Source organism: Kogia breviceps, chromosome 16, assembly GCF_026419965.1.
Source record: "Kogia breviceps isolate mKogBre1 chromosome 16, mKogBre1 haplotype 1, whole genome shotgun sequence".
NCBI classification, from domain to species: Eukaryota; Metazoa; Chordata; class Mammalia; order Artiodactyla; family Physeteridae; genus Kogia; species Kogia breviceps.
The window spans coordinates 18,446,929-18,519,017 of record NC_081325.1 but is presented as its reverse complement, the minus strand read 5'-3'; the positions used below and the strand labels follow the sequence as shown (position 1 = coordinate 18,519,017).

General features: G+C 39.1%; 3 protein-coding genes and 1 long non-coding RNA gene across 18 annotated transcripts in view; 2 read left to right on the top strand and 2 right to left on the bottom strand.

Annotated features, from left to right (window-relative positions):
* Positions 1-287, bottom strand: part of SPRYD7 (SPRY domain containing 7) — a 19,510-nt gene extending 19,223 nt beyond the window's left edge. For 2 of the 3 annotated variants that reach the window (XR_010837138.1, XM_067016311.1), the window contains exon 1: positions 1-287. This exon is cut by the window's left edge and continues 57 nt beyond it. The gene's annotated coding sequence lies outside the window, so the exon portion shown is untranslated. The other variant, XM_059041708.2, reaches the window with a different exon arrangement.
* Positions 288-14,565: 14,278 nt separating this feature from the next.
* Positions 14,566-31,561, bottom strand: LOC131743190 (uncharacterized). Of its 2 annotated transcripts, none has more exons than XR_010837203.1 (3): positions 31,401-31,561; positions 26,636-26,777; positions 14,566-14,655 (listed from the first exon to the last, which is right to left on the bottom strand). It is a non-coding gene; the product is annotated as an uncharacterized lncRNA (long non-coding RNA). The 2 variants fall into 2 exon arrangements; XR_010837204.1 differs by lacking the exon at positions 14,566-14,655 and adding an exon at positions 15,915-15,979.
* Positions 31,562-37,830: 6,269 nt separating this feature from the next.
* Positions 37,831-50,325, top strand: TRIM13 (tripartite motif containing 13). 12 transcript variants are annotated; one of them, XM_067016343.1, is made up of 5 exons: positions 37,831-37,999; positions 38,560-38,682; positions 42,757-42,823; positions 46,697-46,905; positions 48,732-50,325. In XM_067016343.1, the coding sequence occupies exon 5, from the start codon at positions 48,740-48,742 to the stop codon at positions 49,961-49,963; it is 1,224 nt and encodes a 407-aa protein (XP_066872444.1). In that variant the 5' UTR covers positions 37,831-37,999; positions 38,560-38,682; positions 42,757-42,823; positions 46,697-46,905; positions 48,732-48,739; the 3' UTR covers positions 49,964-50,325. The 12 variants fall into 12 exon arrangements, with proteins under 12 accessions (XP_066872444.1, XP_066872445.1, XP_066872447.1 ...); XM_067016344.1 differs by lacking the exon at positions 42,757-42,823 and adding an exon at positions 38,984-39,068 and having other exon boundaries at positions 46,725-46,905; XM_067016346.1 differs by having other exon boundaries at positions 46,806-46,905; positions 48,732-50,319.
* A 1,356-nt stretch (positions 50,326-51,681) lies between these two features.
* KCNRG (potassium channel regulator) lies at positions 51,682-56,116 on the top strand. Its single transcript, XM_059041700.2, has 2 exons — positions 51,682-52,262; positions 55,876-56,116. Exons 1-2 carry the CDS (start codon positions 51,682-51,684, stop codon positions 56,114-56,116), a joined length of 822 nt encoding a protein of 273 aa, XP_058897683.1.
* Positions 56,117-72,089: the final 15,973 nt, after the last annotated feature.

Sequence of the window (72,089 nt, the reverse complement as noted above, 5' to 3'; positions counted from 1 at the left end):
GTAATGGCTGTTAGTGACTGCACCGTGGATATGCACCCGGCGCTCTAATTGTCGGTCCTGCTGCATTTTAGGTGCAGAGATGGGCGTTCCGTGACCTTTGGTGCCGCGCGGTCGCGGGAGCCCAGGAAGCCATCCCGGGAGGGACCCCCGGGGCGGGGCGGGAGGGCGATTCTTGACTGACCTCTTCCAGGCTCACCCTGTTCGTGGACAGAGGATTCGGATTCTCATGAGTGTGATGGGAACTCGGAGGCGGTGGGAAGACTGCGGGGCCTCCAAGGGAAGTACTCAGTTCCTACCGCGTGTTCTTTCTTGCGTCCACGTAGGATCCTCCCGTGGCGAGCGCCTGTCATCTCCGTGCTTACTTAGATCATCCGCCCCTGATCCAGTTTTGCATCTTATGATATTTGGCGTCAGGAGATGGTCCGGGGCGACCTCTAGAATTAACCTGGCTCAAACTTCTGTTCCCAAATAAGGTTTCCATCCTGAAGTCTTCCCCAGGGTTCAAGTCTTGGGAAACCGGATGCGAAATGCCCCCTTAGTATGTAATGGGTTCCTCTACACAACTTTTTAGTGACCTGAGTACAAATATCCTTTATGGAGAATTTTTCTCCTCAGAATAGGAGAATTTTTTCAGGGTCCTGGGTCTCTTTGATGTTTATACAAATGGTGTTTTCATTACTATACTTAATGAAAACCTCCAAGTTTTGTACTTTGAGATTTAGTTATCATAGGATTGGTAACCAAGTGAACCCCTCACTGCCTATAAAGTACTTTCTTGGTAATCATTTTACACATGAAATTTTATTATACTGAAAACCTTGACCAATATTCTGAGAAGTGTTAACGTTCTAGTTTTTTCCATTGGGAAGGAGCGGAGAGTTGAATAGAATGCTGCAGAAACAAAAATTTTCTGCCTGTGTGTGAGGTAGGCACCCTTTCACATCTGATCTAATTGAATTCTTGAAAGGTTTGAGAGTGAATATTGTCTCTACTTACAGATGAAGAAATAGGCTTGGAGGGATTAAATAATTTGTGTAGCCTCAGATGACTAGGAAATAAACAAGGTAGGATTCAAAACCCATCAATCTGACTCCTAAGCCTGTATTTGCTCCACCAGATCATGCTGCCTCAAACTCTGAAGTTCTAACTCTTGCAATTAATGCTACAATTCTCTTAAATGTGCTCTCAGTTCAAAATGCAGATGTGCACTTTATTTTTGTATGTTTCATTAATCTCTAAACTGGCCATAAACTTCCATAACTCATGTTTTTGTTTTTTTTTTTTTGTGGTACGCGGGCCTCTCACTGTTGTGGCCTCTCCCGTTGCGGAGCACAGGCTCCGGACGCACAGGCTCAGCGGCCATGGCTCACGGGCCCAGCCGCTCTGCGGCATGTGGGATCTTCCCGGACCGGGGCACGAACCCGTGTCCCCTGCATCGGCAGGCAGATTCTCAACCACTGCGCCACCAGGGAAGCCCACTCATGTGTTTAGACAATAAAATAAAATCAGTTGTTATAAGGTAAAATATTCAGAAATATTATTAAAAGTAGTTAGTACATGTATTAAATATATAATAAACATTCAGGGCATTCAAGTTAGTCACATCTTCAATGAAAAGCCAGAGTCTTAGATGGCTATGAGTTGGCCATTACTGTAGAGGCAGAATTGCCCTAGTTTTTCCTGGCTAGAAAAGTAATTTGCTGGGGCACTGCCCAGTGAACTTTGACCCCATTATAGCAACTCAAGTGTACTCAGCAGTATGAAGCAAGCAAAACCAGTTAACTCCTGAGACAGACTTCCCTGTCTTGGCAGATGAATGCCATCCATGAGCTCGCAGACCTTATTCCTTCTTATATCTGGGATTTTATTATCCTTTCATTATTATTTTCAAAGAAATTAGCCTTTCTTTTTGAAAAGCACAATGTTAGAGCTATTTTGACAGTCTTTCACAGCTATCACTTTAAATAACCATCACAAATAAACCCTACAAAAAGTTTCCTAATAGTTAGTTAGAAGGTCGTTTATCTATGTCAAAAGCAATAACAGAGAATGACTACTTGAAAAAAAAGTCTGTCTGCTTCAGCGACACATGCCAGGAACTCAAGAACTGATAGGACACTAATGTAAAGCATGTGTTTCTGAGTTGATTTTAACATCGTGCTCAGGATTTTCTTTAATGGTTTTTACGCCAACCAGACATCTCCTGTTAGTCAACTCTACCCCTTGTACTGGGTCATACAAAATGGTTTCTTTCTTAAAAACTCATTTATCAGTGTATTAAGCCAAACTTTTATTCTTGGAGTAATCCAAGCCACATTCGTGATCTTTTAAAAGTCAGAAACATTACAAAAACTCAGACTCCTAGAAACTAACAATGTTACTAGAGCCTTGATCTATTCATTATTATAATTCTGAGTAATAGTAACTGACATTTATGTGGTGCTTACTGTTGCCAGGCACTGTTCTAAGTACTTTTTATAAACTAATTTAATCCTTGTAGCAACCCCATGAGGTCAAGCTGTCTTCCACTTTACAGATGCAGAAATTGAGGCAAAGAAAAGATAAGAAATGTGCCCAAAGTCACATAGGCAATAAGGGAAGTTGGATTCAAACCCAGGCAAGTCTGGCTCTAGAGTCTGTGTTCTTAGCCGCTATGCAAACTGCCTCCCTAGGGTGCTACATTTAAGAATAAATACCCGGGCTTCCCTGGTGGCGCAGTGGCTGAGAGTCCCCCTGCCAATGCAGGGGACATAGGTTCGTGCCCCGGTCCGGAAGATCCCACATGCTGTGAAGCGGCTGGGCCCGTGAGCCATGGCCGCTGAGCCTGCGCGTCCGGAGCCTGTGCTCCGCAACGGGAGCAGCCACAACAGTGAGAGGCCCGCATACCGCAAAAAAAAAAAAAAAAAACCAGGAAAAAAAAGAATAACTACCCAATTTTCTTTTTGTTTCCTTCTCTCCCTTACTTCAGAAGTTGATATTTGATATTTCAATTTACCAGGCAGGGACTTCCCTGGCAGTCCAGTGGTTAAGACTCCTCGCTACCAATGTAGGGTTTGATCTCTGGTCAGGGAAGATCCTGCATCCCACGTGGCGCAGCCAATGAAATGAAATGAAATGAAATGAAACGAAATGAAATGAAATAAAATAAATTTACTTTGTCATTAGTTGCACTCATTTAATCTGGGTTTGCTGAATTATAAGGTATATTACCAATATTCAACAACCAAAAATAAGGCAAATAGCACTGAGACCCTTTTACTTACAACAGATTGACATTAGTCATCTTTCAGCTTTGCTGTCAGCAGCAGCATAGAACATTTTCCAGGAGTGTCCTTCATCAGGTCTCTCTAGATGGCCCAAAGAAAAGGATATTTAGTACTTTCAATTGTTGAGACACTTAAGCCAGGTTGAGATGGAAAGTATAGAGATCTGGCATTAGGAAAGAAAAAGATGGGGTAAGATAAAGGAATTTGATAGACGTATAGAAATATAAGAATAATAGAGGATAAAGCAGAACAATTTTTTAATATTAAAAAGGAAGAAAAAGAAGTCAATAGCAAGTGCTCTATAAATAAGGGGCCAGGGAGTAAAAAATGTGATTTACCAAAAACTTTCAACCTGGAAGAAGTGTACCTTCATCTCCTTCCCTTCTGTGGATGATAAAGCAGGCTATCTTTATCATGAAGTGCCTGTTCAAGTCTTTGCCTTTTTAAAAAAACTGAACTGTTGTTTATTCATATTGATTTGTAGGAGTTTTTTTTTAATGTATTCTGGATAAAAGTCTTCTGTCAGATATAAAAGTTTATGAACATCTTTGAAACCGAGCGGGACCCTGTGGGGCCCTCCTGGGCACAAAAGCCTTTCTGTGTCCTCCATTTTTATATTTGCAGGAAAAAGGCTTCTGTCTCCTAGACCGACCTTTGTGAATACCAAAGAGCAGATTCAAACAGTTGCTGATCAGGGAAGTAAGGGGATGCAGAAACAAAGGAGGAACAATCATAAAACTATAGTGCAGGATCCTGGTTCCTCTTCAAGGGATATACGTGTAACAATACCTTTGAGTTCTGCAGGAACTAAGGTCCCCACCCAGGTAGAGGATGATAACTTCAGGCTGAGCTGCAAGATTCCTGGAGCACTGCCCTGTTACCTCACCACCAACCAATCAGAAGAAAGTCTCACACCCTGCAGCCCTCACCCCAAATTTTGCCTGTATAAGCTTTTCGCCCCCAAACCAGGGGAGTTCAGGGTTTTGGAGCATGAGCCACCCATTCTCCTTGCATGGCCCTGCAATAAACCTTTCTCTGCTCCAAACTCCAATGTTTTGGTTTGTCTGGCCTCACTGTGCATTGGGCACACGAACTTGTGAACTTGTGTTTGGTAACATCTTCTCCCAGTCTGTGGCTTGCCTTTTTGCTCTTTTAGTAGTGACTAAAATGCATCACTGCATTCCCAGACATCCATCATGGACCCTTTGTGTCACTTTTGTGGGGCTTGTGGGACATGGAGAACCAACACAAATCAATATAAAGCTCTGAATACTACTTTTGCTGTGAGCAATAAAGTCCTTTGTCTGTGACGCAGGAATTTTGGGTCTTCTGCCAGCATCCACAAAACAGGACTGCTTGTAAGCAGGGTACCATCCAAGGCCTTGCACAGATCCTGACAGTCCTATATTTGGATCTGGCTGATGGTGCTCTAGTGGAGTCATTTAACTTGTTCTCTACGCCTATAAATTGGAAGCCAAATCTAGATGTTTCACAGCTTTTACGGCAGAAACACTTTGTATTGGTGATGTGTCCTTTTTATTATACCACGTTAGGAGACATAACATCAGGTTTTCCAGTTTTAGTGATGCTCAGCCTATCCAGTGGATTCAGTTGCTTTCAGTAGAGTATAAAGTTCTCCATCAGCATTTCGTCTAATAATCTTAGCATTCATTGATGATCATTGCCCTGATCCTTTATTCATTTGTGTTTTTTTTAAGGGTAACATTTAAATGGTATCATTCTTCTTCCATTTACCCTCTGTGATTCTTTGGTAAGGGAGAACTTTCTATCATTGACTATTTGGTTGCCTTAAAATCAGTTCATCCCTTTAAGCCTCTTCTCTGGGCCCTTGTTTCAGGGAACCTCACACTTTGGAGTTCCTTCTTCCAACTTTTCTAAGTCTCTCTCTGGTACCTGGAACCAGCCAGGGTTAGCAGGGCCAACCAGGTGAGGTGCCCCAAACCCAGAATGGGACAAGGTTTGGTCATAAACTTGGGTTCATTAGTTTCAAGTTTTTGTTTTGTTTTGTTTAGGGATTACTTTTTTTCTTTTGTTTTAATTTTGTTTTTAAACATGTAAAATATTTACATGGTCCCCAAGTCAAAACTGTATACTAAGGCACATTCACAGAAGCCTCACTTTCTTCCATGTCATCCCCTCCACCCTGTTTCTTCCCTCCTGCTATAAGTAATTATTTTTATTGTTTTTTTGTTTATCCTTTCATTATTTCCTTCAAAAAATGCAGTCATATACATTTATATATTCTTATTCTCATCTGCTATTTCTTACACCAAAGGCAGCATACTTTATTATCCTTCAGCTTGATTTTTTTCTCTTAACAATATATCCTGGAGTTTACTTCATTTCAATATATAGGAATGTTTCTCACTCCTTTTTAGAGTTGCATAGCATTTCATTATGTGAACATATCATGGTTTATTCAATCAATTCCCTTATTGATGGATATGTGGCTTGTATCTACTTTTTTGCTCTTACAAATAATGTCACAACAGGGAATTTCCTGGCCGTCCAGTGGTTAGGACTCCAGCGCTTCCACTGCAGGGGGCATGGGTTCGATCCCTGGTTGGGGAACTAAGATCCCGCATGCCACACAGAGTGGCCAAAAAAAAAAAAAAAGTTACAACAAAGAGTTTTATATAAACATCATTTGCATTTTTGCTGGTGTACCTTTGGGCTAGATTCCCACAACTGGGATTGCTGAGTTAAAGGGTAAATGCATATTTATGTTTGCTAGATTTGTCCAAATTCCCTTCCATAGTGATTATATCATTCTGCATTTATCAATACATCAGCAGTGTATGAGAGTAACTGCTTCTCCAACAGAGTGTATCATTGATGTTTTGGGCTTTTGACAATCTAGTTGTTAAGAAATGGCATATTGATTTTTTTTTCTTTTTTTGTAAGCTATTCTGAAAAATGTTTTAAGTATAAAATATCATTAATATGAAACATAGTATTTCCTCCAAGTAACTTTAATTTGCATTTCTCTTATTATAAGTAAGGTTAAGTATCTTTTCACATGTTTAAGACCATTGGCTTTTCTGTATCTGTGGACTGACTGTTCATGTCTGTTCCCTATTTTTCTAAGAATTGTTAGTCTCTTTTCTCTCAGTTTTTAGGAGCTCTTTAAATATTAGAGTATTAACTCCTTGAGATTTCATTGCAAGATTGTGTTCAGTTTGTCAGCTGTCTAAATTGCTTTGCAGTATTTTGTCAGGACTCGAAGCCACTCACTAACCAACCAGAATGTCGATTTATTAATTTACAACATGTAATATTCCCTTCCAGTAACGTAAATATCCCATTTCTGCTGTGCTAGGTACCTTCTTCCTGGTATCAGAATCCCTGAGAAACCAAATGATTGACAAGGAGGTTATTAAGTGTCTGTATCAAAAGCTACTTAAACTGTATAGACCTCTATGCTCTGCCTTCCCTTTTCTTACTAAGGATGAATCATCCGTGCTCTTGCTAAAGGTCAACTCCACCACTTATGCTTTAGATCCCACCCCTTCACTTGCTCAAGGATATGGTTCCTGCAATTCTTTCTCTTGAATCAGGAATCTTCCCTTCACTATTGGATCCCTCCCCATCGGCATTCAAACAAACAGTAGTGTCTCCCTTCTTTAAAACAAAACTTCTAGACCCCACAATGTTTTGGGCTCACACATCTCTATCCAGCTACCACGCCATTTCTCTGCTCTCTTTTACAGTTAAAAAAAAAAAAAAAACCCAAAACTCAGAAGTTGTTTATTCCTGTTATGTCCATTTTCTCTCTTCCCATTTGCTGCTGAACCCACTCTAGTCAGGCTTTTGTACCCTACAGTAACAGCTCTCATCAAGTCCACCAATGTCCTCCATGTTCTTAAATCTAGGCGGTCATTCTCAGTCATTTTATCCATCCTCTCAGTGGCATTTGACACAATTGTTCACTCCCTCCTTCTTGAAACCCTTTTTTCATTTGGTTTTTGACATAAGAATCTCTCCTGCTTCTCATCCTATCTCACTGGCCTCTTCTCAGGCACCTTTGCTATTCTTTTTCTTTTTTTTTTTTCCAATTGTAGCTTTATTTACTGATCTACACACAGAACAACTTTAATTGGCCACACCGTGCAGCTTGTGGGATCTTAGTTCCCTGACTAGGGATTGAACCCACCGGCTTCAGCAGTGAAAGCGGGGACTCCTAACCACTGGACCACCAGGGAATTCCCACCTTTGCCATTTTTCCTCAACTCAGTCCAGTTTGGTCTCTGTGGGATTTTATCAAGCACCTGAGTGTTCTTTGGTCATATATGGTCTTTTGATTTACTTCTCCTGGGAAGCTAATCTCCGTCATGTGTGAGTTTATTAAATTAAATCTAAGGGCAGAAATTTTGTTACTTAATTTCCAAGTCTAATAATCACCTCCATTTAATGTAACTAAGAAATTCCCCCACAACTAATCCATCTAAAATTTTAGTCATAATGTATAGTCATGGCCTTAGTCTGACTAATCTAAGCTCTACTCTATATACCCTCAAATGCCAAAAGATAACACTGAAAGAACATCTGCTTAAGAAGCAAGTAGTCCTGATTTCTGGTTCTAGCACTTATTAGTTATGCCTCTGGTTAAGATACTTAATCTTTCTCAATCTCCGTTTCCACATCTTGTAAATGTGGATCATAATTTCTACAGTGCCGTTGTGAAGGTTTAATAAGACAACAAATGAGAAACCTTGGTGTCTTGATGATTAGTATTAACACCCATCCAATTGCATTAGCCAGAATAGTTTCCATTTTTTCATTGTCGTGAGAACTGCTGAGATGAAGACCCGTATATACATATATATATGGTAAATATATACATATATGAACATTCTTATTTGGCTCTTATTTCAAAATGTCTAATATTAAAAAAGAGATGGTAACATTCATTTAGCTATTTGAAGTTGTGTTTCATAACTTTGCTCACAGATAAAGTACCCATTGTGCAAATATGCCTTTCTAGTGAAGCAATGAAACCATCAAGATTAAGTGTACATTTTATAGAGAAATATTGATAAAGTTGGCAAAATATATACTATTTCTGATATTTAAAGGAAATGTTAGAAAACCATCATACTCTGATTGGAATTCTTTTCAAACTTTTAATTAAAAGGATAAAAGTCTTGTTCCTTACAGAATGGCACAATGACAAAATGGGAAGAGCCACATAATGTTGGAGAAGAATTTATATGAAAATAAATTATTGGTATGATAATTAAAGGAAATTCACATGAAATAATTTCTCCTATTCCATTAAGCAATGATACAGCTTTGAAATAAATCATTAAGATGTCAAAAATCACCTGTATGATGAATCATAGTTAATATATAAGTATACAAACATAACCTATGTGACTATGAGGTTTTACTGCCTATATATAAAAAAAGAAATGTTATTTTAAAACTTATTGACAATAGACATATAGGGTTTGTCAAATAGTGAACACTTAAAAATTATTTCATAAAAAAGTATACTCTTTCCCAATGTTATTGAGTGCGCAACAAATGAAATACTAAGCTACTTTGATCAGCAATCAAAATTTAGGATTTACAGCTAACCTAAAATGTAACACCAAGGACTTCCCTGGTGGTGCATTGGTTAAGAATCTGCCTGCCAATGCAGGGGACCAGGGGTTTGATCTCTGGTCTGGGAAGATCCCACATGCCACAGAGCAACTAAACCCGTGCGCGACAGCTACTGAGCCTGTGATCTAGAGCCCGTGAACCACAACTACTGAGCCCGCACTGTTTATCAACAAAGCTTATTAGCCAAAAATCCTAGTGAGAGATTCCATAAATTAATGAATGTGGTGATCAATGCTGATTTTTAAAAATTAAGAGTAAACTCATAGGTAGGGAAAGTGCCTTTTGCATCTTTTGAACAGATGCAAAAGGCACTCACTATAAAGGAAAAAAATTGATAAATTGGATCTAATTATAATTAAGAGAGGGTGATTCAAGAGGGAAGAGATATGGGAACATATGTATATGTATAACTGATTCACTTTGTTGTAAAGGAAAAACTAACACACTATTGTAAAACAGTTATACTCCAATAAAGATGTTAAAAAAAAATGGCAAAAATTAAAGAATAAGAGAGAAAAGCAGCAAGAGAAAAGGGAACCTTCGTGCACTATTGGCGAGTATGTAAATCGGTGCAGCGTTGTGGAAAACAGTATGGAGGTTCCTCAAAAAATTAAAAATAGAACTACCATACAATCTAGTAATTCCACTTCTGGGCATTTTCAAAAAAAAAAAAAAAAAAAAGAATGAAATGGCAAGCCATAGGTGGGGATAAAATATTTGTAAATCACATACCCAATAAAGAACTTGTATCCAGAATACATAAAGAACTTTTCCTCAATAATAATAAAACAAATAACCCGATTTTAAAATGGGCAAAATATCTGAAAAGAAACTTCTCCAAAGAAACTATATGGATGACAAATAAACATATGGAATGGTGCTTAACATCGTTAGTCATTAGGAATACGTAAATTAAAATCACAATGGGAGGAAGTTCCCTGATGGAGCAGTGGTTAGCCTGCCAGTGCAGGGGACACGGGTTCGATCCCTGATCTGGGAAGATCCCATACATGCCGCAGAGCTACTAAACCCGTGCGCCACAACTACTGAGCCCATGCGCCCTAGAGTCTGTGCACCAAAACTACTGAGTCCGTGTGCTACAACTACAGAAGCCCGCGGGCGTACAGCCTGTGCTCTGCAACAAGAGAAGCCACCACAGTGAGAAGCCCGTGCACCACAACAAAGAGTAGCCCCTGCTTGCCGCAACTAGAGAGAAAGTCTGCACGCAGCAACGAAGACCCAATACCGCCAAAAAGAAATAAAAAATAAAATAAACAAATAAATTTTAAAAAATCACAATGGGAACTACTACACACCTATTAGAATAAAATAAAAAAAAAAATAAAGAACTGAATACAAAATGCTGCCCATGATGTAGAGCAACAGGAACTTTCATTCATAGCTGCTGGAAATGCAAAATGGTTCAGACAATTTAGGAAAAATAATTGGAAATTTCTTATAAAGTTAAGCATATATTTATCATATGACTCAGCAGCAATCCCACTGTTAGGTATTTATCCAAGTAAAATGAAAACTTATGTTCACACAAAAACCTATATGTGAATATTTATTCTTAATTGCCCCAAAACAAGCAATCAAGGTGGAATGAATAAACTGTGGTAAGCCATACAATGGAATACTGCTCAGCAATAAAAAGGAACAGACTACTGATTCATGCAACATGTGTGAATTTTTAAGGCATTTTACTAAGAGGATAATTGTTGGTGCTGGTTGATGGGTACATGGAGATTCATTATTGTTCTCTCTATTTTTGTGTATGATTGAAAATTTCCATAATAAAATTTTTAAAAGATATTTTAATGACATCATAATGTCCAGGTACTACACAGATGTGACTAAAGTTCCATATTCTGATGCCATAAGCTGCATCTGAAATGTTGTACAGCAAACTGCAAGTTAAGTGAAGATCAAATCTGGTAATGTAAATAATTATATTTTATTATCTTAAGACATATAATAAGAAGCTTTTTGAATGGTTTTCAACACACAATTTAGAGGGGAAATAAGACATACTGGCTTATTGGTTTTAAGAATTTAATCTGTCTGAGTATTAGAGAAAGGGCAGAAAGCCACCCAGCATAGTCTAGACCATAGCAATGAGACTCAGGCCGTCTGAACTCCAGGACGCAGGCTGGGGATGTGAACTGGCTCTTTTCCTTCTGTGTACGTGTCAGCGGAGGATGTGAAAGTAGAAAGGTTTGCTACAAGCTGTATGTTTATATTGGTCTTTTCCTTAACTTGAGGCTGTCTGAAGCTTGAGAATAGTAAGTAATCAATTATTCTCATGGATTTCATTACTGGAGATCATTTCTGAAGGTGATGCTCACAGGGTTCCATTTACTCTTGATATAGGACCACCACTAAGTTTTTGTTTTTTTAAAAAAATTTTAGAATTTCATTTATTTTTTTATACAGCAGGTTCTTATTAGTTATCCATTTTATACATATTAGTGTATATATGTCAATCCCAATCTCCCAATTCATCACACCACCACTGCCGCCACTTTCCCCCCTTGGTGTAGGACCACCACTAAGTTTTTTCTAGCTATTTTAAGCTGTAATCAGACCACACTGAAGTGTCAACACTTCTATTATCCTCCCCTCACCAAAAAAACCCACAAAAACCAAAAAACCAAAACAAACAACAACAACAAAAGCCTCTTAAAAATTATGAGAAGTGTCTCAGGGGACAGTCGTGTTTTATATATTGAGAGGGATTTGGGTTATGAAGGTGTAAGCATTTGTTAAAACTGGGGAATTTACACTTATGATTTTGTACTTCATTGTATATAAATTTAATTCAAAACTTTAAAAAAAATCAGCAAATCTTTAGCTCTAGTTAATGATATGCATGCTGAACTATTTAGGGGGACATCTCATGATGTCCCCTTTTTAATGCATAAAAAATAAGAAGGATTGATGATTAGATAGAGAAATGAATAGACATGTGATAAACCAAGTACAGTATAATATTATTGGTATAATCCAGATGATAATTACACAGTATTCACTATAAAATTCTCTCAACTTTACTGTATATTTGTAAATTTTCATAATAAAATGTTTGAAAAAAATATCTAGAAATTTAATCCCATCCTAGTTCAGCAGGAAATGCAAAAGAGGCCACTGCCATGATTAGACCTGTATTCTGATTTCCAGGTTCTATAGCCTTTTAGACAGAATCTAATTTCCTGGATTCTGATCTCTCAGGGTTTTTATTACTTACAACTAGTTACTTCATTATCCTTCTATTTTGATTTTCTGGTTTATCTTTTTGTTTATTCATTTTCAAATACTTATCTTCACCTACTGTGAACCAGGCCCTGTTAGGTGCTGGGGATATGGTTTTGTCCCTGTTCCCCTGGAGCTTCCATCCATGGCTTATTACCAGCAAACAGTACCTTCGGTCTCTTAATTCTATCAGGAATGCTGGTTCTTTCATCTCTGGCTGAGGTTAAACCTGACAGAACCATTCTATCCATTGAATACTACAGACTCCATGCCTAGGGCCTAGAAGGTGTTTTTTTTTTTTTGGTGGGGAGGTCATATCTCCAATTTACAAAAACGAAACTGCAAAATCTTCTATACTCCCTAGGTGGCAGAAACAATTCTTAGTCGCCTTGATTCTCCCTTTTTCACAACTCTGGATCCCAAAGGACTGTCAGCCAGCATTTTTGGTCCCAGTGACAAATCCAGCTCTAATGTAGATGCTGTAGGGGAATAAGATACTCCAACAGTAAGATGGGCTATCACAGCCTTATTCCACTGTAGCCTTATGCCTCGGACTCACTTGGGCTGATTCCTTGCTCACCGGGCTACCTTCTAATTCCCATGTAGGTCTGAAGAGAGAATGGAGTATTTCTGGTCCTTGTGACAGTGATTTCTCAGGCAAACCAGAAAAGTAGCTTTTGATTAAGAGCTGTCACATCACATGTGTAGAATTCAGGGAGAAAATACACCAATCATTCCTTCATCATCATTATTTTGGTTGCTTGTGGGCATAAATTCCTCAGTGTAAATTAACTTGGTAATATAGTGACTAAAAAAGGGGGATGGGGAATATTCTGACCCACCTTGTCATCCAGAGCCTTAGTTTTGAACTGTTCTGGTTGATTCAGTTCTCATAAAGCCTTGCTTTACCTTTTTCTCAACTTCCAGGTTCTAATCACTACTGTTCTCCCACTGTTGACTTTACTTGCCCTCTGACCTCATGCAAGGCCCATCTTATCAGCTGAGATCTTAGCTGCTGTTTCTCTACTTTCAGCTGTGTTATTTCAGGGTCCCTTGGAAAAGGCCCAGCCTATCCAGGCCCCTGGGCCACAAGGATGCTCCAGTGGCTGGTGCACACTGCTCACCCAGAGCTGGGACCTGTCTGGGCAGCTTTTTGCACATAAAATTCCATGATTATAAAGATTTCCACCTAGTACATGTTGACAAAGAAAGGATATTGGTTTTAAAGACTTTCTTTTAACCAAAGCAAACAATAGAACAATGACTTATAAACCAATATCTAGTGAAAACCGAGAGTATATGGAATATTTTATTTTTATTGGTTGGTAATTATGCCTGGATGATTCACAAAATTATTACAACATTCTTGATTTTATGGTTCCCCCAGGAAATCCTTCCCTATTTTAAATAAAGTGCATTTTATCTATTGAATGCATTTGATACCTCTATCCTGTTATACAATTACAACACTGTGAATAAATATAAAGAGCTATGTGGTTTGACTACTTCAAGTATATAGAATTAGCTCCCTAGGAAGAACGGTGTTTTCATCCTTTTTCCCTTTAGAATCAAAAGGCGTCTGGTGACAGCTCTTTGAAAGGATGATGCTGAGACGACTGAATCTTCTCAAGCCTTCATATCTCTAGTCTGTTCTGTTAATTTGGATAACTATGAACAGACTGAAATCTATGTCTCTGCTAGGGACCCCAAAGAGCTCACTGCATAGGACCTACCCCAGCTTGGCTTTATATTTTCTGCATTTTTCTCCTGTTGCTGTTCAGAAAAGCTATGGGGTTAAAAAGAAAAGTGTGTGTTTGTGTATGTGTGAGAAACCATTTCAGTTACCATGTGTTTTAGTATTTAGTATTATTCAAATATATTCATCTAACATTAGGACTGCTCTAACTGGCACACAATTTTTATATATACTTATATACAGCCTAATAGCATACAGCTGAAGACTACTTAGCTCCTCTGACGTGAAAGGCACTGGGCAATCTTAAATCTCTTGTGCAACAAAGTAGGGTATAAATCAACCAACTAACAAACTATACAGAGATACAGTCTGGGCAATGCAATGAGAACTGTTCTAGTCCTAACCTTGCTAGAACTACGTGGTAGATATTTTAGTTAAAGGCCAAACTCATACTTTAATAATTCATAAAGAATTATTATGTAAGGGATTATTACTAAAATAACACCTAGAGCTCTTTTTATAACTGCATGGAGAATCTCTATTTACTATAAATATCTATCATTCATTATTTCTTACATAAATAGTATTTATCATTGTTTCTATAATAGGTAAAGTACTATATGTTACCCATTCTTCAGGATTAACTATTTTATGTTAAAGATATATGAGAAAATGCTATTTTAACCTCTCTACAGGATGTGTGAAATTCGAACATACCTGTGGAAATTCAACATTTTCATTTATCACCAGGCACACAACATTAGCCTAACACCTTCTCCTCTCCATCCTCATCCTCGTTCCCACTGCCACCTCCTGTGAATTAGGACAGAAGAGAGAGATACTGTATAAATACAACACAACTGGGTGAATCTTCTGGTCTGCTTTTTGTTGTTGTTGTTGTTGTTGTTGTGTTACGCGGGCCTCTCACTGTTGCGGCCTCTCCCGTTGCGGAGCACAGGCTCCAGACGCGCAGGCTCAGCGGCCATGGCTCACGGGCCCAGCCGCTCCGCGGCACGTGGGATCTTCCCGGACCGGGGCACGAACCCGCGTCCCCTGCATCGGCAGGTGGACTCTCAACCACTGCGCCACCAGGGAAGCCCCCCGTCTGCTTTTATTACCACACACCAGCTGACCCAGGTACAGAGAATGACATTTGTATATTTGTTGTACACACTTTCACTCAGTTTACTTCACAAAGCTTAATGCGCTCTGTTCAAATTTGCTACAGGTACATTCTTAACATTTCAGGCATGCATAAAAATAGAGGTTTTGTTTTTGTTTTTTGCCAAGTAAATCAAATAGGGAGGTGGCTGTTGTTTTTGGCAATAAGGTCTCACATTTGCTGAGAATTAGGTGAGGATTTTTAGGGGTGGGAAGCCTGTGTATGGGATTCCTGTGAAGCCATTAGCTGAAAACCTTTGGTTTAAACCACAGCGTCCAGGGCTGGCCTCCAGCAGGTCAGCGTCCAGCCACTGTCTCAGGGGCACACGGCCTCCCACCTGTCCTTACCCCCTGCACCTCTCCCACCCCTATTAGTGGCTATGCGCTGAGGGCAGGGAAGACGCTTTCACTTCTACATTATGCTCTCTGCACTGTCCGCATTTTCACTTATTTACTCTGTGTGTGTGCGTGTGTGAGAACGCTGAAGTTCTACTTTCTTTGCCTGTTTTTTACAAAGCCACGCATTTCTTACATTGAATTACAAATGTGAGGCGCTCACCCTGGTGCAGCCCCGCCACCGACGCTTGCGCTCTTCCTCTCCGCCTCCCACCTCCTCCTCTCTCCCTTCCCACCTTTTGCTTTTTCTCTGCTCCCATGAGGTTCCACTTTTGTCTTTCTTCTTTTGCATAGATTTTTCCGAACTGCACTCTTTGTAGGAACCATTTTAGAGATTCTTCCAAGGTCCTTATTTGTGATTACATCCACCTTTTGTTGCCATGATGGCTGTCCTTTAGGACTTGATTCCAAGACACTTGTCCAGAGTGACTCCTGCGTCGAGTGGCATATTTCTCCGCTTCTTATATTTTCCCCCCTCATATATTTTGAAAAGAATTTTGAAAAATGTGTTCTTCCTCTTCCTTTAAGTCCTTTTTCCTCCCGGCTTGTAGAGCAGGTTTTGTTGCCGGCAGAACTTTCTCTAAAGTGAAAGGAGACAGAGTTAACTAAAAGACACAATGAATTGCTGGGTGTGTCCAGAGTCTGATTAGGTTTGAGAAGAGGAACAGAAAGAATTTTTGTGTTTTAGAAATTGAGGAGGCCTCCTGGCCTAGCGTGAAAAACTCAAACAGGTAAAATTCTATTTTAAAAATTTCAACAATTGGGAATTGGGAAGCTAAGTTAGCATCTTGTTACTAAAAGCATCGGAGGTCTTGGTTATATATTTTTAATGCACTTGTTACTTATTAATTTAATGTCAAAATGCTTAGATCTCCTCCTGGCCCCGTTCTTAACCTCTGTTCTTTCCCTGTTAAATCGTGACCATTCCTTGCAGCCCCTCACTCTGAAGAGCCGGTTTTCAGGACTACTCCCAGGTAGCCTGGGGCTTCAGGGGAGCACCGATTAGACTTGTCGCTCCCGTGCAGGCCGTAGTTTCTGCGCACAGAGAAAATGCTGGGGTGAGTCATAGTTCTCCTTTCCTAACAAAAGGGCATTGTACTGTGCTGTTTGGTTCAGGCTCTTCCGTGCCACTTGTGGTTGCAAACGTATGGGACAGGAGGCTGGTTCCAGAGACGCACCGCTCAAGTTGTATTCTAGTGCGCTGCTTTGGGCGTGCCCTGATAGACCGTGAGATCCTTTAAGGCTGCGACGCTTTGATTTATCTTCGATCCCCAGCCCTAAATGCACTTGTGCCTAGCTCAGGGAGTGCTAAAGCAAGTGTGGCTTGGTAGGAACCCTGCAGGAGAAGGGGAAGGGAGAAAGTTTGCTCTGTGCCCCAGGAGCAGGAGTGGCACCCTTAGGAAGCCAGCTCACCTGCACATAGCCGGCAGGGGGCGCAATTGCATCAGTACTAGATTGAACGTGTTTCTTCGGCCCCACTTGTTAACTTAAGCCTTACCTGTTTGGTGAACCCAAAGGCCTGAGTCCCTAGAAATTTAAACCTGCACATAAGCATTAGAATATCACCTGTTGTACAAAACAAACCCGCATTATATTTAGTCCAAAAGGCACAGGAATAGTCCAGAGTTAGCTTACAGAATACTGAGTCAGGACATCTCACAGAGTCAGATGTAAGAGGAAAAGTACCTGGTCAGTCTTCCAGGAAATTTCAATAATTTCGAAATTGGAGGCTTCTTACACTCATTTGACCAACCTGTTCCTCTAATCTAATTTCTCAGATGAGAAGCCAAGATTTATGAAACCAGTTATCTAGGCTCCTCAAGAAGATGTAGCTACAGAAAAATTATACAGTACTTTTCTGGGTTTTAGGCATGTGTTGAAAACATGCAGAAAGGTGGCCATTTGGAAAAATTGCACCTACAATCCTCCTTTCTCTCTCTCTCTCTCTCTCTCATATTTACATATGTACATACATGTACATGTATAAAACATGTGACATTTATGCACAAAAATATATGTATATAATATGTATTTTATATATAATAAATATATATTAAAGATCTATCTATCTATCTATATATATATTTTTTCAGACCCTTTAGAGAGCCACCATAGCCTAGTGACCTCAGCATATGGCTGTGACCCACCCAGACTGTCTCAGTTTGAATTCTTGGTTCTGTCACTTAGCTGTGTGACCTTGGGCAAGTTACTTAACCTCTCTGTGACTTAATTTCCTTGTCTATCTCTGTGACTTAATTTCCTTGTCTATAAATGAGGTTAATAACAGTATCCATTTCATTAGGTTATTTTAAGGATTAAAAAAGTTAATCTTTGTAAAGCTCTTAGAACGGTACTTGGTACATAAAAAAGTACTATAATAATTTTAAAATAGAATTCATATAGTTTTGAAAAACACCATTTTAATAATGAATGTAGATAACACTGCAAGGGTACTTTTTAAAAGGTTGGAAGTTGGCTTTTAATGTATCTTTTTAAGGAAAATCGATTGTGTCATAAATGATAGAGGTGTGAGAAAGAATGTGGAGCTAGTGAACCTGCCCACCAGATTGAGTCTGAAGCTTTACATTATAATTCCAGGCGAGGCTCTGGTTTCCAGTGTGCAGAAAAGTATCTGACATTTTTTTTTCTCATTTTGGAAAGCTTAAAAAACAAGCACCCCAAATTCAAATGCCCAAATCTTCAAAGAATTGTGTGCCTGGAGCATTTTAAATGTACCTGCCCCTTGCAGTCTACTGTTTCAGAGAAATCATGACTTTATTTCTGAAGCTGGCTCTTAATCAGCTTCCTCCCCTTTTCCTGAGTGTCTCCATCTGAAGCAGCCATTGCTGTATTCTGCTAGTCTGTTGGGGCCGCAGGGAGTGGCTGGCAAGAAAGATGAGCAAGGATAGTCTGTCCAGGACACATGGGACATCTCGACTCCAGGGTCGGTCGGGGGAAAGGTGGGTCCCTGCCCTGCGATAGGCCACTAGGATCCAGCTGAGGACCAGGTCAGGACAGTCGGGCCCAGCTCTAAGGGGTTGTCACTGGATAGGTCAATGCAGCTCTAAGAGGGCAGAAGAGACAGCTCTTGGATTGGAATTACAGGCCCTACTTGGGGAGAAGCACAGCAGAAGAAATGCCCAAGGGTCTCACCTGAGGAGTGGAGTGGTCTCTAGGAAGAGAAAAGGGTCCATAAAAGAGGTCCTTGCTGTGAGGGGGCAGGGCAGAGAAGGTGTCTGGGAAGAAGAATGGCTGGTCTTCAGTAGGGTGGGGGGCTCAGATCACCAATAATCAGGGAGATCTGGTGAGGCAGAAGAAGATGCTAGCAGGAAAGTCCCTGAAGGGCCCAAAGCAGCCCCTAAATTCCCCACAGGCAGCTCTTCACATGCTACCTGGAGGCCACCATTGGGAGGCTTTGAAAGAAGATACCGGGTTACCTATACAAGCACTCGCCAAGCCAGGTGACCCATTGAGAGAAGCTGCTAATTGTAACAGAGGCAAAATGTTATCTGTACTAAGTTTAAAAGAGTTTTCCAGGGGGAAATGAGGACAGGCCAATGCAGCCAAAAAGAGCTGGGTGTTGGTTTTGCAGAAAGCTAAGTTACACTGACAAAGAGGGTTGCCAGGTGTCCTGTATTGAACCAGACAGCATGGCATTTTAGTTTCTGCTGTATTAAAATGCAGCAAATACCTGTTTTTTAAAAAAATCACTATTATTTCAGATATACTTTTTCTTACATTTTGATTGATTTTTAATCAGCAGAGGTTTGTAATTTCAGCTTTTATTTACCCCTTCTGCTAACTATTAAATGGACAAGCACTACTTATAGGAGCCTCATGATCCTTTTGAAATGTGAGGAATTCTTTTAGGTATCTGTGTGCAAGTAAACTGTTCCAAGCCTAATGTTAAGTATTCTGTTAAATAAAGTAAATGTCTGTCCCTTAGGAGGGGAGGGTACACTCTACAAAACAACTTTTTCCCTCAGTCTCTGTGGTGTGGATATTTTTGTAATCCTAGGAAATAGTTATCTTTAGGACAATAAGAAGAGCTAACATTTATTGTTTAGCATGTGCCTGACAGTGTGTGAGCAATGGTCGTCCTCTACCCTCTTTCTCACAACAATCCCGAGAGAGATGCTCTAATTATCCTCATTTTACAGAAGAGGAAACAGGCTCAGAAAGATTAACTATTGAGGCCAAAACCCTAGATGTTATTCTCTTTTTTGTTTGTTTATTATTTTTTAAAATTTATTTTTGGCTGCATTGGGTTTTCATTGCTGCTCGTGGGCTTTCTCTAGTTGAGGCAAGTGGGGGCTACTCTTCGTTGTGGTGCGCAGGCTTCTCATCGCAGTGGCTTCTCTTGTGGAGCACGGGCTCTAGGCACACGGGTTTCAGTAGTTGTGGCTCACAGGCTCTAGGACGCAGGCTCAGTAGTTGTGGCTCACGGGCTCTAGGACGCAGGCTCAGTAGTTGTGGCTCACGGGCTCTAGGGCGCAGGCTCAGTAGTTGTGGCGCACGGGCTTAGCTGCTCCCCGGCATGTGGGATCTTCCTGGACCAGGGCTCAAACCTGTGTCCCCTGCATTGGCAGGCAGATTCCTAAGCACTGCGCCACCAGGGAAGCCTTAGATGTTATTCTCAGTTCCTTTTTTTCTCAGACGCCTCATTATTAACAAGTTCTGTCAGCTGTAACACCAAGATATATCTAAAAATCTGACCTTTCTTCACCCTAGCTCAAGTCCTCATTATCTTTCTTGATTGGATGTTGCATTAACCTCCAACTGCCCCCGAGGCCACTCTTACCACCGGTACAATCTTCCCTCCACACTACAGCCAGAGTGGTCTTTTTAAACTGTAAGTCAGACCACGTACTCTCCAACAACTGTCCTTCACATATAAAATAAAGTGGGGGACTTACAAGGCCCTACATGAGCTGGTTCCTGGTTGCTGTGTGCAGTCTCCATTCATTTAACAAAAATTATTGATGGCCTACTATGTCCCAGGCACTGTTCTAGATGCTGGGCATATTGTTCCTGTCCAGAGCTTACATTCTAGTGGGAGGAGACAATAATCAAAGAAGTATGTAGGATGATACCCGTTATCTTGTAATAACCTATCATGGAGCATAATCTACAAAAATACTAAATCACGAGGCTTTACACCTGAAGCAAGCACAATGTTGTAACTCAACTATACTTCAGTTAAGAAAAAAAGAAATATGTAGGCTATCAGATGGTGGTGAGTGCTATGGACAAAAGTGAAGTGGGACAGGAGAATAGGAAGTGTGAGTGGCAGTGAGGGGCCACTGGGTGGCTGAGCAGATGACCAGGGGGGCCTCCTGAGAAGGTGACAAGGGAGCGGACACTGGAAGAAGAGGAAGGAGTGAGTCAAATGGATTCTGGGGGAACATTCCAGGCAGTGGGGATGGCAAGTGCAAAGGCCCCAAGGAAGAGGTGTGCTTGGCATGTTTGAGTAACGGCAAGGGGGCCGATGTGGCGAGAGCAGAGAGAGTAATGCATGGGGTAAGCGGAGGGCAGAGAGGTCCCAGGCGTGGTTGGGGAAAGGGCAGACCATGTAGGAACTTGTAGGTCCCTCCCCTGCTCCACTGTAGCCATGGGACTTTGAGTGGGTGGCTGGGCAGCCCTGGGAGGAATGTGAGCAGTGCGGTAATGTGACTGGGGAACAGGGCAGCAGTGGCTGCAGGGAGACTTGTTCACAGTCAGAGGTGGGAGCGATAAGGGTGGCGTGGGCCAGGATGGTGGCAGTGGAGGAAAAGGGCTCAAATGTCGGTGATGCGCCTGTAAGTGAGAAGCGAGGATTAACCGTTGGATTTACCACGGTGAAAGATTTAGCAGCGGAGGCAGTTTCAGTGGAATGGTGGCTCAAGCTGGGCTGCAGAGGGTTCAGAGGAAATGGGGGGAGAGGAAGTGAAGACAGTGAGTGAAAGTGGTTGTGCTGTAAAGAATGTCAGAAAATGGGTGGTGGCTAGAGGTGCAAGTTGGGTCAAGAGAAGCCTTCATTGAAATGGAAGAAATTATAGTGATTTCTTATGCTGATGGGACTGATGGAAGAGGAGGAAAGAAACTTGCTAGAGCAGGAGAGGGGGTGAGTTTGTGTACCTGTAGGAAGGCCTTCAGCCCCCATGATAGGAGGGGAGGTGGGGATATGGGCACAAGCACAGGTGGGTGGGCAGGTGTCGGGGTGGCAGCTTGAGGACCTCCTTTATTGTTTGTTTCTATTTTCTCAGTGAAATAGGAAGCTCATCAGTGAAGAGTAAGGGTTGGGGAGGAAGTGTTGGAAGTTTGAGGAAAGAGAAAATCATATGAAGCTAAAAGGAGTTGAATGTTTACACAGGGGAGTGGTTATAATAATGGACCTCGTACCTAAGCTGGTTAAAGAGGGAGGTGAGGGCTTCCCTGGTGGCTCAGTGGTTGAGATTCCGCCTGCTGATGCAGGGGACGCGGGTTTGTGCCCTGGTCAGGGAAGATCCCACATGCCTCCGAGCGGCTGGGCCCGTGAGCCATGGCTGCTGAGCCTGCGCGTCTGGAGCCTGTGCTCCACAACGGGAGACGCCACAACAGTGAGAGGTCCGCGTACCGCAAATAAATAAATAAATAAATAAAAATTTTAAAAAGAGGGAGGTGAGGACATGAGGGAGGAGGGGAGCAAGCAAAAGGTAGTGAAACAGTAGACTATAGGATCGAATGGAGTTGGGGAATTTTTGGAGCTGGGATTGGAAGACGGGAGGTGATGGTGAAAAGTGGGAGGCTTCACGTGCCACCATTCTCTCTCCTACACTCTGTGTCAGCTCACTAGCCTTCTTCGGTTCTTCCAACACTTCACGTTTGTTTCTGCCTCAGGGCCTTTGCACTTGTTCTTCCCTTCACATCTTTGCATGATTTGCTCCCTAACTATGCTCAGCTTTCTGCTCTGTCATCACATCCTCAGGGAGGTTTTCTCTGCTCTTCTAGGTAAAAGGCAGTCTCTGTCCCCTGACTCTGTTTCATTTTTCCTTGTGGCATTTCTTGCAACCTGAAGTTATGCTATATTCATTTATATGTTTACATTCTGTGTCTCCCACTAGAATGTAAGTTCCACAAGGGTAGGAACATTGTCTTGTATACCACTGTATCCCTGATATGTAAAAGGCACTCAGTAAATAAATAAATTTAAATGAATAGTGAATACATGAACTTCCCAAGGTCACTCAGCTAAGGTCAATAGCTAATAGCTAATAGGTGATGCAGGTAAGATTCCCATCCAGCACTCTGACTCTAGAGCTTTTGCTCTTAAACACTCAACAGAGAGAAAGAAGAACTAGAAGGAGAGAGAAGCTGCTGTAGCTCTCTTGGAGCTTTCAATCTCTGAGATTTTAGGAGCTTCCCTACGGATGGAGTTTGAGGGGAAGAAGGAAAATACTCCTCTACTGGAAGCTTTATTGGAAAAGGCAGAAGGTAGAAAAATAATTTCCTGGATAGAAAAACAGAAGGACAAAAACAAACCAGTAACAATGTACAGGTCTGAGATTGGGGTATTGATCGAAGGCCCCTTAAGACTTATTTATGATTTTTTTTCCCAAAGAAAATGCATTAAGGCAGTGCTTTTGGAATTAAAAATTAAAATTGAAAAAGTACCCATTTTTTAAAAGAAGGAGAACTGCAGTCAATCTGGTGGTGAAAGCAAAGGGTGAAACTTTAAGTTCATCTTTCCTGGGAGAGCAACTGGTTTAGAAGATAAAGCTATGCAGATGTAAAGCAAAGATTTTGAACCATCCCTTTTCGGGGTTACACTTACATCTTTAGTTTCATGAAGGATGACTTGAAGCAGCCACACTTGTGATGCAAAACTTATTCCTCAGTGTTATTTTCCATTTGCAAATTGGTTGGATCCACTTGAGTCAAACTGTGCTTTTGTAGACTTCGTTGCTTCTTTTGGAAGTGTTCTTTCAAATTAGGTTACAGAAACAAGAGCTGAATTATATACACAGCTGCAGAAATAGACTCTACTTTCAAATGTAAGATGAAAAATATGAAAATGGAGAGAGTTCCTTTAGTGTTGAAACTGCCCAACGTTCTTGGTAAAGTTCTGTTTCTTTTTTCTTTTCTTTTCTTTTCTTTTTTTTTTTTTTTTTGGCGGTACGCGGGCCTCTCACTGTTGTGGCCTCTCCCGTTGCGGAGCACAGGCTCCGGACGCGCAGGCTCAGCGGCCATGGCTCACGGGCCCAGTCGCTCTGCGGCATGTGGGATCCTCCCGGACCGGGGCACGAACCCGTATCCCCTGCATCGGCAGGTGGACTCTCGACCACAGCGCCACCAGGGAATTCCAAGTTCTATTTCTTAACACAGTCAGAAATTGGTGGGTGGGGTGGCCACATGGCCTGAGGAGTGAGGCAGGCCCCCTTTAGAGCAGAAGTTGCAGTCACTCAGATGGACATTTGAATCCAGTTCTGCTCCTCATAGTTGGATGACCCTGGTCAAGTCATTTAACCCGGTTACTTTCCTTACCTGCAAGAATCCATGTGCTCAAAGCTCCCTCATGGGGTTGCTGTGAGAATTAATTGAAATGATGTATGCAGTGTCACGGAGTGATTTGCTTGATAGTGTAAATTGCTGGCAGACTACTTCTTGCTTTTGTGCACTTGTGTTTTTGTTCTCACTCTGTTCATAGACAGCATGACGATATAATTTAGCCTCCACACTGGAACCCTTTTGAGAATGAAAGGGGACACCAAACCAGAGAGAACTCTGGGCTTAAGTCAAGACTCTCCCCCAGGCAAACCAAGATGTCAGGGTCACCATCCCAAAGACTGAGAAACCTGTAGGAAGGAGGTGCCTGCCAGAGGGACAGAGAAGAAGGGGATGAGGTGGGCAAAGACGGGTCTTGTCTGTATTGGCATGTTGCTTAGGAACTAGTAGTCAGTTTGAAACATATTAAGAACAGAAGAAGCCCTCTGGCCCTTCTCTCCTGCCACCTGAAAATTTGGCGATGGACCTCCCTCTATTGTGCCCAGATTGGGCTGGAGATTAAGCCAGCACGTGCCAAGATGGCATCAAATCACAGGGGTAGACTGGGGACCCCAGCATGGTTATGAGTAGGTGGTTTCTTTTGAGCCAAACTACGGGGATTTATGCCACTGTTTATTTCTCTGTTACTTGCCAGCACCGTGATACCCAAACCTTCAGGAATTTAAGGATAACTGGCATTACTTTAAAATACCCAATCCCAGGCCCCCACCAGAGAACTGAATCCAAATCTTCTGACAGTCCGTATATTTAAATGAGTGTCTGGGGCAGTCTCTGTGACCGGCAAGGTTAGGAAACATTGCCCTTGCCTTGAGAAAAGCTGTTTACCAGTGGTCCCCAACTTTTTTGGCAGCAGGGACCAGTTTTATGGAAGACAACTTTTCCACAGACTGGGTGCGGGGAGGGTGGCTCAGGAGGTAATGGGGAGTGATGGGGAGCTGCAGATGAAGCTTTGCTCGCTGGCCCACTCACCTCCTGCTGTGCGGCCTAGTTCCTAACAGGCCACGGACTGGTACTGGTCCGCGGACCTGGGGTTGGGGACTCCTGGGTTAAACTTTCTGGCTTTGACTTGATTGTGCCACAGGATATTAAGAAATGTCTTTTGTCATCTCACATATGGGCCTCAAATACGAAAGGAAGAATGGATCCGAGGAGGCTCTGATGGAGCAAAGATGATGAGTGTCCCAAAATACAGACAAATCTCCAGGACAGGGTTTAGGGTTCTGTGGTCTGTCTGCTTCTGGCCCTGCACTCACTGGTGCCATTTTCAATGTCAACTTTGGAGGAGCTGAGCCTTATATTTATTATAAAAGCAGTGATTCCATGTCCTCATACTTTATTTAGTTATTGCTCTTTCTCTTCTTTCCCCATCAAGCTTCCGGAAAGAATTGTTCATACCTCCTATCTCCATTTCCTTAATTCTCATTCACTCCTGACTATAGTGGAATGAAGCCTGGCCTGGGTGATCTGCCCTGTGTGATCCTGAGCAGGTTAATTAATCACTCCAGCCTTAGTTTCTCCACTTGACTTCTACAAGAGGGAATGCATTTCACGCCCCCTACCCACCTCTGCCCTGCGTAAGGAGATGAACTTTCTCTTCCTGAAAGCATTAGAGACCTAATTGTAAGATTCAATTATTCAGTTATTTTTCAGGGCTCAATTTACTTTTCTCATCAACAGCTAAGACCATACTCAGTTTTTGAAATTCTTACTTTTTTCTTACATTTATGTCATTTTTCCCAGTTTTTGCCTCCTGGTTCTTTTTCCTTTACATATACCTTATACTTAGGTATATGAATGGAATTATGCAGCCATTAGAAAGTATCTCTATAAAGACTGTAGAAAGATGATTACTTGAACATCTTAAGTAGAAACAGTGCAATGCAAAATGCTACATGTTAAAAACAGGTAAGGTGCTGTTGGTCTTAAGAAGGCATTATGGCCACGTGACCAAAGATAACAGAATCTTACCCTAGACTGTGGCCACACCCACACTCACACCTAAGATCCCTCAGGGACACAAAGGGAACATAACACATGAGAATTAAAGTATCATTTGCTATGTGTACTCTGGTTAGCTGGGCCTGAGCACTGCTTTGGGCTTCAGATCTGAAGACTTCCTCTATCTTCCAGGCATAAATAAACTCTTACCTCGGCAGGAGCACATCAGATATGTATGCCTGGTCCTCTGCCTGAGAGGGAACAGATCCTGGTTTCAGCAGTGAACAAAGAGGCAGCAAAAAAGATTAATTCTCGTTTGAGTGTGCTGGAGCAGGCTCACATGACTTGAGAGCTGATTCTGATAACTCTTCCCAACTCTGCAGTCAGCATTCAGTGAACTCAGGTTGACAGCTTGCAGTCAGCCATGGTGGGAGAATTTACAACGTGGAAACTGGTAAACACTGCAAAGTGTGGCTCCCTATCCCCCACCCTTGCCCAAAGCTGTGTGTTAACTGTTGATTAGCACACCACTGGGAGAGGGCAGGAAACATGTTACTCCCCTACTCTGAGCTGGCTCTGGTTATGTGCACCACTCTTTCATTACAGGAAGAGAGAGCAACGTCTAGATTCATTATCTGCAATAATAAAGATGATGACAATGATGAAAAACACTTAGTGAGCACGTCTAGATGCTGTGCTTCACTGTACCAAGTGCTTCCCCTGCATAGCCTTAATTTATACTCAAATGACTTTATGAAATAGGGACTGTCATTACCTCTATTTTACATATGAGGAAGTTGAAGACCAGAGTAAGTAATTTGTCAAATGTTCCACTGCTGGTGAATAGAAGATTCTGGATTCCAGTCCAGGCAAGGCCTCTCTAGGGTCTCAGCTCTGATCTCCATGATAACCCCTTCCTGGGGAAAGTAGGAAGAGAGGTTGGAAAGTTTCATCCCCAACTAGAAGTTGACAGCATGTATTACTATGATAGAAACATTAGATGTTACAGAAAAACCTGAATGAACTTTCTGACCAACTCAATATTTAAAAGATGCATCCTTGTGTATTGTGATACAACTTTTATATAAGATTTTCAAACTTGCACAATAATACAACATATTTGCATGGATATTTACATATGTGGTAAAAGTGTAAAAACATACATGGAGATAATGTGGGTACCTGGCTATTTTTTATGTTACCACTTTTTTGTATATTTAAACTATTTTGTAATAAAAATTTAAAGTATTTCTATATAAGGTAATCAGATGGGTTTTAATGTGAGATTATAGGTAGTTCTACTCACTTATTTTATTACAAAATTTTTTTAAAAGATGTTTATTTATTTGCCGCGCTGCACAGCTTGCGGGATCTTAGTTCCCTGACCAGGGATTGAACCCGTGCCCCCTGCAATGGAAGCATGAAGTCCAAACCACTGGACTGTCAGGGAATTCCCTCTAATCATTTATTTAAAAATTTTTAATATTGTTGTATTGTCCTTTCTTTTTTTTTTTTTTTTCTTGGCTGCATGGCCTGGCATGTGGGCTCTTAGTTCCCCCAACCAGGGATCAAACCCATGCCCCCTGCATTGGGAGTGTGGAGTCTTAACTGCTGGACTGCCAGGGAAGTCCCAGTATTGTCCTTTCAATTACAAAAATTTTTAAAAGAGTGAGTGCATGCTAAAACTGGTAAAACCTGAATAGCCTGTAGTCTATTTAGTTGTCAATGTTAATTTCCTAGTTTTGGTACTGTACTATGGTTATATAAGATGTCATCATTGAGAGGAATGAGTAATGCAATGGATCATTATTATTTTAAATGGATTAATAAATAAAGGTTATTTTATTTATTATTCTCAAAAAGTTCAAGAATTTATGTTTTAATGGAAACTTCCTCTAACCCCCAGGTACTGTTAGATGGTTTTTTTTTTAATGTTTCATCCCTCTATCATAGCGCTAACCATAATGTAGGTTGTTTATATATAAAGCACTCTATACATTTAAACGCTATTCTTTTTTTCCAGGAAACTTTGATGGGCCATAAACTATTTTCCATATTTAAGAATTGAGATATAATTCATATACCATAAAATTCACCTTTTAAAAGTGTATAATTCAGGGCTTCCCTGGTGGTGCAGTTGTTGAGAATCCGCCTGCCGATGCAGGGAACACGGGTTCGTGCCCCGGTCCGGGAAGATCCCACATGCCGCGGAGCGGCTGGGCCCGTGAGCCATGGCCGCTGAGCCTGCGCGCCCGGATCCTGTGCTCCGCAACGGGAGAGGCCACAACAGTGAGAGGCCCGCATATCACAAAAAAAAAAAAAAAAAAAAAAAAAAAAAAAAAAAAAAAAGTGTATAATTCAGTGGGTTTTAGTACATTCACAAGGTTGTGTGACCATCACCACTATTTAATTCCAGAATTTTTCATCACCCCTAAAAGAAACCTTGTAACCATTAGCAGTCACTTACATTCTTCCCTCTCCTCAGTCCTGGAAATCACTAGCTAACTTTCTGTTTATACGGTTTTGCTTCTTCTGGACAATTCATCTGAATGGAGTCACACAATATGTGACCTTTTTGTCAGTTTCCTTTCACTTAGCATGATGTATTCAAGGTTCATCCATGTTGTAGCATGAATCAGTATTTTGTTCCTTCTTTTATGGCCGAATAATATTCCATTGTATATTCTGCTCATCCATTGATGGACATTTGAGTTGCTTCCTTTATTTTATTTTATTTTTTTTGCTATTCTGAATAATGCTGTTATGAACATTCAGGTTAAAGTTATTGTGTGAACATATACTTTCAGTTCTCTTGGGAATACATCTAGGTGTAGATTTGCTGGATCATACAGTAACTCTATGTTTAATCTTTACAGGAACGGTCAAACTTTTTTTCAAAGCATGGGCCAGAAACTTTTAAAGAACTTCTTTTTTATTACTATAAAAGTAATACATTATATAACCATTATAGAAATGTTCAAAAATTCATTAAAGAATCAGGACAATATAAAAATCATTCTCACTTTTTACTACTTATGGATAACAACTGTTAATCCTGTGATGGCTTTTTAATATGTGCATATGCATGCACACATATACACAAAAATAATCAGTATCATGCTACATAGAGTTTTTTTTTTTGCGGTACACGGGCCTCTCACTGTTGTGGCCTCTCCCGTTGCGGAGCACAGGCTCCGGATGCGCAGGCTCAGAGGCCATGGCTCACGGGCCCAACCGCTCTGCTGCCTGTGGGGTCTTCCCGGACTGGGCCACGAACCCGTATCCCCTGCATCGGCAGGCGGACTCTCAACCGCTGCGCCACCAGGGAAGCCCTACATATGGTTTTGAAATTTGCTTTTCTTCACATAATAAAAGAATTTTTCAAGTTGTTAAATAGCCTTCTAAAACATGATTTTTAAATGGCTACATATTATTATTTTGTTTGAATATACCAGGATTCATATAACTCATGTCCTTTTGATGGATAATTAGGATATTTCTAATTTTCCCTTGAAAGTTCCATAACAATATCCTTGTTATATAAATTATGTTTTTGATTCTTTTCTTAGGATACATTTCTAGAAGTTGAATTAAGTATATATATTTTGAGTGTTTTTTATACAGATTACCTAACTGTCCTCCAAAATGTTGTATCCATCTATGTTGGTTTCCAGCAGCAAACAGGATGGCCTGTACCACTCAATGCTGGCCTACTTGTCATTGAAAAAAGGCTGTATAAGTGTTTTGCTTGGTATTTCTTTATCGATGAGAATGAAATTTTTTTCGCATGCTTATCAGTCATGTATTTCTTCTTTTTGTGTCCTGTTATTTGTGTTCTTGGCTTGTTTTTCTACCTTTTGTTTGATTTGTTATTCATTTGGAAGAGAACATGGTTATATATATTGCATGTATTTGTTCTAATTGAGTTTTTGATTTTTACAAATTTAACGTTTTTCTTTTTCATACAGTATAAAAGTAATAGACACTCAATGTAAAAATACAAAAAAATTATAATAATATAAAACATAGATACTGAAAATTTCCCATTTCCATCTTTTCAAATTGATAACTTGGTGTATATTCCTCTAAATGTTTTTTCCTATCAATATATTATGAATTACATTTCCTTTCAAAATTGGAATCATAGTATATATACTGTTTTTAACTTGATTTTTCACTTACTATATCTTATACATATCTCATTGTTAATACGTCCTGCTTTATATCTTCTTTTAATAGTTATATACTACTATCACTATATTGTATTTTTAACATAAAAGGTTTTTTGTACATTTTTATTTAGTCATATTATTAAGTCTCTTTTTTATGGCATATTGCTTAATTTTTATGGTTAAGAAGAAGGTTCCCAATTTTTTTTTTTTTCTTTTGTGGTATGTGGGCCTCTTACTGTTGCGGCCTCTCCCGTTGCGGAGCACAGGCTCCGGACGCGCAGGCTCAGCGGCCATGGCTCACAGGCCCAGCCGCTCCGCGGCACGGGAGATCTTCCCGGACCGGGGCACGAACTCGTGTCTCCTGCATCGGCAGGCGGATTCTCAACCACTGCACCACCAGGGAAGCCTCCCAATTTTTTCTAAAAATTCCTTGATGAGGGCTTCCCTGGTGGCGCAGTGGTTGAGAGTCTGCCTGCCAATGCAGGGGATACAGGTTCGTGCCCCAGTCCGGGAAGATCCTACATGCCGCGGAGCGGCTATGCCCATGAGCCATGGCCGCTGAGCCTGCACTTCTGGAGCCTGTGCTCCACAACGGGAGGGGCCACAGCAGTGAGAGGCCCGCGTACCGCTAAAAAAAAAAAAAAAAAAAAAAAGAACTCTGATGAACTATTCAAGAAATTATCTTTTTAAAAAATTTTTCTTTATTTATTTTTTTTGGCTGTGCTGCACGGCTTGCAGGATCTCAGTTCCCTGACCGGGGATTGAACCCAGGCCACGGCAGTGAAAGCACTGAATTCTAACCAATAGACCACCAGGGAACTCCCAAATTATCCTCATTTTTAAGAGACAAGCTCTACTGTAAAAGACTAAAAACTACTGATACATCTGTGTAAGCTATAGGAGGAGTCTGGAAAACTTTGCTTTGCAGATAAAGAGGGAAAATATTGTTTTGATAAAATAAAATATATTAGAGTGCCTATTTTAAGTGATTAAAATTCAGAATACATTACCATTTCAGCTGGTCTTAACAGGTAATTTTTAGAAGTTTGAAACATACCACTAATCTCCGAAAAAGAGAATTCTTACTTCCCTAAAACATTCATGAAAAAATAATGATTATCACTGGGTTAGGTACTGGGGCTGCAATGATGAGAAAACACAGATAAACACACTCCTACAAACGCACACAATCTCTGACCTTATGGACTTTACAGTCAAGTGGGGAGAGAAACATTATTAAATTATTACACAAATCAATATATAATAACAAATGGCAGCGTGTGCAATGGAAGAAGAGCATAGGATGGTATGAGATGATCATGAGGGAATCTGACCTTGGCCTGGAACTTCTTGGAAAGCTTGACATACCTGGGATGTGTCCGTTGTGCTATGCTTGGGGGATGAGGACGAGGAGGAGGAATCTGGTGGCCAGTGAGGGGGTTCCTTCAGGAGAGAAAGGACTTCGGGAGCAGGAATCCTGAATCTGGAAGGAGCAGGGGCCTCAAGCAACGACACAACGGCAAATACAGATGCCTGCAGAGAGAGAGGACCGTGGGAGAGGAAGAAGGAACGTGCCTCGGTGAAGTGTATTTAAATTTAAAAATGGTGTAACTACGGGCTAACGGTTTGTGATCTCTGCTTTACAGGGAATGTGAGAGTCATTAAATGCTAGCTGAAGTCCTGACAGTGTCTTGAACCTGACTGTTCAAAGAATTACAGAACTTAAATGCTGGGTACAACCCGGCGAGAGTCCCTGAAAGAGTTGGAAAAAGAAAAACCCGGTGTGAGCATGATGTTACTAAACGCCAAGGAAAGAGGGCCTTTTAAGGAGGAGGCAGTGAGAGCTGCTAAGAGATCAAAGCAAATGAGAACTGAAAAAATGTCCATTGAATTTCACAACACAGAGGTCAATGACCTTCACAAAATGCCTAACCTGTGTTCATATTGTATAAGGAGTCTCACACATCTTCTGGATTGTCTGTGTCTTTTGCCTGACTGGGAGGAGTGTGGGCTGCTTTAGATCCAGCGCAAGTTCCCAGAGATCCGGCCACATTCTAGCAACAACTAGCATAGTGTTATAAACAACAAGACCATTATAAGATAAATACATTTTTGATAAGGTATTTATTACCACATACTTTGATATCAGAGAGACTCAATTGGACTCATGTTAAAAAACAGAAGCCATGTATTTCTTTGCAATGCTGTATAGGTAGGTATCTGATAAATTTAGACCTTCAGAACCAAAGTTCTATGAGATATACTACTGCCTTTACTTAAGATAAAGAAAGTACAGGAATCTACTAGCTATTGAAAACTATAATAGAGGGCTTCCCTGGTGGCGCAGTGGTTGAGAATCCGCCTGCCGATGCAGGAGACACGGGTTCGTGCCCTGGCCCGGGAAGATCCCACATGCCGCGGAGCAACTAAGCCCGTGAGCCATGGCCGCTGGACCTGCGCGTCCGGAGCCTGTGCTCCGCAACGGGAGAGGCCACAACAGTGAGAGGCCCGCATACCGAAAAAAAAAAAAAAAAAACTATAATAGAAAACTGTTGTACCCTTATTTTTGAAGAAATGTTCTAAAAATGTCTCATAGAGCAGGGTGAGAGTAGTTTTCTAAATTGAAATTATAAAAATTATTATAACTTGACATTTTTCAAGATAAAACTAGAGCACATAATGATTAGTGAACACTACACAAAGATGCCAAAATAAACAGTTTCTACAAATCAAGTTCTTTTAAACAACTGCAAATATTTATACAACAGTAGTCTTTACCTGAATGAGTCATTTCTTAAGGCCCTCATAAAGTGACTTTCAACAAGAATAAAATTCTACATGTATGGAATTAAGTTTAGAGAAAAAATTATTAACATAATTGAGTGTAATCATTGTTAAAAATATCAAAACAGAGCACTACATTTCAGAGTATATGTAATGATTTTTAAAGCTCTAGTGAGGTGTACTCTAAAATGTAGTTAATATTTAAGCAACATACTATCTTTAGTCATACAATATAGTTAAGATCATTATATTAAGATAAATTATATAGGATTGATATATAAATATATATATAAATATATATATATGCATAATTTCCTCTCAGAGGACTTTAGGAGTATTTGTCATCGTTAATTCTTTCTACATTTATTACATTTTATTTACAAATTGAAAATTTTAGTAAACAATACATTTGAAATTAAATGGTTCAATGGAATCTAACCTAGGCACATATGTTGTACTTTTATATACATTACTGCATTAAAAAAATCTATAATTTTCAATAACCTCAAAACTATTAAAATAAAGGAAATTTCTTCTCCCTTAAATCTTAGACCCTGTTATCAGATTAGTCTTCCCAAAATTCTGTTTTCATCTTGTTAGTGCCATATACATAATTATTCAGTGACTTCCCATTTTCTACAGAACGAAGTTCAACTCTTTATTCTGACATCAAAACATTCCACAATTTGGCCTCAAACTTTTTTTCCAAACTAGGTCATGCTCTTCCCTGACTCAGTATCAGTGAAGCTTAATTCCCACCCTGAACTTGTGTTCCTCACCTCCAATGCTCTTCCTCTTACCTTCAAATCCTATGATCTTTAATTCTGTTTGACTCCCACCTCCCCTGTGAAATCTTCGTGATGCTTCCATGCCTTCCTCTGATCTTGTCTTCACCACACCGCTTACACAGACTCTTAAACAGCCACTATTACTGAACTAGTTCATGCTGTTACGACTTGTCTCCTCAGTTAGTGTCGTTGGTGCCTAGCACAATCCTGAGTATATAATTATAAGCATACGTTAATATCATCTTAATTACCTCTGACATTTTATTCTTTTTTTTTTTTTTTTTTTTGGTACGCGGGCCTCTCCCTGTTGTGGCCTCTCCCGTTGCGGAGCACAGGCTCCGGACACGCAGGCCTAGCGGCCATGGCTCACGGGCCCAGCCGCTCTGCGGCATGTGGGATCTTCCCAGACTGGGGCACGAACCCGTGTCTCCTGCATCGGCAGGCGGACTCTCAACCACTGCGCCACCAGGGAAGCCCCCAACAATTTCACTGAAATTGTAAAGCTTTAAAAAACACTTCAGAGTCTTCCTTTCATTAAGTGAGATGTTTTTTTCCTTTTCCTCTCCTTTCCCTAAGCACAAGGAAGGAGGTACAGCAATGGAAAGATATATGCTTTTAAAAGGCCACCCTGGGGACTTCCCTGGTGGTACAGTGGTTAAGAATCTGCGTGCCAGGGCTTCCCTGGTGGCGCAGTGGTTGACAGTCTGCCTGCCGATGCAGGGAATGAGCGTTCGTGCCCCGGTCTGGGAAGATCCCACATGCCGCAGAGCGGCTGGGCCCGTGAGCCATGGCCGCTGAGCCTGCACGTCCGGAGCCTGTGCTCTGCAATGGGAGAGGCCACAACAGTGAGAAGCCCGCGTACTGAAAAAAAAAAAAAAAAGAATCTGCCTGCCAATGCAGGGGACACCGGTTCAAGCCCTGGTCCAGGATGCGGAGGAACTAAGCCTGTGTGCCACGACTACTGAGCCTGTGCTCTAGAGCCTGCGAGCCACAACTACTGAAGCCCGTGTGCCTGGAGCCGGTGCTCCTCAACAAGAGAAGCCACCGCGATGTAACAAAGAGTAGCCCCCACTCTCAGCAACTAGAGAAAGCATGCGTGCAGCAATGAAGACCCAACGCAGCCACAAATAAATAAATAAATAATAAATAAATATATAAAATAAAATAAAATAAAAGGCCACCCTGGGCTGGGTGTAAAAAAAGCAGAAATTGTGTGCTACCTTCCTCTACTGCATAGGCAGTTTAGCTCTGCTTAAGACTATTGTGCTTGAGCCTCACATTACAAATCCAAAACAACTGTGTTCAAAACCAGCATGGTTTTCTTCTCCCATATAGCAGTTGCAACCATTTATTAAGTACCTCCTATATGTCAGATACCATGTTGGTTGCTTTGTATGTTATCTGATTTTCACAATCAAGTGAAACATGATCCCCATTTTACAGAAGAGAAAACTGAGGCTTAGAGATGCTTAGTAACTTGAACAACTTGTATATGGCAGAGCTAGAGTTTGGATGCAGAATTGATCCAAAGTGTCTGCTCTTTTTGCTACACCTTGCAATGTCACTGCCTTGTATTGCCAGGAATTCTCGTTGGGGAATGTTGGGGCTTGCATTCATGACTTTGGCAGCTATTGGGAAGGGAAGGACAGAATAGTTATGAAATGTTCCAGTAAATCTAAGGAGGCTCACCAGCACCCCTCTCTTGCACATAACTGCTCCAGTCTTAATTATTAGACGTTCCCCATTCTGATGATTTACATTTCAGTGTACACCAAATTTGGCACTGTCCCTTTTGTTATGGAACATCTGAAGGAAAACTGGCGGATTTCACCTTTGTCAAGGCTCAGGACAAAAACACCACCATGAAATAAATCACAAAAATAAGAATATATGTGTGTATATATATATTTCAAATATATAACATTAGAAAATTCTACCTGTAAAAATATATTTTTCACAAAAGACAAACTTACATGAGACTATATCTTATTGCTGTGGTGACATATGAATTCCAGTCTTAAGCTTAGTCTGCTTATTTGAAGAACTGTCAATAAAAGGAAATTCCAGTGTGATAAGAATTTTGACAGTCCCTTGGTATGGGATCTAGTTATAGTGTGCTCTTCCAGGAAGGAGATAGCTGTGTGAGTGGGTTTTAATCCGTGTATGTAGGTTTTTTAATTTTTTAATTCATTTTATTTTTGGTTGCGTTGGGTCTTTGTTGCTGCGCGCAGGCTTTTCTCTGGTTGCGGCAAGCAGGGGCTACTCTTTGTTGCAGTGCGCTGAATTCTCATTGCTGTGGCTTCTCCTGTTGTGGAGCTCGGGCTCTAGGCGTGCAGGCTTCAGTAGTCGTGGCACATGGGCTCAGTAGTTGTGGCACACAGGCTCAGTAGTTACGGTGCACGGGCTTAGCTGCTCCACGGCATGTGGGATCTTCCTGGACCAGGGCTTGAACCCGTGTCTCCTGCACTGGCAAGCGGATTCTTAACCACTGCGCCACCAGGGAAGCCCCGTGTATGCAGGTTTTAATCTCTTTTTCTAGTCACACTATATGTGGTGATTCCCTGATTGGCTGTTTTATTAGGACCATGGGAGGGAAAATAGGTTATTATTCCTTCCCTATTTTTCTACACTTAAGAGAATTTAATATACGATGGTCTGTTAGTAGTTAATTTTTTAAAAAAAACAATCTAGGGATTTCTATGCAGATTTAACCAATGTCTTACATTTAGTTGGTTAGAAGTTAATTAATTAGTATCTACCAACAACCAGATACACATAGGACAATTTCTGATTTATGAGTTAATAACCTTTCACTCTTGTATCATTTTAATATTAGGGTATTCAAAATGTTTCTACAAATCAGGTGTTTGATTTTCTTTTAATAACACTTATTTAGTAGGAGACTGGGGTGCAGTTTTCGCTGGCACTGACAGTTACCGTGCTGTAGAAAGACCGTGTACCTGGAATCTGACTTAAGAGTCTCATCGCTGCCTCTTGTTTTTTGCCTTGGAGAAATCACTTCATCCGTTTCCTCATCTATAGGATGAAGATCATAATTTCCATTCCACAGTGTTCTTATGAAGACAAAATGACATAAATATAGGAACTGTTCTTCAAAGGCAAAATTGGGTTTAAGGGAGACACACACAAAACTGGATTTAAGGGACCCCGGGCATGGTGAGGAACTGGACATCTCAGAAGGGAGTAGGGAGGAGCTTTTTATGGGGTTTGAGCTAGCATTATTAGTCACCGGGTCCAAGTACTGTAAATAGACCTCGAATACCTTTCCCTCCAATTCTACTTCCAAATCCCAGACTACCACAAGTGGGGCGGGGCGGGGGGCGAACTCAACCTCAGGGCATATTCTGTGATTTTTGTCCTTGCTTCACATCCCCCAAGATGGCAAGTTTTGGAGAAGCCATTCTTTCATCTTTGCAATCTTCTTGCAACCGCTCCTTGGTAAGTGCTTAATGCGTTTGCTATTAGAGAAGGTCCCTGTACAGGGCGCCGGACGTCAGAAGAGTGAGTCAGGCTAGCGGCTGATAATTTAGAGCCATACTTGAGTTTTTCCTTCTCTCCAAAGAAAAGGGCGGTGGTGTTTTTCCTAAAGAGAAACCTTGAATTGGGTGGCTAGTGTTCGGCCTAAAGCCTGCAAAGAAATACATAGATGCAAGGTGTGGGTGGGTGCAGTAGTTAACAATTTTGATCGTGCTGCGGCTGGAGCAGCGCGGGCGCCCGTCCCACCCACTCCGGGTTGTGGGGTGCGGGGCGGACAGTCGTCTCCGTCCCCCCAAGCCGCTGTGGCCGGGCCTCTGGTCCTGAGAGATGCAGATGAAGCGGTGTGAAGGGTTGGGCTTTTTTTTTTGTTCCTAAAAATGCAACGAACAAAAAAAAAAGTACAACAATCCAAACCCAACCATCTTGTTACGCGCCGGCTTTCTTCCCAGGCGGCTCCACCGGGGACAACGCCGCCTCCCGTCGCCCGCGCTCGGTCCAGGCCGAGCCTACGGGTCTGAGCGATCCACGTCCCCTTCCCGGCGCCCAGGGCATGGCGCTTCGCGGGCGCGCGCAGCCCCTCTGGAAAGGAGAGAAGCGAGCAGCCGGGAACCACGCCCTCTCCCAGGCGCACCGTAGCCGACGGAGGTCGGCGGTGGCGGTTGGAGATACCGGAAGAACTCCCGCCTCCCTCCCCCACTCCCTCCCCGGGGGAAAGGCGAGGCCCGGCCTGGGAGGCGGACCGAGGTGCCGGGGGAGGAGGGCCTTGGGGCGGGGCCCGTCGGCGCCGCGAATCCATTTTGCAGCCGTTCCGGCTCGTAGCGCGCGGTACCCGCGGCTGGAGGACTGGCCGCTACGCGGCTCCCGGCTCCCGGCGGGTCCCCTGCAGCGGCCCCGGAGGTCCGAGATAAGTACCCGCCGCCCGGGTCCTTACGGGGAAGGGGGGTGGGGACTTGCCCTGGCCGGGCAGGCACCTGCGTGAGTCGGGGCGGTGGGGGGTGCTGGCGGAGAGCTCAGTCGGTGCTCCAGTCCCGGCAGCACAGCGGAAAGCAGCCAGGCCCCGGAACGGGGGGATGGGGAGCAAGGGCGTGCGGGTGGGCGGCGGGGGCAGCGCGTCCGGGCTGCTGAAAACCTGCTCCGCTACCCAACACGCCTGGCTTCACTTCCAGCGCCTCGGGATCGCCTACAAAAGAAAAGGCGACCATGAACCGGAGTCAGAGCATGCGACCACCCCCTGGCACTGAACCTGGGGAGGCTGCCTGGCCCCGTGGTAGGACGCCCTAACCGAGATGCTCCTTAGCACAGAGATGGGCAGCCTCTCCCATGCTCCTGGCTTTTTCATCAGGTCCTAGCAGGCTGGCTTTATTTGTGGGGGAATGATTGAAAAAATTGAGGGTGAAAACTAAGGACCCTGTGCACATAAATGCATAATACCCTCTTTCTTTGTTCTTTCTTTACAGTAGCCTCCTTTGATTAACAGTCACGACGTGAAAAAAAAAAAAAACCAAACAAAACCAAAACCTGATTGCTCTGCCCTGGGAAATAGTAACCCTGACCAATACACCTGCTTGCAGGGGACAGAGGTAAACTACAATACTTTTCCCTACGTTAAAAACAAATAAACAAACAAAAACCAACAAAAAAAGAAAGCACCCAATTTCGTCAGGCCCCAGAACCTTTCAAAATTGAACTCTGTGTAGAATATATGTGTTCCCACCCTCAAGGATGGTCTTTGTTCTTTTCATATTTTGTCAAAATTCAGAAAAATTGATTCCATACTTGGAAATTCTTTATGTGACAATTATTTGAAACATACTATAATCCAAAGGTTCATACTGCAAAGGAAAAGAGGCTACAGCAACTTTTCTTTCTTTTTTTTAATAGGTTTTTTTTTCCTTCTGTGTCACTGCTGCTAGGGCTTATACAACAGGGCTTCAGTTTTCTGACTCTACAGACCTTTATATAAAAGGTATTTTAAATGCAGAATTTCTTTTACATAGCCACTCCCTCTGGTAGAACTTAATGGAGCTATTGATTAATTGGTTATACTTCTGTCTTGCACAATAAGCACATATGTTTCTTCATGCTCTCCTATCTTTACCTAAAAATACCATCTTTTTTGCACCAGCTGATGTACTAAACCTCTCTGGCAAGTCCTTCCATAACAGCAGGTTATTTTCATTCTCTACATTTATTGGTTACCTGGCCCTACTTCTGTCATAGCTGTTGTTCAGCTATGCCCATTTCCACGAACATGCTTTGTACCTGCTATGCTATGTAATACTTACTTTGTCCTCCCTTGAAATTACAGTTCAAGGGAGTCCAGCTCTCCTTTAGGACCTTTCTTGGTTAATACACTCATTCTCTAACATAACGCTGTAAATGAGTATTTACAGTTTTCACAGTATCTGTACACATATGTAATTAAATCACCTTACACTGATGTAGCTCAGTAGTTTACAAAATTGTCACACATTACTTAGTCTTTCCAAGAACATTATGAGGTAGGTACTGTAAAAATCCTCATTCAATGAAGGGTAAAACTAGTGCTTAAAGCTAGGTATTCAGATGTAGGTTCAGTGCTCTTTACCCTTCACTGGAGAACCTGTTACAACCTACTTTGTAAAATTATAGAATTTTAGAAGGGATTTAGAGAGCTCATGATTAAATTTCTCCACTTGATGAATAAGGATACTGAATTCCTGACCCACTTTCTGGATAGTGCTAAGGTCTGAGAATTGGAAAACTCAGGTCCTATGCCTTGCTTGCTGTGTACAATTTGGGGGAGCAGGGGAGGCTCGGTTTCTTCACTTGTAAAGTTAGGTGTTTAGCTAAATGATCTCTAAGATGTTTTTAAGCCCAGTACTTCTGTTTTATTACTACCCCATAACTTTTAGCACCATATATTCTTTTTTTTAAAAATTTATTACTTTATTTTTGGCTGCGTTGGGTCTTTGTTGCTGTGTGCGGAGGCTACTCTTTGTTGCGGTGTGCGGGCTTCTCACCGCGGTGGCCTCTCTTGTTGCGCAGCACGGGCTCTAGGCGCGTAGGCTTCAGTAGTTGCGGCTCGCGGGCTTAGTTGTTCTGCGGTATGTGGGATCTTCCCAGACCAGGGCTCGAACCCGTGTTCCCTGCATTGGCAGGCGGATTCTCAACCCCTGCGCCACCAGGGAAGCCCTCGTATATATTCTTATATATTGGTAATACGTAGACACATACTAATATTAACTGCCTTAAACTTTTATATTTTAAACTTAGGTAGGTATGGTAAAAAAGTATGCCTTTTTCTTATTTTTTTACTAAGCTCTATAAAAGTATGATTCTGTTGTAAGGTTGGGAATTGCACGGAGAGGTGGAGCACTGTTATACATCATTGGTCAGAGTTCCGAAAGTGGTACGCCCTTTCTAGAGGGAAACTTGGCAGTCTTTTCAAGAGCCTTAAGAATATTCCTACTCTTTGACCCACCTAACAATTGGACTAAGACTTTTCTACAGAGTGTTCATTAAAATGTTATAATCCCCCCAAAACAATCAATAAGAAACAGCATATCCATAAGATAGACTGTCATGTTTTAGAAGAATTTATAACAATAGGGGAAATGCATATGATAAAACAAGTGAAAAAAAGTAGATACAAAGTTGTGTTATGCTTCCAGTTTTGTTAAAGTATGTGTGTGTACAGACACACAGGATTGGGAGGAATGTGCCAAAATAATGTTAGAAGAAATATGCCAAAATAATAATAATGGTTATTCCTTGCCAATGTAAATATGGTAATTTTTTCCCTGTATTTTCTGAATTTTCTATAATCACAAATTACTTTTATAATTTTAGAAAAACAAAGTCCACTTGCATGGATAACCTCTCCAACTTCAGTATGGTGTCAGCTTTCTATGTCCTTTTGTAAGGCAGTTATTACACCTTTTATAGTAACAGTACCTTTGTAAATGTGCTATATTTCTGAATTTAGGGCAGGAATTGACTTTTGGCTTATATTTCATCTTTTAAAATATCATTAGATCATTGGATTATCCATTTTTGTTATTCGTGAAAGACACTGCCATTGTCATTATCTTGCCTTGGGACTCTTAGATACTAGAATGGTGCTAGAGGAATAGTATATTCATAACAGTTAACCAAAAACAGGTGTCCTTTGACATACAGAATAGTTATATTCCAGTTAAGCCTTCTGTAAATATAAAGGAAATTCTCATAATGTGAACACTTTCAAATTCACTTGCATTATAGATATAAATATATTTCTAAGGAAAAGTTGAACTGAAAATTTTTGCCAGTAGTTTAAATTATTGTCTTTCCTGTGGCATAAGCACCACAAGTATATCTCCTTGGCAGTAACCTGGCTCCCCATTTAAAACTCCCAGAGGAGCTCTTCCTTTCTTCCCCTGCATATGTGCAGTATTGAATATGAGTGAGGAGTGCCAACATAGTATATAGAATATAGCCAACCTAAAAATTGCTTAAAGTTTAGCATAATTAGCTTTCTACTTGAAGTATTTTCTAGATCAGTTTTACTTAGAATAAAATATGTATGTAATTCTACACTGAGCAAAAGGAACTTTATTCAGACCAATTACATTTCCATCTCAGAAGTAAGTTCTTATTAGCAGGTAGGTAGTACTTATTAGTTATCCACTAAGTACTTGTTTTCACTTGGCACAGTATTACATACTATGTAAATAATTTCACTTATCTACATAGATCTAGCTTGCTGTGTATTGAATACTAGACTTTGACAGTACTTTCTGAAAGCTGGAATTAACCTTAAATGCAGAGCTAGATGATGAAAACTTAATAGATACCAACCTGTTGGGGATAATAATTTAGGTTAATGATTGCCAAGTTTATTGTGAAAGAAGACAATTTGTTCTAGGGGTAGAATTTTGCCACCTTCATTTAAACCTGTTTACATTTATTTGGGAGAAAAGAAACCAGACATTTCTAGTTTGTAAAACCTTTGCAGAAGTCAGTAGTTCCAATTTAAGTTAATTTTAACTCTTAACAGGTAAAGATAAGTAATCTGGGTTTGGTTCGTACCAGACCAGGAGAATAATTTGGGCTCTTTTTATGGTTCCTTCAAATTCAGACCCTCATTATATTCAAATTAATTTCATCTGGGTGGGAGAAAATGGGATTCAGCACCATTCGGTGTCCTCATAGATTTCTCAGTAGTTGTACAAAAATGGGATAGGGATATCTGATCAGCTGGTATCTTTAAACTATTGATTTAATGCTGCCGATTTACAGGATTACAGAATAATATCTTGGGTGATTATCAGATGACACAGGGAAAAGAAAATAGGGAAAGAAACATAAGAAGTAAGGTAAAGAGGAGGTGTGAGATAAGGAAGGAATAAGAGGAAATCAAAAGATTGCATTCCTTGAAATAGAATGGGGAAGATGAGTTAAAAGAAGAATAAACACAGGAAAAGTCGAGGCAAAATAGTGGCACAGAGAAGAGAATGAAGGAAAGGAAAAAACTCATTTTTTCCAAGTTTTTCTGGACTCTGAAGGTAATGACCTAGTTTTTTGTTTTTGAGACTGTCACCTTAGTCCAAAAACTTGTGAATTTTCTGAGTAGGTAGGTCTTCCAAGCTGCTGGACCTTCTGTACTAGGTTTAATTTGCCCTACTTATCAGGAATTCTACTAGAAGTACCTTGGAAGAAATTTTGACTACTACTTATTCTAGGATAATGCCAGAAAAGGTAAGTTACTTATGTCTTATATGGACACAAAGGTAAATTATATTTTGTTTGCAAGGGCCACATAACAATTAGATAAGCTATTTTAGATGCTATATGTGGTATATTTATTTATTTATTTATTTTTATGGCTCCTTAAGTTTTTTTTTTTTAACATCTTTATTGGAGTATATGGTATATTAATTTTAATATTCCTTTTTTAAGTTATCAGAAATTTTGTCTTTTTCTTCATCTCACTTTATCCTGTTTGGATCATATAAGTTTTGGAACAGTCTCTAAAAGCCAGAATGAGATGTTAATAACACATTGATATAGAGTATTAAAAAAAAAAACTTGGTAAATAATTTTCATATATTGTTAGATACCTTTCAAAACACTTATTCAATGAGGAGAAAAACTAATATGAATAAGTGGTTTGTCAAAGGTCATAGACTGAGAGCACAACAAGTATGTCACTGTCCTCACAGGTCTTGATCCAGATTCTAATAATATATTTTTTATTTTATAAAAGATAAAACAATATTACAGCAGATTAAGCTCTCTGTGAAGCTTATCATAGTTAATGTTTTTGAAGTTTTACTTTTTTAGCTCTATATGGTTTTCTTATTATTGGTCCCCTCTTTAGTTTTTTTTTCCAACTTCTTATTGTGAAAATTTTCAAATATACTGAAAATTAAAAATATATTACAATAGATATCCTTACATCCTCTATCTAGAGTCAATAGTTGTTAATAGATTCTTAGTAAGTTTGAAGAAACCATTATTAGTGGATCTCATACTAAAATATCAGTATACTTCTTGAAAATACAGTATACAACTTGAAGATAAGATTAACTAGTGGGATGAGGGAAAGTGATTTTTTTTAAAGGTGAGCTCTTTTATTCTAAGCTTTGTTCCAATATAAGGTTGATTGGTGGCTGTCTGTCTGTTTAGTAGAGCTCACATAATTTAGTTTTGTCTATGAAGTGAGTTTCAGAATTTGCTATCTATTTACTTGTTAGGTATTTAGATACTGCTTTGAAATTCCTGAATTCAGAGATGCCTCAAAGCAGGATGGAAATTTGATTTAAATCTCTCAGATATAAGGTATAATATATTGGCTTTTCTTTTTCTTCTGTAATGGGATTTGGAAAAGAAATCATGGGTATTATTTTGAACTTTATATTGCTATCAACTAATGAAGTTCAAAGATTTAATAGGAAAGTTTCTTTTAATTAAAAGGTTTTATTTATTTTAAAAATAAATTTATTTACTTTTGGCTGCATTGGGTCTTCATTGCTGCACACAGGCTTTCTCTAGTTGTGGTGGGCGGGGGCTACTCTGTTGCAGTGCGCTGGCTTCTCATTGCAGTAGCTTCTCTTGTTGCAGAGCATGGGCTCTAGGCGCACGGGCTTCAGTAGTTATGGCGCACGGGCATAGTTGCTCCGTGGCATGTGGGATCTTCCTGGACCAGGGCTCAAACCCATGTCTTCTGCATTGGCAGGTGGATTCTTAACCACTGCACCACCAGGGAAGCCCAAAAGGTTTTATTAAAATTACCTTTTAATAGTGAATAAAATGAGCACCTGTTCAATTGTAAACATTTTGGGTTGATCATATAAAAACAAAAGGGCTTCCAGGAGGGAGAAGTCATATATATTAGCTTTTACTTCTATTTTATCACTCCTTTGTAAGTATTGGCTTTTCCATTTTTAATATTCTGGTTGTTGTGTTATTGTTTTCATTTGCAGAGACTGTTGTTGCTATATACCCACTCAAGGTAGTATTGATCAAACAGTTTTCATGTCTTCCTTAAGTGTGGCTATCTTGAATGTTCACTTAAAAATAAATCTGTGGTGGTGTTATACAACTGTGCCTTTGTCAAAACTCATAGAACGGCGTACTGAAAGGAGTGAGTTTTATTCTACATAAATTTAAAAGTATATTTTAAAGTATAAATATGGTAGGAAAATGAAGTTGAAAACCAGAGAGGTGGTAGATAACTGGGTATATATTTGGCTACTTTCTTTGTTGGTATAAAACTTGGGAAATTGCTGGGAATTCCCTGGCGGTGCAGTAGTTAGGAATCCACGCTTTCACTGCTAAGGCCATGGGTTCAATCCTTGGTTGGGGAACTAACATCGCAGAAGTTGCATGGCGTGGCCTAAATAAGTAAATACATAAATAAGCAAGTAAGTAAATAAATAAATCTTGGGAAATTTTTAATTCAAAAGAAGAAATGAATCTTGAAAACTTACTTGCCTTTATATACTTAATTTGACATCGGTTAAGTTGAAATTTTATCACTGGTGAACAGTAATTTTGTTCACATAAAATTTCTTGATATCTATATTTGTCCCCCAGAAGGGGGGAATATGTACTTTGGTTTCGTCAAAGGAGTAAACTCAATTGATTTATTTAGATTTTTATATTTTATTTTATTATTATTTTTTTGCGGTACGCGGGCCTCTCACTGCCGCGGCCCCTCCCGCCGCGGAGCACAGGCTCCGGACGCGCAGGCTCAGCGGCCATGGCTCACGGGCCCAGCCGCTCCGTGGCATGTGGGATCCTCCTGGACCGGGGCATGAACCCACATCCCCTGCATCGGCAGGCGGACTCCCAACCACTGTGCCACCAGGGAAGCCCGATTTATTTAGATTTTTATATGTTAGCCACACTTTAAGAAAAGGATCTATAAGATCCTTTACTGTGAAAAGCATACCCTTCACTTAGTGAGACTAAAAACCTTATTATGTATTTTCCTTTAAAACTTTTAAGGCAACAAACTTGCCATGGTTTCTTGGGTTGTTAGGCTATATGTCTCAGTTTTCTCTAAAAGTCAGCTGTGGAAGTGGTCACATAGTTTTGTGATTAAAGTTTTGAGTATAAAGCTAAGAAAAAATAGTGTTTAGTTTTAATGTGGATTAAAATGAGAATCTTTAAATTATAAACCAAAATTTGTAAGTTATATCACTAAAATTGGAACAATAGGACCTACCATGATTTTGATGCAATTTTTTTAAAAAAGGGACTTTCCAAATACCAATTTTTTTCCTCTGGTTCATTTTAAGAGCTGTAAATTGATTGTGGCTTTGGGATGACTGTTTATTATTTCTAAATTTTCCTGTGTGTGACATTTTCCTTTTGATCATACTTGATTGCCTTAAAATTCTTCTTGGTCCCTCAGTTTTCTTCAAAGTTTCTCTTTGTCTTGGGTGCTCTTTTTCGCCTTCTCATGACAAAACTTGGTATCCTTTGTTTTTCCTTTTATTTATTTAATATGCTTGGATAGGATTCTCTGAAGTACTAACCTTGCAAGGATGAATAAATTAGTTTTACTTTATTGAATGCTGCTGCCACTACTTTCCTGTTTCTACAGTTTACTCCAAAATCTAGCCTTAGCATAGAATTCTTAGGTGAAAGATGACAGAGATCAATGGAGGTGATAAAGTGTAGAACCCCAGGACTAGTGATGGAAGATCATCAAAAGTTTTCCTCTTTGCTCTAAAGAGTCAGAATGTTTTATAGATGCTTGATAACTTCTTAGAGAGCACACTAACCTCAGTCTCTGTAGCTGTTCTCTTCTCACTGCTTTTCAAAGGTTGTATGATTTGCCATGTCACAAAAGATTTTTCAGAAAAATGAGCTTCATCACCATTTTTGCCGTGTAACACTAAATTTGACAATACTCTTTGCTTTAATTCTACATATATATGTATTATATATTTGTTATACATATATCTCTCACAACCTAATAGAAAACCATAAACTAATTAGTCTTACAAGTTCAGCTTATCTTTTAAATACTATTTGTTCTTCTAGATTGTAGCTCCAATATTGATTCTTAAAATTACTGTTAAAATTTATTTACTTACTGGGGCTTCCCTGGTGGTGCAGTGGTTAAGACTCCGTGCTCCCAATGCAGGGGGCCCAGGTTCTATCCCTGGTCAGGGAAATAGGCCCCACATGCATGCTGCAACTAAGGAGCCCATGTGCCTCAACTAAGCCGGCAAGCTGCAACTAAGGAGCCTGCAAGCCGCAACCAAGGAGCCCGTGAGCCGCAACTAAGGAGCCCACCTGCTGCAACTAAGACCTGGCACATCCAAGTAAATAAATAAATAAATATATATTTTTTAAACGTATTATATAATTTAAAAAAATATTTACTTTTGGTTATAAGATGGCATAGAGATTAGTAGACCCTATTTTGTTACTTTGGTGGTAATGTGATGTGTGTGTATATATCCCTCAGTAAACTGAATGAGGACATATTTAGCACTATTTTTGGTTCTAAAACTTCAGGGATAAAAGTTTTAAAATGTACATTTTAAAAGAATAAACTTGAATTGAGAATTGGTATTCGCTATGGTATTCTCTAGGTCAGAGATCTCAAATATTTTGGTCACAGGACCCCTTTACACTTAAAAACTAAGGCTCCCAGGAGCTTTTATTTACATGTGTATTATATATAGATTGTATTAGACTGTATTAGAATGTATGATTTATAACATGCATTGGTGATTTGAACCAATTAGTTCACTGTGTAATGTAGATCTCCAAAGTGACATATTTCATCATACACGATCTGTCTTCCAAAAAAGCCAAAACCCAATGTTAATATCACCACTTGTTTCATTACAAGCTCTTAAGTGGCAAATACGTTTTGCAAAATCCAATTTTCACTCAAAAATTCAACTTTTTATCATTGGCAAGAAATACTGTCATTTGTTTCCCTTGCAGTGATGGGTTCATTGTGTTCATTTTCAAAAAAATATCTGCCAGATACCTAAGTCTGCACAGCCATAGTTCATCATTTGTTGTTTCAAGTAAAAAGGGTGTTCCATGAAAGAAGCAGCTGATTTAGCTTGTAGCTCAATCACCTAATTGCTTTTCCTCCAGACAGTATCTGCTGGTATGCAGTAGAAATGCTTTGTGGTTACTTCATATTTTGTCACACAAAATATTAAAAAGACATGTCCACAAGGATCAAGATTTAGTAAAATGAGTAATTTTTACTGCTTCATCTAGAACATTCTAAAATGAAACTGGCTGCCCTCACCCCTGCCCCCACCGTTGGGTACGTGGTGGTGAAGAATACAATAACCAGGAATCCAGTTTGGTGCTACCTATTGCCTTGTTTGATTCCTGCTAAGGCTCCAGCAGTGTCTCCTCACCATTGTTTTTTTACAGTGCACTGTCAACATTGTGCCAAAAGTAAATAACATCTCAGTATTACTATGAAAATAGTATTGTCCTCAGAGATGCCCTGGAAGAGTCTTAGGGACGCCCAGGTTTGTCCCCACTGGCTTTGATTACTGTTCCAGTGGTTTGAAAAAATATTCACTTAATTCTCTAGGGAAGAATGAATTGCAGCTGTCTCATTTTATGTTTTTACCTCTGATTTTAATAATTGTAATCTTGCCTTTGAAATAGCAAAATATGCCAGTTTTTAATAAAAGTGTACGTGACAGTGCATGCTTGGATTTATATTTTTGTGCTGCTTTCTTTAAATAGCATACCATTTTATAATTGTGGGCCCAGACTAAAGAGCTCATTCTCTTCATACACTGAGTGGCTTTGTTTCTGACAGCTAGTAGTCAGCTCTGTTTTAAAACAAGCAGTTGGGTCCTGCTGGCTCAACTTGCAGTTGTCCTAGTCCTAACCCTGTCTCAGCCAAAGACTGTTGTTGGAAAGCCCACACAAAGGCCCTGTGTACAGGGAACCCTACTAATAAGGAGCGTGTTCTAGTCCCAGCAGATTAAATCTGCTTTGGTGTGCATTCCCTTCACAAATTTCTCACTTATTTCCTTTGTTTGGTTATTTCAGTGAAAAATCATTTTTAATGGCTGTGAAGATAGTTTCTTCTAACTAGTCCATAGTCCAAATGAAGGGGTTACTGGAGTAAAATAAAATGTTTCTTTCTCCCTGGTAGGAGATGTGATGGAGCTGCTTGAAGAAGATCTCACGTGCCCAATTTGTTGCAGTCTGTTTGACGATCCTCGAGTTTTGCCTTGCTCGCACAACTTTTGCAAAAAATGCTTAGAAGGGATCTTAGAGGGGAACGTGCGGAATTCATTGTGGAGATCATCTCCATTCAAGTGCCCCACATGCCGCAAGGAAACTTCAGCCACCGGGGTCAGTAGCCTGCAGGTTAATTACTCCCTGAAGGGTATTGTGGAAAAGTATAACAAGATAAAGATCTCTCCCAAAATGCCAGTGTGCAAAGGACACTTGGGGCAGCCTCTCAACATTTTCTGCCTGACTGATATGCAGCTGATTTGTGGGATCTGTGCTACTCGTGGTGACCACACCAAGCATGTCTTCTGTTCTATCGAAGATGCCTATGCTCAGGAAAGGGATGCCTTTGAGTCCCTCTTCCAGAGCTTTGAGACCTGGCGTCGGGGAGATGCTCTTTCTCGCTTGGATACCTTGGAAACTAGCAAAAGGAAATCTCTACAGTTGCTGACTAAAGATTCAGATAAAGTGAAGGAGTTTTTTGAGAAGTTACAACACACATTAGATCAAAAGAAGAATGAAATCCTTTCTGACTTTGAGACCATGAAACTTGCAGTTATGCAGGCCTATGACCCAGAGATCAACAAACTCAACACCATCTTGCAGGAACAACGAATGGCCTTTAACATTGCTGAAGCTTTCAAAGATGTGTCAGAACCCATCATATTTCTGCAACAGATGCAGGAGTTCAGGGAGAAAATAAAAGTCATCAAGGAAACTCCTTTGCCTCCCTCTAATTTGCCCTCAAGCCCTTTAATGAAGAACTTTGATACCAGTCAGTGGGAAGACATAAAACTAGTAGATGTGGATAAACTTTCTTTGCCTCAAGACACTGGCACATTCATTAGCAAGATTCCTTGGAGCTTTTATCTGTTATTTGTGGTCATCTTTCTGCTTGGACTTCTCATTTTCTTCAGTCCTACCATATTCCTAGAATGGTCTTTATTTGATGAAATCACAACTTGGAAAGACAATCTTTCAAACTTTAGTTCCTACCTGACTAAATCAGCTGATTTTGTAGAACAATCAGTTTTCTACTGGGAACAGTTGGCAGATGGGTTTTTCATTTTCAGTGAAAGGTTAAAGAATTTTACTTTGGTGGTGCTGAACAATGTGGCAGAATTTGTGTGCAAATATAAACTGTTATAAAATCTGTTTAAAGTACGTAGTTCTGTGTCTTTTGTTAGAAATTTGTCAGAATACAGAGTGGTAGTTCAGATTTGGTCAAGATTCCAGTCAGATATTTTCCTCCACAAGTATTCCTTTCAAAAACAATGTCCTACACATGTTGTTGAAATTAGGTAGTATAAAGATAAAAGTGAAATTTAATAGTGTAGTCCTGAACCCTCTTTTCTTTTTAAAGTGCTTTTGAAATAAGCATCCTACCCCTAATACTGGTTGTGTTTATGCCATGAAAAAAGGGGATGTGAGAGAGTACATGATTTAATATTGATGAGGTAGTGTAATAATGATTGTTCTTAAGCATGTAATAAAGACTACTCTTGTAAAGCAACTTTTTTTTGAGAGTGAACATTCTTTAAAAAAGGAATAAGATATGGATTGAATTTCCAACTTTTTCTGCAGAGGGTTGATTTCTTTTTTTGGTACAATGTAAATCTCATGTAAACAAAAACTGGCATTACCTTTTGCGAAGTTTTACGTTTTAAGGAGGGTGGAGATTTATTTCAGCTTGCCTTTTATCTGCTTAGGTTTTGTAAATTTATCACCAGAGGAGTTTGGAGGTAAACTACAAAACTGTTAGGTGACTGTGCAAGCAAAGCATGGGTAAAAACAAAAAAAAAACACACATTGCAAGAGCAGGAAATGGAAAAGCCGCCTTTTTACTGGCAGCTAAGTGTTGTTCCAAAGTATCATGGCAACTGTACAACCAATCAATTCACTTGTTTAAAGAATTTTTTAAGAGTAGTAAGACTAATTTAACGATAGATGAAACAATCTATCAGCTATTATAAAGTACAAAATAATCAGCTAAACACTAAGGCTGTCCTATCTGCTCACATGAGATAAAGATGCCCTGTCTCCCACAGAACAAAAATAAATTTTTTCACCTTGTTTAGAATTCAGATGAAAACAAGAAGTGACTTTATCTTAGAACTGCTTTCAGTCAACCTTATTTCTGTCATGGGACAAGACATTCCTTGACAGTCCAGAGGGTCTTTATCCCAGTCCATTAATTTGGTTGAGAGGAGGTAATACAAGCAGGGACAGGAAAAGAAGGTGGCAACTAAATTTCAAGTACAGAAGAATCATTCTAGTTATGAGAAAAGTAGTCAAAATAAGCTGCTAGTTGAGGTAATGACTGCCTTATCCCCAACTGACAATCCAAGATTAGCCACTGAATTGCTAAAGGGATATAAAAAATTAAGACAATGTTTATCTATAAATATTACCTCTGCCATGAGGACTCAGTAGATAAGAGGTTTGGAGAAGGGGAATGCTTTTCTGCTCCCAGAAAAAAAAAAATATATATATATATATAAATATAGATTTACAAGAGGTTTTTATGAAGGTTTTTTTTTTTTAATGGGATACAGTAAAGGGATCTATTTGACACATGTCCTCAGACATATTGGTAGTTTTCTTTAAACTATGGAGTTCCTCATCTGTTATTTTTTCATTCTGTATACTGTATGTTCCCAGGCAACTCTCAGATTTGTAAACACAGCTATGGACACACTATTTGCTTTAACAGTAGTTACCTGGAAATCTAGGTCTCTGTTTTTGTTATATTCCCCTCCCCTACATTTCTTAATCATATGTAACATTTGTGGTTACAGGTTGATGAATTTCAAGTTCCTAAGTCTGTGCCTGATGGTTTGTAGCCTCTAGTGTGAAGCAAGAGGAAAATGAGTAGTCAGGAACTGGTCACTTTGAATGTGGGAGGGAAGATATTCACCACAAGGTCTTCAACCTTAAAGCAGTTTCCTGCCTCTCGGTTGACACGTATGTTAGATGGCAGAGACCAAGAATTCAAGATGGTTGGTGGCCAGATTTTTGTGGACAGAGATGGTGTTTTATTTAGTTTCATCTTAGATTTTTTGAGAACTCACCAGCTTTTATTACCCACTGACTTTTCAGACTATCTCAGGCTTCAGAGGGAGGCTGTATTCTATGAACTTGATCCTCTGGTGGATCTCTTAAACCAAGAACACCTGCTACAGCCAAGACCTGCTCTTGTGGAGGTACATTTCTTAAGCCGAAACACTCAAGCTTTTTTCAGGGTGTTTGGCTCTTGCAGCAAAACAATCGAGATGTTAACTGGGAGAATTACAGTGTTTATAGAGCAACCTTCAGCACTGACCTGGAGTAGTAACTCTTTCCATCCTCAGATGACCTTACTTCCACTGCCTCCACAAAGACCTTCTTACCATGACCTGGTTTTCCAGTGCGGCTCTGACAGCACGACTGATAACCAAACTGGAATCAGGTATTTTGTATTTTGAAGCCTCTATTCTACACCGGTTCCTGATGTTTCCCCTCAAAATTGAAATTTTCTCATTTCAGTTTTGGAAAAAAATGATTACTCAAAATGATTTTTTGGGGGGAGTAACCAGCAGAGTTGGGTAGAATAACTAGATAATTATTGTCCAAACTGGGATACTTTTCAGAGTGAAAGAAGGAGTTGTTATTATGTGGGACAATAGGAATAAATCAAAATTGTCCAGGGAAAACTGAGACTACGGTCATTCAAGTTGTAGGAGGAAACAATTTTATAGATTATGTTCCATTACTATGGAATGAGAAGCCTTTTTCTCCCCAAGTGTTTCTTTTCATTGCTGGTATATAATAAAGGCTCAACAGTTTGTCATGATTTCCTTACACTATGTACAGTTGTTCTTTCAGTCCTTCTGATTTGGCTACTGATTTTTCTCCATTCCACTTTATTTTTAAACACCATTAAGGCAGATATATCTCATGGCAAATCTGGTCTCCTATTACATTGTTGGCACTCTTACACAACTCAAAATACTGGGATAGGCTGTCAGTATATTAAGGATAGTTGCTTCTGAGTCAGTCACTTTCTCCCCCTGTTATTCTTGGCTGGACCCTAAGGCGGATTTCCACTGTACTGTCACGGACACTTTTTTTTCGCCCCTTAGAAATGTCTTAATGCTGTCCCACTATTATTTTACTGTGAAAGCTGGCTTTAATTTTCAGGAGGGGAAAAAAAAAAAGTCTGCATATGTTCTTTACTGACAGTATTTAAATAAGATACACGTTTTGGGGGTCAAGGTAGACATATTTTGGGATATTTTCTTAACTTTCGCAGTAACCATAAGAAACGATCAATGTTTACCCCTCCCACAACACACCCCTTGGTCCTGCATACCAGCTGAAGAACCCTGGGCAGTAGGACAATTCTTAAGTTTTTACGCTTTATAATTTCCTGCCTTTCCAAAGAGGCATGAAATGTCATTTTGGGGAAAGAGATCCAGCTAACAGGCTGACTGTGAAGAAAACCTAAGACCCTATCTTCACCTCAAAATGTTTTAAGATACCTCTGGGCACAGTTGGTGGGGTACTAACATAAATAGAAGGGAAATTACCAATTTCTTGTTGTTTTTTTTTTTAATTTGTGTGATTAAGATCTTTGGGGATCCCTTTCTAAAAAGTTAAAAAACTAAGGAAAAACGGTGTCATTGATTTCAAGAAGAAACATGCAAGATAAAAAGGTATCCTGGAAATACTAAATGCTCTTTAAAAGCTATGCATTTGGAGAAAATGACTATAATCTTGAAAAACATTAAAAACTCAAGTTGGGATATTCTTTGTGTGTACACAGTGACAGTAGTTTTCCCTTTGCTGTTAAGTGTTTGTGTTTGACAAATAGTACAATTTTTTTTTCATCTTAATGAGAGAATGACATTATATTTAAATTCCAAAATAGATAATTCCAAAACCAGAAGCTATTTTTAAAACTGACTTTATCTTGCATTCCCAAAGAGTATTCTTTTCAGTTGTTGGAAGTTTAGAATTTTTTCAGTCTATAAGTGGTTGTGATTGTTTTCTATAGTTCCAATTTCAAAGTAGAGGTAGATAACCCAAATAAAGTGACATTATTGGGAGTTCAGGTGATCGGCTGAAAGCTCTTGGTTTTAAGAGGCCCACCTTAGGTATACAATTATTTAGGTAGCAATCATTTTTATTTCTTGCTCATTCCTTGTGGTCTGAATCTGTCCATTCAGATGGTTTTTTGAAGGTGGAAAGTGGAGGAGTAAAGCCTGAATGGCTCCTCAGATCCTGGTTGTATCATCCAGCTGTCCAGTATGTTCTACTAATATGATTTATCACTCTGAGGTCTTGGTAACCTAGCACGTTGCTCTGTTATTATCTCTCCAGTTCACAGTACTAGAAATACTTGGCGTGCATCTTGCAGAGGGCCATACTACATTATCAAGTCAAGTTATGGTCACAGGATTCTACAGTCTCTTTGGTAGCCATCTTCTATCTGACCTTTATAAACTAGCTCAAATGGAAAAGTGTACTTGCCTTTTTAAGTTTTTAAAATAAGTTTTGATTTTCCATTTCCCATTAGTTTCTTTATCTTTTTCTTATGCCTTGAAATCTTCCATTTTTCATTTTGGCCTCTTAGGGAATCAAGTATTTAGGCCAAGTGATTTTTTGCAAGTATATTCCACTTTGTTATAACCTACTATATACTATTTGCATCTTAATTTTGTGAGATGTTCTGTAACATTTTTTCTCTTTGACAAAAGTTTCTAGGCTATAAAATCAAGATCTGGGGTTTGGGGGTAGATGAAATGATTTACTAATGTTAAAAATTTTCTGTATTAAACATAAATATGCTTTTGATATGTACTTTGTAGTTTTATAATTCTTACATTTTATTATTGGATTTTTTTCTTTGCCTAGAATGAGTTTCTAAATGTGAACTACAATAACCACTCTATCAATCATAATTAAAAGGAGGCTAAGGATGACCCCAAGGCTCTTTTTATCCCATAAAACCACAGATAGTTTAGGTTACTGCCTAGAACTAAAGCCTTTTTTTTTTTTTCCATATCTCATAAACAAATGGTGGGAGGACACAAGGGATATAAAAATATCCTGATGGTAGATAAAGAAGGGGCAATATAGCTATATCTTTATGGACATGTTATGTTGACATTATTAAAGCAACATATAGTCAATCTGAAAAGTTCAGGTATATTTTTCTTGAATAATGTGTATCTATCGAGTTTTCCAGAAAGTTTTGTCATTTTGACTCCTGAAGCCTTTTGACCCCATGTTTTGCTCTTCAACAATGGACAGTTATTGAGAAAAATTGACAATAAAGTCTTCTTGACATTTAACATCTGCAAAATTTCACCTGAAAAATGCATTTGATAGGAGAAAGTCACAAAAGAAAATTTGTAATGTCAGTGCTGGTAATGGGTAAAATTAGATCTAGGGGGAAACTGTAAATGTATCAGATGTTCATTAAAATGATTGAATCAATTAATTAAATTGATTAAAACAATAGTAAGTTTAAAACAAAATTTGGAAATAGTTAAATTATATGAAAATTAAGTTAATTTAATTGTTTGATCAAATTGTTTGCTCCAGAAAATAATTTCTCAATGAAAATTCATCAATGTTAGCTATATTCCTAAACGTAGAATTAAAATACTTTGGAGATCACAGCAAGGTCTCTGTTTTCAGTAGCCTGAAAGTACTGGCTTGGATTTATAAATGAAGTCTTCAAAAATATCTGATCAAAAAATGGTTTGGGGCTTCCCTGGTGGCACAGTGGTTGAGAGCCCGCCTGCCGATGCAGGGGGCACGGGTTCGTGCCCCGGTCCGGGAGGATCCCACGTGCCGCGGAGCGGCTGGGCCCGTGAGCCATGGCCACTGGGCCTGTGCATCCGGAGCCTGTGCTCCGCAATGGGAGAGGCCACAGCAGTGAGAGGCCCACGTACCGCAAAAAAAAAAAAAAAAGGTTTGATACCTTTATTTGAGGTTATAAGTCAAATATTTCTGTTTAGTTTTGCTGGTTATTAAAGGGATGTTTTATAATTGAACATTTTTGTGTGTCCTAGGTATGTTTCTATAAAACCTGATAACCGAAAACTGGCCAACGGAACTAATGTCCTCGGCTTACTGATTGACACTTTATTAATGGAAGGCTTCCATCTGGTCAGCACCAGAACAGTATCCTCTGAAGACAAAACTGAATGCTATAGCTTTGAAAGGATAAAAAAGCCTGAAGCTCTTGCCATGAACAAAACACTGAAACCAGAGACTACCCTCATGCCAGAGCAATCTCAGAAAAAGAAATGAGGTTCTCTGTTCTCTTTTAGAGTAAAAAGAAATTGCCATTTTCTTGTTTGGAAATTCCATATTTAGGGCATATATGTTAGTCAAATATGTACTCACCCTAACTTTCTGGCCTTCTACCATGCCATCTTTGGGCAACCACAGCTTAACAGTGCTTAAGCCACACTGACTACATGCTGCTCTCTAAACAACATCGTGCTTTGGCGCACGTTCCTTCTACCTTCAATGCCTCTTTCCCTTTCTCTTCTTCATGAACACTTATAAAACGTTCAAGAATGGACTATGGAATCAGACTGCTTGACTTCTAATCCCAACTAAGTCACTTACTAGCTATATGGCTTGGGCAACTCATTTAACCTCTCTCTGCCTCAACTTTTTCATCTATCAAATGAGGTTAATAAATATATCTCCCTTATAGGATATATGAGGATTAAAGGAGATAATGTAAAGCGCTCAACACACTGCCTGGCACATGGTAGGCACTCAGTAACTATCAGTGATGAGAATGATGAAGAAGATGGGTGACCCACTTTCAACTGTACCTCCTCTGTAAGGCCTTGTTTTCCTCCTTTCCTAGGCATAGTAATCAGCCCTTTCCTCTATCTGGACTTACATGCCATCATAAAAACAAATTTTTCTCACTTGAATGTGAGCTCGATCCACTCAACAGTTTTAACTCTACTATGTGTAAAGCACTGTGCTGAACACTTGTTGAGAAATACCTTTGTTACCAATTAGCACCTACTCTGGTAAAAAGCTTTTGCATATAACTTCTACTAACATTTAAAATACACATATTACTTTTAAAAAAATATTTATTTATTTGGCTGCGCCGGGTCTTAGTTGCAGCATGCGGGATCTTTTAGTTGCGGCATGCAGAATCTTTTAGTTGTGGCATGCAAACTCTCAGTTGCGGCATGTGGGATCTAGCTCTCTGACCAGGGATCGAACCTGGGCCCCCTGCATTGGGAGTGCAGAGTCTTAGCCACTGGACCACAAGGGAAGTCCCCTACACATATTACTTTGACTTAGTGAGTCCTCTTGTAGGAATTTCTCTTATATACATGTCTTTAAAATATAAGGATAAATATCTAGAAAGGGAATCATTAAAGAGTACCAAGTACTCTGCACGTAGTAGGGTTAAAAAACATTGAGTGGAAGCAGTTGAGCAGCATTTTTAAAAGTACCATTCAGGGCTTCCCTGGTGGCGCAGTGGTTGAGAATCTGCCTGCTAATGCAGGGGACGTGGGTTCGAGCCCTGGTCTGGGAAGTTCCCACAAGCCGCGGAGCAACTAGGCCCATGAGCCACAACTACTGAGCCTGCGCATCTGGAGCCTGTGCTCCGCACCAAGAGAGGCCGCGACAGTGAGAGGCCCGCGCACCGCGATGAAGAGTGGTCCCCGCTCGCGGCAACTAGAGGAAAGCCCTCGCACAGAAATGAAGACCCAACAAAGCCAAAAATAAATAAGTAAATAAATAAAAAGTACCATTCATTCAAAAACATCTGTTAAACATTTGTTGAACACTATACTAAGTTTTCAGAATTAAAACATTTACTCATGACAAAAATCCTTATTCTCAAGGAACTCACATTCAAGTGAGACAGTGTATCATCATAACAGCAAAAACAGTAAACTCAAAGTTCATCAACAGGGAATGGGTATAAATTATGGTTCATACAGTGAAATACCGTGCAGCCTTTACAAAGAATGAGACAGCAGTGTATAAATTAAGAAGGAAGGATTGTCGAATATATATAAGTTGAAAAAAAGCAAGGTGTAAGACAATGTATAAAGTGGAAAAATATATTTCCACTTTATATGCAGTACCTAGTTTCCATTTGCGGAAAGATATATAATACTCATATATCTATATTCATGGAATTTTCAGCAAAGATACGTGTCACCTGTAGAGAGGAAACTGGGTGAGTGGGGTTTGGGTGTGGGAGGAAGATTTACTTTTCATCAGACCAAGTAGGTCTTTTTTAAAAAAGGAAGAAAAAGCCATACCTGAAAGATTGTGTGTGTGTGCCAGGGTTGGAGGCATGTTATGGCATATTATGGCCTATTATCTCATACTGACATAAATTTTACTCTTCCATCCTTTCTGTGAAACCCCTACACTCAGTAAAGAAATTACACTCCAGAAATTTCTAGTACTTACTTATAGATTTGTGTACTAAGTTGCAGGGAAGAAAGATTAAAAGAAAAAAATTTCCTAATAGTACCTCAAAAGATTATGTATAACGGAAAAGTGCAAGATACTTCAAGATTAGTAACGTTAAGGTTAGCAATGGAAAATAATGACCCAAATAAGAAAAAAAGCCTTATGAATGAGTGTTTTGTTTTTGGTGGCACACATCCTCTCTTTACTTCAGAAAAAACCAACTTAGTTGTTTTAGTCTGTCATCTTAGTTTTGGGGATGATGTGTCTGGCCTGGTTCCCTTGCTAGCATCATATTCGAGGGCACAATATTTCTATCCTGCTAAGTTTTGGGCACGCGTGTGATTTAACTAGCTGGGTGTAGTTGGCATGGTTATATATGTTGCAGTGTTTAATTCCGTATAGGGCTTTGCTGATAAGATGATTCAAAACTGATAACTGGTTAAAAGAATAGTGAAGCAAAAAATACTGTAACTACAGGTTGGCAAGGAATAAGACAGGAAATGTTTAAACTGCTATTATGTGTTCTTAGTCATTCACACTTGCCGGGAATTAGCTTGAGATGAGAAATGAAATGTTCTTTTTAATGTGCTAATAGAAACATTACCGTATAGAAACATGTAATATATATACGTTTAATTAATTCAGTCAGAAAATATTTATTGACATCTACTGTGTGCCAAATACTATTCTAGATACTGGGGAGCAAGGAGCTGCAAGGAGCAAAATAAGGTCTTCCCTTCTAGAGCTTACTACAACTACAATTCATAACATTGACAATGGGTTAAAATTAAAATAACTTAAGCCTTTAATTAAACAGTTCCTCAAAAGTCATGGGTTAACAATCCAGAGGTTTTTAGAAGGAAATAGATTACCAAAATTTAAAAATGTATATTATTCATTAGGAAAAGTGTACTTTCAGAGCAGATTGAGTTTCTTATTTTAGTAAATATTTTAGAGATGATATTATCTGGAGACACATCTGTAAAGATTATCCAAGTAATAAGCCTCTTGTCTTCACTCCAACATAGAGTGGGGCACTGTAACTGACTGAGATGTCAAGACATGCAAAAAACAGTCTTGTTTTAGAAAGGGAGGCAGGCATATGGCTGGAAGAAAACAGGATTATGTTAGATGCACCACAGGCAAATTTAAACTCTTGCCTGCTTTAGAAAAAAAAAAAAAATGACTTTAACATCTTCACATGAGCATCACTTAACTTCTCGACTGAACTGACTATAAGAAAATCATAAGAAATTATAAGAAAATAATGGCAGAAGCTTGTCTTGGCCAACCAAACTGAAAACTCTGGTCTATCAAATCATATACTCCTATCAATCCATCTCAGATACACAGGTATGAGTCATCACAAAGCATGGTTTGTCAGTCTTAACAGTACCAGTGATAGTTGGGCCTCCCCTATTCTCCCACTGATGTTTGTTTCAGCCTCTTTCCATCATCTACAGTTTCATTTCTGATACGACACTAAAGATTTTAGCTTATTCTTGAACCTCAACAATGTAACCTTATAAGTTGTTGGACGTTCTCCCTACAAAGATTTTCTGGAAAGGAGCTCTAGTGTTGAATTTTACTCTCAAATTTAATATACAAGTCATAATTACAAAGAATCTACAAGTCATAATTACAAAGAATCCTTAGGTTATGTTAAAGTTGAAATTAATTCGGGCTGCTTTCAAAATATATCTGAATTCAGGAGCCTGAAGTAATATAAAATGGTCAAGGGAAAGCAGCTTGAGAAATATATGATTTAGGGAATTGTAAGCTGTTTCTATTTATCTTGTATTCTGTTTACATCTGACAAATGTCAGCTTAGTTTTATAAGTCTTTGTATTGGTTCTCTATCAGAAATAACAGAAATGGTCACATTAACAGAGAACTTGCTGGAATAACAAAAGACTTGCTAAGACTTCTAACTATCCCGTATTCTACTTTTATTTTTCCTCTGTGCTGGGGAAGTTGACACTGTAATAGCATATTTAGCAATGTAAAAGCCACTAAGAGGAAATTTTTAAAAAGAAATTTGGGAAATTTTATTACCTTCCTGGAGCCAGTGATCCCATGGAAAACACCAGTGTGACATCAAACTTAGTGTTTTAAACAAAAGTTCAAGAAGTATAGAGATCAGATGAAAATATATTACTAAAAATACTTAGATTTCTGGAAAATCAACATCATAAAAACCATAATTACTCACGAGCTTGGTCCCAGAACAGCTTTGTCATGAATTGTTAGGCCTTCTATTGGATCTATCTGAGATGAAAAGTTATGTGTAAATTTCACCGAAAGTCTCATCATCCAATATATCTGAGCTCAGAAAATGCCTTAATATATATCTAAGCTATGAGGTCAATCCAACTCCCCAAATACTTTAATAGATAAAAAGCTAACACCTTACATGGTAAAGGGGAAGTGAGTATTAAGCATGGCACAGAATAAATAAGCAACAAAATACAGGAAAATAAATAGGAATTTGCTCCCAAAACTGAAATGTGCCTAAGACTTATATAATCATACAGAGCTTTCTGCACCTTCAGATTTCACACCAACACCTCAAATCCATAAATCATTGTTTTAAAGTGGTTCTTTTACTCTATTAGTTGAGTAAAACATACCAACTACTAAGTTTTTCTATTTCATGTTACTTTTCTCATTTCACAATCTGGTAAGAATTTGAATGTCTTTGAGTTCCCAAGTTGGAAGCCAAACAGGAGAGGTTTATCTTACCCTCCTTGTAATAAGCGACCCCAAGAAAGTCTGGCTGCAATGTCTGAGGTTCCATGAGTTCTTTTAAGATGAGGACTGGGATTGTGCATTATATTGGTCTTTATATTCCCCCACAGTGCTGGACTTCTAAGAGTCTTAACTGAACTGAACTGAGAAATTTGGAACACTATAGTCTCAGTAAACAGGCACTTGGAAAAACAAGAATTATAGTAGATTCAAAGATAGATGAGGATACTTTACATAAAGAGTCTGAAAGAGTTGATTCAAGTTAAAGACGACAGAAAACAACCCATGGTATTTTCTACTAGAAGTTTATGTGGGTAATCACACAAAAAATGAGATGAAAGTCTAGATGTATATAGAAACACTAAGCAATTGAAAGTTATGCAAAACTGGACTTTCCTGTGGGGCAGTGGTTAAGAATCCGCCTTCCAATGCAGGGGACATGGTTTCGAGCCCTGGTTCAGGAAGATCCTACATGCCGTAGAGCAACTAAGCCCGTGCGCCACAACTACTGAGCCTGCGCTCTAGAGCTTGTGAGCCTCAACTACTGAGCCTGTGTGCCACAACTACAGGAGCCCACGCACCTAGAGCCTGTGCTCCACAACAAGAGAAGCCACCACAATGAGAAGCCCGTGCACCACAACGAAGAGCAGCCCCTGCTAACTGCAACTAGAGAAAACCCGCGCACAGCAATGAAGACCCAACGCCGCCAAAAATAAATAAATTTTTTAAAAAAGTTATGCCAAATTATACATTTAATCAGAGTAAAATAGCTCAGCCAAAACTGGAATATACCATAATTTGCTAATAAAAATGCAATGCTACGAGTGCTTAGTAATCAAGTAAATATTACAGGAATACAAATTCAGAATGAATGTTATATTACTATAATCAATATTAAATCTTGACTTACCTCCATAATTTATGAGTCATGAAAAGATAGTCGAAGTCATCAAACCAGGCACATAAGTCAGATGCAACTAGGATGGAAATACAGAAACAAATGTTCCCAGTTCTGGATAACCTGCCTTGAAGACATAGGTTCACTGAATTTGGATTAATCAAATGGTTCAAGGATTTAGGTAAAATGGTAGAAAAGACTCTGGTATATTCAGAAGACATGTTACTGAGTTTTTTAAAGGCCATTTTGGAGGCATAGATTAACATTTTAGGTTTCCTTACATATCCTTAAAGTAGAACATATTAGAAATTTAGTGGTATTTCTGTCTCATGATGGGCATGTAATTACTAGGTAAATAGATCAAGATACTTTGACTTTCTAAATAGGAATCCAATAAAACAAGGTTTAGCTCCTAGAAAATTAAAATACTTGCTTTCAATTAATTAAAAAAATTTTTTTTTTTTTTGCTTTGGTCACTTATTAAACTTCTGGCTACAATTTAAGCAGTACTGAATTCCTATTTGATTTTTTTTGGCTAACACTTTTCTTCAGAAGCAAACCCAGTTTAGGGTGAAAAGGAGAAAATGTTTTAGACCTCTTAGACAGAAGCTTTATTTCCTCTTAACTGTGTTTCTCCATCACAAACAAGTATTCAAATAAGGAATCTCAATTATCTAAACCTATTTTTGGCCATCTTCCGGAATTTCTTGTTATATCTCTTTTGAAATGCCACAGTTGCACTCTTGGAAAACTTGTCTTCCTGGTTTTCAAATTTCTGTTTATTATTGCAACTCTTCAGCCAGAATGCCAGGTCTTTGTGCTGTACTGTGTCTTGAAACTGGAGACCAGCACATTTCCCACAGTTCAATTACTTGCTTTTCCATTTGAGAAATTAAAGCCATGTCAATTTTACAGTTTTAACTGACTGAATTATTTGGACTTTTAAGTTCTCAATTTCATTCCCTCAATGTAATACTGGGAAAGATCTTTGTTTAATGAATAGAAGCAAAGGTAAGGTTCAAGAATAATTAGGGGCTTCCCTGGTGGCACAGTGGTTAAGAATCCGCCTGCTAATGCAGGGGACACGGGTTTGAGCCCTGGTCCGGGAAGATCCCACATGCTGCGGAGCAACTAAGCCCATGCGCCATAGCTACTGAGCCTGTGCTCTAAGACCATGAGCCACAACTACTGAGCCCATGCGCCACATCTACCGAAGCCTGCATGCCCTAGAGCTTGTGCTCCACAATAAAAGAAGCCACCGCACTGAGAAGCCCATGCACCCACAACAAAGAGTAGCCCCCGCTCACCACAACTAGAGAAAGCCAGCGCGCAGCAATTAAGACCCAACGCAGCCAAAAATAAATAAATAAAATAAATAAATTTATTTAAAAAAAGAATTAACACATTTTAGTCACTGACCTTCATAACTGATACCAGTGTAGGATTTTCCTATAGGCACAAGCTTGAGATATGACACTCTAAGAAAAAAAGGAGAGTTTTAATTCCATTTTGGAAATGTTTATTTAAGACTACATACCCAATCAAATAATTTTTTAATGTAAATGTATGTGCTTATGTACTTCTTTTTAAAAGAAAGGGATATACTGTCTTTAATAAAGAACTTCAGTTAGTTTGTCTACCCTTATCAGTTTTGAGTGGATAACTGACGAATTTACCTCTCCAGCCAGACTTCCACATAGGATTCCAGTTCTGTATATTCAGCGACTTTTAATCAAAGCATTTCAAAAGGAATGCCTGGATATCATCTTAAATTCAATATTACAAAAATGGGACTAAAAATCTTTCCTTCTCAAACTAGCTTCTCTTAACTCTCTCCTTTCAGATTGTCTTCCAGTATACAAAATGTGTAATTTTTGACACACCCCCTTTTAACCAACTCATCATGATGTTCTACAATTTTTTCTTTTGAAATATTTTAAATTTATTCTCTTATCCCCATTCTCATTGCCACCATTCTGTTCAGGTTTTCTTCACTCCTAGATCACCACAGTAGTCACATGCCCAGTTTCTTTGCCAACACTTTCTTAGAATCCTTCTATATATAGTATAGCCACATTTAATTTCCAAAAATTCCATTATTTTGTAAGTTTTCATTATTTGGTTTCAAGAGGCCATAATACTTCCCTATTCCTTGCCATATCAAGACTAAAAGTCCTCTAATTGGTTATCTAGGCAAAGGCCCAATAACTTAGTTCTAACCTGGTTATCTAAATTCATATAACCTTTGTCTCAGGTCTTAAGGCAAAGGTCCCAAGTTACTTTTGGGGGAATACTGCATTCTATTTTGGCTGCATTCTATTTCTCACCCACAAATCAGAAAAGTCCACTACTTTACAATTCAGTGCATCTTATTTACAAGCATACAGGCCACAAATTACAAAATGAAGACTTTTTTTAATTGAGTCAGCAGAGACAACTGTCTAATCCCCCTGCAATTCCCTAAAGTTACTTACAGTTTTGAACTGAGGAGAGCATCTCATGAGGCATTTACCGCCCTTTACTAGAGTGAGCTGTTGTCTGGCACTTTGCTCTGTATGGACAATGTGTTTTCTGCTTCCAGTCTCAGTCCTTTCTGCAGATGGTCTAGGTACCCATGATATAGTCAGTTCTCACATTTTTTTTTTTTTTTTGTGGGGGCAGTGGTGATGTCAAAATAAGTGCCTAGAAAACAGGTCATAAAGCAAATCAGTGTAGAGGGGAAACTGCTTCACCGTGGGAACCATTATTTAATTGCTGAATTCCTGACTTCTGGCTAAATGTTAAGTATAACAAATATGTCAACCTCCCTCAAAGCCAAACCCAACCCAACATCAACATTAGACTTTTCAAAAAAAATATAATTCATATTTATATAGGTTCTGGAAGTCAGACATGAATGTCCTATAGATTTTATATAAAAGCTCTTAAGGATACATAAAAATAAATCCTTATCACATTATAAATATGACTTAAATGTCCTAGCAGAAAACAAATGCTACATATTTGATCCACAATTTTCTTTGCCTTCTGAGATTTCTGAAAGCTTTTTCATGTGACTTGGATACTCTCTTACAAAATTGTCCAAGAAAGTTTATAAGAAAACTCAATTCACTCAATAAGGTAGCTCTAGTAAGCGGAGGGATTCAGAAGCATACAATTAACTTTAGAGAGTCACTTTAAAGAACTGCAGCAGATGTTCAATACATTTATTTTTGTGATTATGGTAACGATGCTTCTTGAAAAATTTTTTTTTGAAAAGCATTTTTTAATGTTAGGACTTTTCATTCTACTACCATCTCCCATCTCCTCAGAGAGACAACAAATAAAAGCCAATAGGAAACAGTTAAATTATACTTTGTTGGAAAGTTTTAGATGATCAATCAGATCATTTATAACCCTCAAAATTTCATAGGCTTTCCAGCTATTCATACCCCCACCCACAGGTTTCTGGCTTTGATTAAGTTTTTTTAAAAAAACTTTAAGGTAGCTAAGACTTGAATGTTAATAGGTAGCATAGAATGAGAGAAGCCCTGAGCCCTGGTAAGTGAAACAGTAAAAAGTGGAGAACTTCTAAACTACCAGGCAAGAGCTTGGGCATTTCTATATTTATCTAGCTGGTATTCAGGCTTTCCAGAACATATTAATTTATCACCACATCACTACTGATTTTCAGCAATCAACTGCCATTTATCAAGCACCCACTATGTTAGACTTGCAGAGTATACAATAAAAAATAAAAGAGCCTCTGCCCACAAAGCAGGATGTATTAATTGTTCTAGGTCAGGTATAGGAGCACAAAAGAGAGAAACAGTATTTCTGGGTGAGGAAGAAAAGTGAACTGGGAAAATTTCATGCAGGGGCTAGATAGCCTAAGAATACTTAGACAGCTGAAGATGAGAGAAAGGACATAACTTGAGCTAAGGCTTGTATGCAAATTAGAGGTTTGGAAAAGGAATACAGTGTTTTTATTTGGCTTAACAACAGTACTGTGGTACTTGCGATCATTCCCATAGTGATAAGGTCAATCTCACCTGTGCAAAAAATATCCCTGATAGTAGACTTTTGGCTATGTAACCCCTGCCTCTCAAGATTTCTCACTTGACTTGCTCAGTTAAAGGCTATAGACTCCTAATGTTTCAGGTAAACTCGTCTAATTTAAGCCTAGATTCCTTCCAACATTTCTTACAAATCGTGATTTTTCTTCAAATCATCACACCTTGATTTTTGAAGGGCTGCAGGCAATCCGAATATACTCTCATTTTCTTCAATTAGAAATTAGGGCATTTCATGCAAAGGAAGGAAAACAATCTCAAACATGGTTACACTCATTTCCCTACCTACTCTCCCCAATAGCAATCTGTTTTCAACCCAGTAATTCTACTTTACTCCTTCCGGCTTGATCATGCTTTGGTTCATGTTTTCTGCACTTGTAGGTCTCCAATTCCTTCATTTCACTGAATGAATCCTATCTATTCTTTAAGCCCAGCTCATTTTCAACCTCCTCTAAGAAGTCTTCTCTGTTGTCCAAATCCACATTTCCTTTGAGCTTCTATTGCACTTCAGGTCAGCAAGACAGACTTCACACTCCACTCTTCTCTAGTTGTTTCCTGTAAGTTAGTATAATTTTACCATCTAGGCCAGAAGTTCTTTGCCAACAGTGACCATCTTTTTTAGACTATAATGAAGTACTGGGCATAGAATAGGTCTTTAATAATAAAAGATTATCTCACGTGAAAAATGCAGACAGAAAACTTTCAAGGCATTTTAAGTATTATTATAATAACTATTCTTGATGAGATGAAATTATATTCACTCTCATTTACAGAATATGACACCTCAAATTATCACCACCTCAGATTTTTCACACTATTCAAAAATAGATTTGCATATGAATAAAACTGTCCTACTCTACTTTGGTAGAGTATATAACATACATTTATGAACATAACCATGATCAAAACCAGTAGCCATTCTTGGGACTTCCCTGATGGTCCAGGGGTTGAGACTCTGTGTTTCCACGGCAGGTGGCACGGGTTTGATCCCTGGTGGGGGAAATAAGATCCCCCATGCCACAGAACCAAAAACAAAACAAAACAAAACACCAGTAGCCATTCTTGATAATTTAGTCCCTTCTGATACAATTTCTGGCAGTAGGAGAAACTTACAAGTACATGGTCTTGCTTACAACCAACAGATTATAACTGAAAGGTTTGTAATTTGAATCCTTTAGAGTGTACACCTTTCAAGTGTGTTGTCAAATTATGAATACAACTTAATTTTGTTCAGTTTGAAATAAAGTGAAATTTTGCTTAAAGGAAACTGGAATTCTTCAAATTGAATCCTTAGTTAACCTGAATTTGTCTCTTGTACTCTACTTCAAGAAAAAAGAAGTTAACTTTAAGAAAAATTATAATCAAACACCCTCTGGATGTTATGGCTTAAAACACATTAAACACTACTCTCAAAACTTCTATACTTATTATTACATAATACTTTATAGGACTTGATCCTTACATAAAATTTAATAATATTCAGCATACTGTTTAATAAAATATACTGAAATATTGCAATTTTTATTAATGTTTTACAAAATATTCAAACAAAGTTTAAGATCATTGTAAACGTCAGCTAACTAAATCATCTGGTACTCCATAGTGTCCCATTAATTCAATTAAATGCTTTCTTTATCTGATAAACATTAAAAGATTTCTTATTTTTCATTTACAGTGAGTGCCTCTCCTTCTTCAAGTCTCTATGGGGGTTGTTTTCCTTTTGTTGGCCATGTCTCATACAGTCAAGGTGACAATCTGACAAAAGGGTAGGAAAAACAAATCTATTTTTTTTTTCTAGAATGGAAAACTTAAATATATAATATCCAAAATTCTAAGGTGATAACTAAGGTTTCCACATAAATCTACAAGATTATTTAACTTTTTTTCCTTTGCTTTAATGAGTAATATGTCAGCGTACAGAATTATTCATAAAATAAATACATCAGAGGCTGACTGTTCTAGGATTATAAAAATTTGGGACAAAACAGATCCAAGTTCAACCTCTTACTTAAAATTTATAGCTGAAGCTTGGAGAGAGCTATTTGCTTAAGGTCACACAAATTTAAGCTGAGCCAATTTTTAAGTATTTGAATAGGACCATATTTAACTTCTCTAGGACAGGAACAGTTTAAGCTTCTGTTTACATTGTCATTCCTCTGGCAAAGTAACCAAGCTACCTGAACACTTCTTTAGGATAATATTCACAAATTTTATTATACTGAATTATAACTTTTTATTCTGCTTCATTTCCTGGTCTTCTAAACCAGTGGGAAAGCTTAAGCTTCTCCTACATGCTCAATTGTCATCTTAATAAAATGCATTTTGATGACATTGAAGATACTAGTATCAGAGGCAAATGCCTCTGAACAAAGTGACTTGTTCAATGAATGAATAGCTGTATACACATTACTGAATGAGATTCAAGTGATGGAAGTTTCATAGTCTGAGACTTTAAAAATGAGGACAAAATGATAGAAAATAACTTACAGATCCTCATGTCTAGAATCATCAAATTAATCTAATGGACATTTTCACTTCTAATTTATATTACTTGATTTTCTACAGTGTTCTTAATTCTTGTATGAATTCTTAAAGGAATCCTAATCCTAAGTTATTTCTTTAGAAATGCCTATTTTATTGCAATTTCTTTTCCCTAGGAGCCAGTGGCAGAACCAAAAACATAGTCTAAAAAGGATTATTTAATCTAAAAAAATTATTTTGTTTCTGTGAGAAGCTTCACCTTTTCAACTGTGGGAAATTAAATACAAAAATATTGAGTATTAAAAGTAAACACTTTGAAAACACAGAGAAGGTTGAAGACTATAGATAACAGAATTCTAAAAATTCTGACTTACCACCATGTTAAATAAATTAATTTATTAATTCATTCAATATTAATTTAAATGTTTATTGGATATCTACTCTGTCAGTTTAATTTTAATGTTGTTCTTATATGTGTAAGGAAATTATGTTACTTGAAATACATCAGGTATCACAAATTATAAAACTATACATTCTACACATGAATAAATTAAAATTATGAAAATTTAAACAGCACAATTTCATATAAAACGATTATCATACTAAGACAGGAAATGAAACAAGATGAAAGGTAAACTTAGCCAAAAAAAGGAATTTCCAACAATTTTAGACTCCTCCCTGGCAAGCAATTAGGCAGGCCTGGATTGAAGATGAGGTTATAAGATGATTTCATCATTCTCATGCTTCCTTTCATAGGTCTCTGGATAAATTCTATTGAGCAATTATCTATTTAAAGCTAACTAACTGTTGACACTGTGCCATGTGTTGTATTTAGAATCTTGATGCCAAAATCCTATACTAATGCAACAGTATCTTAGGCTTTTTCCTTATTTAAAAATGAGGGTAATGAGTATTACTGGCAGTGAGCAATTAATTTTAGAAAACATCTTAAAGATAAAAACAATCATAGTAGCAGACATATCAGGTGCATTATCAATGCATACATTTATTAATTATAAAACACCCAAATATTTTATTGACAGGTAGGTCAAACCTAGTTTGGAAGGCATTAACTATGAAGAGCAACAGAGGCCACCATGTGAAATCGATCTGAGATCAAGCAGAGTATTAAGACTAGAGCTTCAGTTAATTTAGGAATATACTTGGGTCCTCCAAACAAAAGTAGAGCCCGGAAGCCAGATGATTTCCCAATGTAGGACAAAGCATCTGAATGACATGGATTTAGGCAGGTAGGATTTAGAGGCTGGGTACTGTGGGTTCAGGAAGCTGGTAAAGTTCAGAGTCTGGGAGATAGCAAGAAAAGAACACAAATACAGTGCTAGGAACAAAGGTCATACCCTATGACCTCAGTGCAAAAGATTAAAGTGAAAACTATTTCTTGATGAGGTAGAAACAGAGGCAGTCACAAATAGTTGTTCTGGTTGGATTCTTACACACAAGCTGATATGAATTCATTGGCCTAAGCAAGGTTGACTTGGATTTTAAAAGCTGTCTTGGGCTTCCCTGGTGGCGCAGTGGTTGAGAATCCGCCTGCCGATGCAGGAGACACGGGTTCGTGCCCTGGTCCGGGAAGATCCCACATGCCGCGGAGCGGCTGGGCCCGTGAGTCATGGCCGCTGAGCCTGTGCGTCCGGAGCCTGTGCTCCACAACGGGAGAGGCCACAACAGTGAGAGGCCCGCATACCGCAAAAAAAAAAAAAAAAAAAAGCTGTCTTAAGCAATCAACTGTAGGGTCAGTCAGATGAATGATGAAGTGGGAAAAACAGCCATCAAATAATTTTAATACTTTTAAAAGCACTTAATATTTTTTAAAAACCCTGAATCTTGAGATGGTAGCAAAGCTAACTGGAATTCCTGACCTCCATAGTGTTCTTGTGACACTTCAGGAAGAACATCTGGGAAACAATTTCAATCTGCTAGAGACAGTTTTCCTAAGACTTACATAAGGTATATTGTCAAAGTTTCTTTTGTCTGTTACCTAGGAAATAAAACATGCTCTGTGAAATTTTTTATTCCTTAATTAATGCATCATCTCAGTAAGAGATAAAGAGCCTTCACAAAGACTTATTTCACATATAAAACTTGCTATTACCTGGCAAGAACTATTTCATGTTTCTCATTTCTTTCCTTGTGATCCTTTGATGAAACTGTGATATTTGTGATCTGGAAATTTCACCTAATTGATCCTAGGAGGATTCCACTGAAAAGATCTATCTTCTGGCTATCTAACAAGTGAGTTGTTTTGAGTAGCCATACTAATATTGGTATCAATGTATTCCATGATAAGGAAGGGAAGTAACATAATACTGAGTGCTATGTGCGATCATGGACTCTATTTACGATATCAGTCACCAAATGAGCTGAGTTAAGATACAGTCTGGGCTCAAGCCTATTAAGCTTACAGGTTAATCATAGAGAAATAAGAAAAATAATCACAATATGATGTAACATAAGCAATAATGAAACTACTACAGGGATGACAGAACAGAAAAGGGAGCTATTAATTTTCTGTGTGTGTATGTGAAGGGGGTGGGAGGAGGTTGCCCTTCTGAGTCAATACCTGAGAATATTTCTGAAGGCTCAGTAAGAACTTGCTATACTGCCTGCAATTGCTCTATAAGACAGAATGAAGTTAATGATTTTTAAGCCTGCCAGAAGTCCTATTCTTTAAATTAACATGAAATACAAAGAAAATGGTATGTCTCATAGCTTAGGAATAGGTAACCTGCAAAATAAGTTTACAATTTAAATGTATAATTTGTCTGCAGCCTCTTAGTTACAAAAGGTTTATTTTCTCTTAGATTTTGATTAGCTTCCAAAGAGACATGTGAAGTGAGATAACAATGCTGTTTGATGCTTTCACACCTTAAAAACAGTACAACCAAGTATGATCTATAGATTGTGTAGACTTACTCTGGACAATTAGGTGGGGCAGTTTTCTCAGGGGAGGACAATGCTACTAAGGGCTGACTGAATTCATATAGCTGCATGTATATTCATGGACTACACATACATACAGAAGGACATGGACACATAAACACCCACGTCAAGTGTTACCAAAACACACTTCTCAGAGCATGCCTCCTTTCAGTGGGATGGTAGCACCATCATGGAATATTTGAGAAGATAATTTGTGCTTAGTATAGTACTTCCACATACAAACCTATTTTAAAGTCTTAACATTCTTTGGAAGGTATCACTAACATTTTGAGCATTTTAGGGCTTAATATTTAGTTTTCTCTCCCCTACCTTTTGTTAACTATAGGACAGAGGTTGTAGATATAATTATTAAGAGCATGAGCTCTGCAATGAAACTACCTGAGCTTGAATCTTGACTCCCCCACTTACTAGTTATGTGACATCAGGCATGCTATTTCCCTGTGACTGTTTCCTTACCTTATAATATGGGAATCATGATGTATCTCCCCCATAAGGTGGTTATGAGAATCGAAAGGATTTTTAAATGTAAAAGTTTCTGGCAAAGGATAATGTGTCAGCAGTTATTTCTGTCACTAATAGCATCTAAAGCTTGAGTGGTTTCCATATGTACTTAAAAAAAATTCATCCACAACCCAAGGGGTGGTATTTAAATGTTTTGATTTGATTGATT

What these genes read in the sequence shown, in the direction of transcription:
- KCNRG (XM_059041700.2), top strand. Translation starts at nt 51,682, where the DNA reads ATGAGTAGTCAGGAACTGGTCACTTTGAATGTGGGAGGGAAGATATTC. An exon ending in GATAACCAAACTGGAATCAG is followed by an intron (nt 52,263 to 55,875) that starts GTATTTTGTATT and finishes TGTGTGTCCTAG; the next exon opens with GTATGTTTCTATAAAACCTG.
- TRIM13 (XM_067016352.1), top strand. Translation starts at nt 48,740, where the DNA reads ATGGAGCTGCTTGAAGAAGATCTCACGTGCCCAATTTGTTGCAGTCTG.